Source organism: Embiotoca jacksoni, unplaced genomic scaffold (assembly GCF_022577435.1).
Source record: "Embiotoca jacksoni isolate LCO1_2020_lvr unplaced genomic scaffold, fEmbJac1.0.p SCAF_12, whole genome shotgun sequence".
In the NCBI taxonomy this organism is placed as follows: Eukaryota; Metazoa; Chordata; class Actinopteri; family Embiotocidae; genus Embiotoca; species Embiotoca jacksoni.
In genome coordinates this window covers 4,146,349-4,207,296 of record NW_027185252.1, presented here as the reverse complement: position 1 = coordinate 4,207,296, position 60,948 = coordinate 4,146,349, and the positions used below count along the sequence as shown (strand labels likewise).

The 60,948-nt window shown below is 40.3% G+C and overlaps 3 protein-coding genes and 1 non-coding gene across 4 annotated transcripts; 3 read left to right on the top strand and 1 right to left on the bottom strand.

The window, feature by feature from the left end:
• Positions 1-622: 622 nt before the first annotated feature.
• Positions 623-8,730, top strand: LOC138194970 (myelin and lymphocyte protein-like). The gene is made up of 4 exons (XM_069144022.1): positions 623-800; positions 5,904-6,068; positions 6,655-6,795; positions 7,354-8,730. The coding sequence occupies exons 1-4, from the start codon at positions 714-716 to the stop codon at positions 7,426-7,428; spliced, it is 468 nt and encodes a 155-aa protein (XP_069000123.1). The 5' UTR covers positions 623-713; the 3' UTR covers positions 7,429-8,730.
• Positions 8,731-10,143: 1,413 nt separating this feature from the next.
• LOC138194969 (myelin and lymphocyte protein-like) lies at positions 10,144-15,231 on the top strand. Its single transcript, XM_069144021.1, has 4 exons — positions 10,144-10,236; positions 13,909-14,076; positions 14,252-14,374; positions 15,080-15,231. Exons 1-4 carry the CDS (start codon positions 10,144-10,146, stop codon positions 15,152-15,154), a joined length of 459 nt encoding a protein of 152 aa, XP_069000122.1. The 3' UTR covers positions 15,155-15,231.
• Positions 15,232-16,369: 1,138 nt separating this feature from the next.
• trnai-uau (transfer RNA isoleucine (anticodon UAU)) lies at positions 16,370-16,463 on the top strand. Its single transcript has 2 exons — positions 16,370-16,407; positions 16,428-16,463. It is a non-coding gene; the product is annotated as a tRNA-Ile (tRNA).
• Positions 16,464-16,978: 515 nt separating this feature from the next.
• mrps5 (mitochondrial ribosomal protein S5) lies at positions 16,979-37,958 on the bottom strand. The gene is made up of 12 exons (XM_069144289.1): positions 37,903-37,958; positions 36,791-36,925; positions 34,982-35,107; positions 33,867-33,980; positions 33,254-33,373; positions 30,259-30,293; positions 21,928-22,018; positions 21,766-21,812; positions 20,669-20,726; positions 19,168-19,230; positions 18,107-18,243; positions 16,979-17,485 (listed from the first exon to the last, which is right to left on the bottom strand). Exons 1-12 carry the CDS (start codon positions 37,949-37,951, stop codon positions 17,261-17,263), a joined length of 1,200 nt encoding a protein of 399 aa, XP_069000390.1. The 5' UTR covers positions 37,952-37,958; the 3' UTR covers positions 16,979-17,260.
• Positions 37,959-60,948: the final 22,990 nt, after the last annotated feature.

Below are 60,948 nucleotides of genomic sequence, written 5' to 3'. Positions count from 1 at the left end.
CGAAATTGCCTTGAAGTGCAGTACCACCAAAGGGCAACTAGGGGCTGGCTGCAAAAAGCCTCTGGCTCATACACTTCCATTCAACTTCTCTCATGAAAGTCAATGACATTTTTCCCCCCCCCAAGTCATTATAGTGTCGCTAAAATTACTCCTTGTTATTCCTTTTAGGGATGTCAATCTGAAAATAATCATTAATTACAAATTAGGCCTGAAAAAGCAGTACTTTTTCTTTCTTTTTTTTCTTTCTTTTTGAAATTTAAATGTTGGCTTTTATTTCTGGATATGGTGCCCCTGCTGAATGATGTTTTCAATTTACCCTTAACTCCCCCCCCCCCACATGAACACTGCATAAATTGCCTCGCAGTCATTTTTGTTGTGTGCATGTAAACGGGTCGTCGCCATTATTAGACACCATAAACATGAGGGCACACGTCTAAAAACTTCACACGGCAGCGCGCGCACACACACGCACACACACACACACACACACACACACACACACACACACACACACACACATTGATACCAGATCCATCCAAGCACCTGTCAAACCAGTAGTTTCGGCTGGAGGAACGGGTGGATGGGTGGAGTGCAGGAGACACAGAGGGAGGTAGAGGCGGAAAGAAAGACAGCCTTTAAAAAGCAGATTAAACAGAATACACATCTCATTCTCGAGGAAATCCCACACACATACGCGCACTGTGTTTTGGACTATGGCCTCCTCCACCTCGGGTGACATCCTGCCTTCGGGCAGCAAGATCTTCTCCTCCGTTCCTGACTTCTTCTTCATCCCCGAGTTTGTGAGTTTCTCATTTGGTCAATGTTGTTATTTCTGGCGCGTTTCATTATTTTTCCTTCTTTCCGTGTTTGAAACATGTCTCAGTTTGAATCTCCCCATTTTCACTGTGGTGACCCAGAAGATCTTATTCCCTCTCTTTTATCTGCCTGTCTCCCTCCCGCACATCGTCTCCTATCATTCCTTGTTCATTCGAGTCAGCATCGTTTAGATTATGATCTAGTTTCCTTTTTTCTCTTCTTGCTTCCCCATCAATGCTCCACTGAGGCGAGTCTTGATCCGACAAGAATCTATCTTGTGTTGTTGGTCAGCAGGCATCAGTGTTTGATCAGTGGAGCCAACGCAGAGAGAGAGAGCGCCTAACCAACTGTGAAAATTAGAAGAGCTGATAAGAATAATTTGGTTTCAGCTGAGCTGATGAAGCTGATCTATCAAGACTCCCACCGGTTAAAACATCTCATACCTACTCTTTATATTAATGATTGCTGGCAAAGAATTACAGGATATATTTACTCAGAAAGCTTGACGGTTGTCCCTGCAGGAGAAATTGCAGTGGAACAAAATTGGATCCATAGCAACGGGCAAACAAGCAATCGCAATTGATTTAAGCAACGAAAAGTAAAAACCTTAAATAAAAAAGTAATTCCGTTCGTCCATAGGACATGTGTGATGCAATAGTTCTACTGTAATGATGATAATATTTTTCTACACTTAAAATAATAATTAAAAAAAAAAACCGATGTATGCAAAGCAGCTACTTCCTGCAGGGTTTCATGAATTGGATGAAATAATTTCCTTAAGGTGTATTTACAAAGCTGACGCGTCGCATTTCATAGATACGAGCGACGACTACCACCACTTAAAAATGAATGCTACAAACAGATGTTTGGGGAAAAAAAATAGTTGTATATCAGCCTTGTAAATCATCACATTTTCATCTAATCTGGTAATCGTAACAGCAAATAGAAGCTCAGTTAGTTATCAAAACTGTAAATATCAGATATCTTTGTGCTTTCGGGAACGTGGGAGATTAAATCTGTGATACGTGGGAAAACTCCTATGACAGGTTTGGTTGGTAAATTTAAACCGGTCATCAGTTCAGGTTTTACTCGCTGGCTTGAACCCTTTCATCACATGATCTGCTGCTCGGGAGTGGAAATGTACTGATAATGTTTACTACTGTGGTCAAAGTCTGCAGTGTAAATTTACACCATCACGGATATCAATAGGGCGGAGAGGATAAATGGCTGAGGATGGGCTTGGGAACGGTTCACTGTTGTTTTCTTGGAATGAAACTGGATGGTGTCAAACAAAGAAAATTCAGAGGGCGAAACCAATCAGCCTGTTGCACAACATGAGCAGTTTGGTATGTGGTGGAAGTTCACTCAGCTGTAACCGTGCTCTTAGTTTTAGGGCTCACAAAGACAATGGACACTGTGCTTGTAGCTACATGCAACACAATACAGAGCTGCCTCAAATAAAGCAGCTTCATCTGACTTCACACTACACTCGTCTCCTTAACGTCTCCTGGGCGTCTCCTGGTCGTCTCCTTTGCGTATCCTTCGCGTCTCCTTTGCGTCTACTTCGCATCTCCTGGGCGTCTCCTTCGCGTCTCCTGGGCGTCTCGTGGGCGTCTCCTTCGCGTCTCCTTCGCGTCTCCTGGGTGTCTCCTTTGCGTCTCCTTCGCGTCTCCTTCGCGTCTCCTTCGCGTCTCCTGGACTATCAAAGATGACGCGCAAACACTTTTATGTTTACTTTTACAACGCTGGTTTAGGTTACCGGTCTGAATGTGAGTGAGTCTTGTTTTTAGTTTGTATGTCAATTATTTCAAGTAATCATTAAAAACACTATCAACAGATTGAAAGGAATACTGCACAGAAAATCTTTCTCTTGAATATGAAATGATTCCCCTCTGTAGACATGGAAACCATGGAAACAGTACTCAGTCTGGATTCACATCAGTTACAATGGATTTTAGTGGTGACCCAGGGTCAAGGCAAGTAATGTGTCAAAGCTTTTACAGATGCAAAAGAACATTTTTCAACAACTTCAGTAGCAGCAGAGCAGACGGTGTTCTGTTGTTACGCGTGCTGATAGTTCCACCAAAATTTGCATGAATTGGATGAAACAATTTCGTGGCCACCTTGGCTCCTTGGGTGTGTTTACAAAGCTGACGTGTCGCATTTCATAGATACGAGCGACGACTACCACCACTTAAAAATGAATGCTACAAACAGATGTTTGGAGAAAAAAAAAATTGTTGTATATCAGCCTTTTTTGCATTAAAATCATCACATTTTCATCTACTCTGGTAATCATAACAGCAAATAGAAGCTCAGTTTGTTATCGAAACTGTAAATACCAGATATCTTTGTGCTTCCGGGAACGTGGGAGATTAAATCTGTGACACGTGGGAAAACTCCTGTGACAGATTTGGTTGCAAATTTGGTTGGTAAATTTAAACCGGCCATCAGTTCAGGTTTTACTCTCCTGGGCGTCTCCTGGGCGTCTCCTTTGCGTCTCCTGGGCGTCTCCTGGGCGTCTCCTACGCGTCTCCTACGCGTCTCCTTCGCGTCTCCTGGACTATCAAAGATGACGCGCAAACACTTTTATGTTTACTTTTACAACGCTGGTTTAAGTTACCGGTCTGAATGTGAGTGAGTCTTGTTTTTAGTTTGTATGTCAATTATTTCAAGTAATCATTAAAAACACTATCAACAGATTGAAAGGAATACTGCACAGAAAATCTTTCTCTTGAAAATGAAAAGCTTCCCTCTCTGTAGACATGGAAACCATGGAAACAGTACTCAGTCTGGATTCACATCAGTTACAATGGATTTTAGTGGTGACCCAGGGTCAAGGCAAATAATGTGTCAAAGCTTTTACAGATGCAAAAGAACATTTTTCAACAACTTCAGTAGCAGCAGAGCAGACGGTGTTCTGTTGTTACGCGTGCTGATAGTTCCACCAAAATTTGCATATTTAGCTTTAGGCGAGATCAGAAGGTTCCCGTTTTGTACAAATGCTCTACACAGAGCAGGGGAAAAGCTATAACCTTATACACGTGTGACCCCTGCATCAAGAAGTTGGTCTGTGTGCGTCTGCGACTTCTTTACGCACCTGAAACTTGAGCAGAAAGCGCACATTTATGTTATGAAAGAGTCAAAAGTGAGTAAACAGATCATTTATGACTTTCTGTCTTATACCTATGGAGGTAAAAGCAAAGACTCATTTAAAGACAGCAAAAGTTGATAAGGCAGAATGAAATCGATTTTTGGAACAAGTACATTCAAACTAAACTAAAATATATTGTAGAACAGAGCGGAGCAAGCTGTCTTTATAACTTCAGAGATACTCAGCTGGGTCATTTGAGGTGAAAATCAGCGCTCGCTGGGTTGAGTGAATGTATCAAGCTGGAGAAATATTTGCAGGTGTATTGTTTGATTCAGGGTATGGCACATTCTTCTTGGTCAGACTGAATGTTGGTTGTCGAGGATAAAAAAAGCAGTTTGTGAATAGGCTGTCCAGGCTTTGAACTCACTGTGTTTACACAGCTGATAGAAACCGGGTTTCACTGTTTTTAGCAAAAAAAAGAAAAAAAAAGAAAACTTACATTTCATTTATAATAGTTATAGAGTTTAAGTGTGCAGTTAAATAATGGTTGAATATGAGCTAAATAAACTGATTCACTGAGCAGATTTAATAAGGTGGTTTAAGAGGTGGTCCGTTTCTTGTTCTAATCTTAGTTTCACTTCAGTTAAGAATGTTTTTTTTTTAAGGAGAAAGATACATAAAGGAACAAAAAGAAATACAGATATAATATTCAGAAGAAAAATAAATACAGGTATAATATTCAGAAGAAAAAGTTCTGATGAAGCTGGTGAGAAAAGACCAGACCTTAAAGAAATTACTTTTCTAACGGGTAATATAAAAGGCACAAGAGGCTTTTGTTTTCTTTCCGAGTGTAAATCATATGTTCGTTACTTGAGTTCATCCTTTACAAGAAGCAGAGTTAATTTTTGACTTTTTTTTATAGTTGCAGTTGTGGCAACATTTCCTGACTAGAGAGCAAAGCTGCTGGTTTGGATCCTAAGCTGTCCCTGCTGGTGTTTGCTCCAGCTCTACTCCTGCACACCTGATCACACTTAATACTGATTGGCTGATTGAAACACGTGACGAGGGCCGCGGGTGAAACCCCTTACTTAGAAGAAAAGGACACAATGGGCCTTTTCCACCGCAGACACTTTCACTCGTCATCGTGAGAAAAGTGCAGGTGTCGCTCCGAACATGAACAATGGCTCTGTTCTGGTGAAGCGTCTCAAGAAGCCGTGACGGAGGGGACAAGGAGCCACAACACCAGGACCTTCAGACGGAAGCAGCTAAAACACACTTCATTCATACCCAAAGTTTATTATTTACACCTGTGCTTTTTTTTCACCATGACGTGTCAAAATGTTTACTGTGAAAAAGCATTCGAATTGCACGATAAAAATTAAACGACAAAGTGCCTCTTATCGAGGAACAATTGCTGGAGGTTCATGCTCTATCTAAACGACGGAGACTCTTTCAAGCTCAAAGTTTGTCAAAGGAGGAGAGACAAAAACTAACAATGCACCCACAAATGGCAATATTGTGTGTGTGTGCGCGTGTTGGACCAAACTATACTTTAAAAGAGACAACTCAAATGAAGGTCCGGAGAAGCTTTTCTAAAGTCTGAAAAAAAGGCAAACACTCAATCTTGGACACTATAAATGTACAACAGAAAGCTTTACAAACTGGGGATGAGGAGGTTTCTCTCTAATGGAAGTATGCTGCTGAACTGCATCATGGGAAATAGCTTGAATCATACTTGAGTAGATTTTCACCGCATATATTTATATTTTCCAATATTTGCAGGTCCTTAAGTTTCATTTCCACCTGATGGAAATCCTAATTGTTTATCACGACTCTCACATTGTATCTGATTGTATCGTAAGTAGCTCCAACCAGGAATTTTAAAATCCTGTTTTCAAGAACGATGTCCATCCATATGATTAATGCAAATGATTTAAAACTTTCCATCACCCCCCTCCGTGTCTCTCCTCACCTCTCCTGTGTGACTCTGCAGGTGTTCGGAGGTTTGGTGTGGATGCTGGTGGCCTCCACTGAAATTTCCCCGGTAAACCCTCTGGGCTGGGTGATGTTCGTGTCCGTCTTCTGCTTCGTAGTGACGACGCTGTGGTTCTTCATCTTCCTCTGCGGAGCCAATCAGAGCAGCATCTGGCCCGCCCTGGTTAGACACGCCCACCACCTGCTGATTGGTTAATTCTATAATTAGTTAACAGCTGTCAGAAAGATGTCATTAGAAACCAGGAGTATCAGTATGCTGCCTGCTTTCGACGAGACTTTGGACACTGTTGAAACACTAAAAACAAACCTTTTGAACTTCATTTAAAGTGACTTAAGCATGAGTTGTTGAAACCACGAGTTACTGGCATTAGCGTTAGCTTGCTGTCCTCTGCAATTATTAGCAGCTAAGTCATTGTTTATGTCAAAAAAATAATACCAGAGCTCTGAAATAAGTCCTACAAAACAGGAAATGGATGTATGGAGTTTTTTTCTTTTTTTTCACAGGGTCAAAAGTTTGAGTTAAAACAGTATTTTACTTTTTTTTTTTTTTAACTTGCTGTAAATAATAAACAGCATTTGCGAATAATTTAAGAGGTAAATAGGCAATCAGAATATGGGATCTTTAAGCCTTTGTTTCAGAGGTCAATAAATATTAATTTAAAATTGGAGAACGTTGATGATGAATTTGAACTCATTACAATGGGAGAGGTTTGTAAAAACGTACTGACCATGGATTTGTGCCGTTGCAGGATGCCGGGTATCATTTTGTGGCGGTGGTTTTCTACCTCAGTGCATCGGTGGCTCTGGCCTACATCACCGTCTTGTACGGCTCGGTTGCTGGTTCATTTAGCATAAACATCAAAATCTACCGACTGGACATTGCTGCCGTGGTATGTCAATCACACACATACAGGAAACTTACATTCATTTCTTAAAGATTTGAACCCAACCAGGCAACTTCATTCTGTCAAATGGGAAATAAGTTACATGCATAAAATTATTAAGATGTATAATAATAAACATATTCGTAATGTAGGTTTAAATAATCTTTGGATGCTTAGACAAAAAAAAAATTGCAGGAAATGGAAGTTAAGTACCTCATAATTATACGAGAGTAAATGTGATTTGCACCTTTGTTCAACATAGCAAAGGAAGTAAGAGTAAAGTGCACTGATGTGTCATATCTCTATTACTTTAGTTCATATTTTAGCATCTGACAAACACTTTTTACTTTTCTACTCTTGGGAAGAAAAATATATTTGACTAATTTAACAGTTTAAAATGGTCACCTGATCTCTGGACTGTATGATGGGATGTTATTTTTTACAATTTAAAATCAAATATTTACAAAGTAATGGATTAACTGAAAAAGATGACCAGACATAATTCCTCCATCCTCTTACCTCAAGGTGACAACTTTCCATCTGTGTCTCTGTGTGTGTTTTCAGGTGATGTCCTACCTGGCCACTCTTCTCTACTTCCTCCACGCCATTTTCTCTGCTATTCGATGGAAGAGGTCCTAAAACGCCAACCCAACAACAAAAACATCAAAAAGAAGAAACCAAATATGAAACTAGACTAAACACAGAATTTTTTTTTTTTTACCATTCTTATTGTTGGCAAGAGTGACTTACTTTTGAAGCAAAGTGGCCAGACATCAAGTTGATGAATGAGTGGGAAACAAATGTTAGTTGTCAGCGAGGTAAATTTGCACATCAGTGCCCCACAGTTTACTCTTTTTTTCATCAGAAACGCAGCAGTTTAGACAAAATAAACGCATGTGAAGTGACCCTGTTCACAATAAATTTGTTTGTCGGAAATGAATCTGTGGTAAAGAAGGTAGATGACTGTAAATAACTAATTAAACCACTGATTGAATTAAATATTTAGCAGCAGGTATGATAATATGATATTTTAAGGTAAATTTACTTGCACTGTAGTCTTTCCCCAAATAAGAAAAACTTCTCAAAAGCTCAGTTTACTTCGACCAAAAGTTTCATATAGTTCAATTGAAAGGGCTTTACTGGCATGAAAGATTCAAAAACAATGTAGCTAAAAGATCATTATTCATTGTTTTGGTGTAACGGCATAAAAAGAGAGACATACCAAAACCTGGACACATGAAAAGCCAACACTGTCATTTTGTAACGCACAACTATAACGTTGGGCGACTTATATGTTAGTTTGGGCCTCAGCTTTAAGGAGAGCAATAAAACGGCGCAGAACTTGGAACTATGAAAAAGCGTCTCCATTCTGAAAGCGTCTAATCTTTGTCCAGATGTATTCCAGAAATTTACGACATATCTTCAAAACTAATTAACCGCAGGTGTTTGGCTCCAAGCATTTCCACAAATCAAGAAAACACTGCAGCTTTTCACAAGATGTTCAGCAGCAGAGCAAAGCTAAGAAATCCCAACGAGGCTTCAAAATGGAGCGCAACACCCTTTTCCTCCATGTTGTTTTCCATTTGTTTTTGATAAACAAAATATTAATGTATGAAATATAAATGGTTAAATGAAGCTCTCTTTTGTCCGCCTTTTTATTCCATTTCAATACAATAGTTTTAGTGTCATTTCATTCTTTTTTTGAAAGGCTCAGTTTTTATGTGTTATTGATGGATGTTTGAAATATCAGGGCTGTAAATATTTAGATGATTTTACTTCACAGGTGATTTTTGAATCTATGATGTGAAATAAATGAATCGGACACTCGAAGACTCAAAGTGATGTTTGTTGAGTGTCAACTTGAGTAAAATAAAAATCAACACGACCCAACTAAATGTCATGGGATAAGCACCTAACACAGGTTATTTGTTCTGGAGGGGAAATATTTGTAAAGATACAATCAACTTATCATTAAAAAACAAAAAAACAATTAGATTATTTTTTTGATTTTTAATCATATCACAAATAAAGTAAAAATAATTGTTGAGGTGAAACCCTGATATTGTTTAAGCTACTGAAATCAGTTTAATCGAAACTGTGTAATATAACAAACAGAAAAATAAAATGATTCTGATCCAGAAAAGATTTGAAATCAAAATGTGTAAACTGAATTATATGGAAGTGTAAAAACCTACTTTTCACAAAGACGATGAAGGTTTAATGAAGCTACAGTTTGGATTGTTGCTTTCTTTCCTTCTCTGTTGCCACGTCTTGCTACAGGATTGCTACAGTACAAACTATAGATGGTTGTATTTCATAGCTCCGGGATATAAGATTTACAGGCTTCCAGTCAAGGATTTGAAAAAGTGACAAAGTGGCTGCTGTACATCTCTGCATGAAAATATAAACATTTATTGTATGTTTTGTGTTTGTGCCAAATGAACACAGAAATGTTCACTTTGACTTCTGCGTCTTCTCGGCATTTTCCTGCTTTATACCCTGCTGGTCATCCAGCAAATGATTGCTTACCTACATTTATTTTGAGTGTGTTAGCCGTCTAACTTGCCGTTTCGGTGCCCTAATTCTTGAGAACCATATTAGACTCTACCAGCTACAGTAAAAAGCTAGTACCTAATTGAATTTGATGATTGGTGTCATTTTTTTTGCATGTTTCTGTTCTGACTATTGCTGCTGCTGGAAAATGCTAAGAACGGTAATGGGGAAGCAAAACAATAAAGTCTTGAGCCCTAAAACTCAAAGAACAACTGGAAACATGCTAAAACACTGCAAAAGCTGAAGGGAGGTGCAGAGCTGAGTGGATTTGTCCATAAGAATTACACCTTTCACATTTCACATACTCATTTGATCCTTTATCGACATAAAGTGATTCACATATTTACCAGCGCAGCATCCTGAGCGTCTACATTTTTTTTTTAAAAGAAACTCCTATGTGCAATACAAACAGAGGCTGCAGGCACTCCACTAAAAACACAAAGTAAAGGGTCATAAAGTTACTATATCCTGAAAACTCACTGAGCTGTGTGTTTGCTCAACACAAACAATGACGATTTTAGCCCGGTGCCACAAGATTCCTCTTCTGGCTGTTTCAAAACACAGGTCACCAACTTGCATGAAACACCCAGGCAGCCCTCGGTGCTGCAAGACGAAGGGTGTGTCTGGTCTGTATCTGAGCAAAGGAGCAGTTGTGGGAAGGGATCTCTCTGCCACAATAGCAGAACGGGTTTGTCCACTCTCCTATAAGGGTGGGTAACACCTGCCGCTGCCCCGTTAGTTCTGAGGAGAGGGCAGGTCGCTCGCTGCAGACTCGGCACCGGGAGAAGGAAAGAGGCAGAGATGGCTGCAACTACCGCTCAGCCTATGGGGAGCCTCCCCAGCGGAGTGGGCATCTGCACCACGGCCCCGGATATATTTTACCTGCCTGAGCTGGTGAGTGGACAACGACAGGATGACAAAGACGCTGACCTTGAAGTCACGCGTGACGGAAATCTTTCCATTCTGGAGACACTTTTCGAATTCAGTTAGACTTTTAAAATGATTCGCTTTGCTTTTATTATTTTAATGAACACGGTATTTTACTCAGAAGTAAAACAAGTCATCCATTCTTACAAAATGTTGCACGTGATGCATGAAATAAGAATAAATTCTATTCATTTGACAGGACAAATAGGCTACTGTTTGACACAGTATTAACACTGTACCTGTTTGGAGCCTCAGCTATACATTTTATATTTAAAAGAAGAACAAAAATTTAAGTTCTTTACACCAAAATACAAAAAAATAAATCATGCCATTTGTCCTGGTAAATCTCCAAATAAATGTACAAATTAGCATTTTGATAAAAAAGTGAGATAATGACACATTCCTCGGGTGGGAGGAGCAGCTTCATCTTTTCACATCTCAAGTTTCGCTAATATTGTGTCCGTGCTACTTGAATCTAAGGAATAATGTGGCCAACTCTTCTTCTCCCTGAACAATAACAAAATATGCTCTTAGAAACTGCTCATATGACTGCTGGAAAAATCAGCTGCACAGATAAGGAGCTTTTAGTCTAATGAAATGTTTAGTTAAATGTTATTTCAGGTTTTTTATTTGGGCTTTTATCAAGCAGAAAGCCATATTTCCACTCAGAGACGCATTACAACAGTCAATAAATCCAATTACAATATTCTGAACACTAAAGATGAAACGGAGAAGAAACATAAATTTAAGGCTTCAAAGCTTCTTTTTTTTTTTTTTTTACTTTGTTCTGTGTCATCCAGTTTGACTGGTATTATGTTGAATGCCATATTGAAAAGGACGTTATCATCACTCATGTGCATTAAATATATGGGCTGGAAGGGGTAACTGAAACATAGTCGGTCAATTTCCATTAATTTAAAATGTACTGTATATTCAGGTTGTTTTATATGGTGTGATTCAGGGGAAATTTACTGTTATGTATGATATAACGTCTTCCAGAAATCGTTTTCCTAATTATATAATAGAACTGCCAGAAGGCAGGATAGGTGGATGGCAGGAATTCAAAGTGGAGGACTGAAACATCCAGAGACTGTTGATCGCATCAATAGTCTCATCAGTTGTTGGTTTACGTAAAAAAAATCCCACTCTGGTTAAGGATCGGCCAAGATGGTGGTTTCACTTACTCATAGATAAACACATTGTGTATAAAGGAGACTTTTTCATGTATTAAACCAGACCACCATCGTTCTCCAACCTTTGCCGCTTAACGTTCATCATCCCCAACGCAGACGGAGGGACATTTTTGCTGCTGAATTATGAATTAACTCGGCCTGTTCTGAATTCAATTTGACAAAGTGCACATTGTATAAAAGTATCATGATTTGCATTCACAGTCGCACAGTAGTTTTTTTTTTTTACCTTTTCTGTCAACCAGTGGGAAACATACTGGTTGAATCACCTGGTTTTCAACAACGAACAAAATGCCTAAACATACCCTTAAAACAGAGTTTGATGTCACAGCAAATGGACTATGTGCTGCAAAATTTGATATTTTTGCAGAAAACCAAACAGATATGTTGTCACTGCAACATTTTTGTGACTTTCCAAATTCAGCCATGAATGACATTTCGTCATTGTGTTGCTAGAAAACAATAATCGGTCAATCTTTTTAATACGCTTCAGGCAGATGAGGGGTATTTCAAACACAAGACTCATAGATATTAGATGCTGTCACTAATTCGGACTTGACACGTGTGGTTTAGCTGCTACGATGAAGCTGTGGTCACGCGGTCGGTTCGTACGCTCACTGTTTATCATCTGGGTTTGACACAGTATAACACATTGAATTCCAGAGAGTTTAGACTACGCGGATGTGGCTAACACTCGGGTAACCTGACAAACCAAACACCACCCACGCACAAAGTAAAGGGAGCTGTTTGTTTCATCAACATTTAGAGACGTGGCCTCTGATGCTGATTCATTTGCTGACTGTATTCTGACCCGCTTTCTCTTTTACATTTGATGGGTTTTGATCAAAGTCAGATTTTTTTTTTGGTGTTGCTGTCATTTTTTTTTTAAATTTTCATTTTATGATTTTTCAGCTGTTGTCCGAAAGAGAACTTCTGACTTTAAAAGGACTAAACACAGAGACATTTAAACTTGGGTTCATCGTTTTTAGATTAGTTTAGATTTAGATTTAGACTTTGTTAATCCCGCAGTGGGGAAATTTAGTCGTCACAACAGCATAGAAACACAAAAAAGGTGCACATAATATGAAAACAAATTACAAATACGTATACATGAAATAAGATAGATAAAAAAAGAATTATTTTAGAAAATAAATTAAATAAAAATAAGAGCAATGAATAAATACACACACACACACGCAGAATATATATACACAAAAAAAATGAATTAAAATAATAAATAAATACAGCTTTGGATGAATGGAAAAGTGTCAGCAGTATATGATCCATGCGCAACAGTGTGAATCGGTTTACATCCAGGTCATGTTTAATCAATACAGTTGTGTCCAAGTCCAAATTATGGCGATGAAGGGAGTCTGCATAAGTCTTTCCCTTCGTTACCATAGAAGAACAGTCTTGGTTTCATCAGACAGTTGGCCCAATTAAACTGAAAAGGAAAATATGCGTGGAGGTCAGAGGTCATTGTGGGGAAAGAAGTCCGCCTAAAGAACAGAAACCAACAGGAGTATCAAAATACATCTCTGCTGAGGGTTGGGTTTCTCGTCTTCAAGGAGGCGATCCAACGTCACCGATTCATTCAGAGATTTTCTGTCGTCATGTTGGGGAAAGGAGAGATTTGAGATGTAAAAATGATACATAAAAAGAGGAAAATGAACTAAAGTCAGGAAGAAAAGAGTTTGTTAACTTTAAATGTTCCGTAATGTCAAGTCTGTGCAAGAATTTTTGTAGTGTTTAAATTTGTGTCAACAGTTAAGGGAAGTAGAAACTTAATGTTCTTTCAGATTAGACAACCATTTTTAAACTGCTGTCAGTCCCATCATCTTTAGTCTTGACACACATGTTATATAACAAAATGGTCACACAGAAATCCAGTGTTCAGCCATGGAATAACTAGTTTGTCACACAGGTGTTTACAGGTCTTGTCTCTTGTTTGACTCTTTAGTGATTCGACTTTTATAGTGCAGCTGTTAGTGAGCGGAAAAACTGAGAGCTTTTAAAAAAAAAAGTGTTATATTTTAAATCCTGTTTTGCCGCTGCCTTTTATTAAATCAAATAGTTACTGATTTTTCAAACTGCGATGTAACATTTGCTGTAAATCAGGGCAGGTTGGAGGTGGTTGAATTGAACAAACACAAACCGGCAGACCTGGGTTAGAGTCTGTGAGAAAGAGATGTGGATTTCTTTAAAGACATTTTTTTCCAAAACCTAAGTCTAACCACGTTTTCATGCCTTGGCGAGGCGAAAGATGCCATTGACACAGTATCCTCTGGTGAACCGACAGGCGTATCACACGTTTTAGCGTGATAGCATATATAATATAATTGGAAAGATGTTTTGTTTATAGACAACCTTGTTAAAGATGCATTCTGCTGCGTGTAAATCTCAGAAATCAACAAACCGTTTTTTTTTTTTTTTCTCCCCGTCCCCGCAGGTGTTTGGCGGTTTGGTGTGGATGCTGGTGGCGTCGACCCACGTGGACCCACCAAACCCTCTGGGCTGGGTGATGTTCGTCTCAGTCTTCTGCTTCGTCATGACCTTCCTCTGGATGATCATCTTCGCTGCCGGGTGTCATAAGAACAGCTCTGGTTGGGCTGCTGCTGTAAGAGACAAAGATACGATGAGATTGGAAATAAAGCTGAGGGAAGATGAGATAATTTAGTAAGCTTTACTCTGTCTCTCTGTGTGTGTGTGTGTGTGTGTGTGTGTGTGTGTGTGTGTGTGTGTGTGTGTGTGTGTGTGTGTGTGTGTGTGTGTGTGTGTGTGTGTGTGTGCAGGACTTAGTTTACCATGGCCTGGCAGTGCTCTTCTACCTCAGTGCGGGGGTGGATTTGGCTTACATCACCCTCTTGAACAAAAGCAAGGAATTAAAAATCTACAGGATCGACATCTCTGCTGTGGTGAGTGTCAACAACCGTCCACTTCAAAACACCACCGAAACAATCACCTGAAGTAGCTTTAATTTGTTTCTTTTACTCTCTTGGAAAACAGTTTATTACAAATAGCTTTTCGTGCCGAATTAACTTTATTCTGAACACTTTTTGGGAATTACTTTAATTTGAATTCCTGCCTAGATTTAGTTGAAAAGATAAGAAAGCACATACATACAAGCGCCTCCAAATCTCAAACTAATTGACTGACTATAGTAAATTATGCCCGGCCAAGAAATAGCCGTCAATCCTGCCCTAACAAAGCTGACACACCATAACGATGTATCCTTTCTGGTCAATATCAGTTCATTAAAACCCAAATCTGACTTTTTGATACGATTATCATCTACAGTTATTTTCAATAACATATCAATCTGAAATTTAAAGTTTTCAAGAAATTCAAAAGTGTATAACAACAAAAAAAGAGATAATGCTAAAAATCAAATGGGTAATAGCTTTAGTGAAAACGATTAATTAAATGTATCCGATCTGTTTTCTGTAACCAAAACAATTAACTTTAATACTACTACATGTCAGGAACTTCATCTTTTATACCACATGCGGTAAACAGGACAGTAAATCTAATCTAAATGGAGAAAAGTAACACAAAATCTGGCCAAATGCTAACCAGCCGAGCTTACGGTCAACGGTGGCTCTTCCTGTGTGTGTTTTCAGGTGTTTGCCTACGTGGCCACACTCCTCTACTTCATCCACGCCATCCTGTCCGCCATCAGATGGAAATATTTCTGAAGAGTGAACTACAAGACCTCCAAGAAGAAGTCTTCTGTGTGTGTGTGCTTGTGTGTAATGTGGAAATATCCACACCAGCATGGTCAAATTCAACATTCTTGATTGTTACATCATTTCTTCTTTGCAACATTATCAAAATGCTTCAACACGCAATACGATAATCCTCATTTTGAGACTTTAGTGTTGGAGCACCATTCAATTTTAAAGTTTCAGGGGGGAAAAAAGTGAACAAATGAAGTTATATTCCAGAAATATCATCCTGCACGAAGAGACAAAAATACGTTATATTCTAGTAGTACATGATCAATTTGGTAAAAGTGCTGTTATTTTCTGAAGCAAAATCTCAAAATAATATTTTCCTTTTTATCTCATGAGTCACACATTCTGTACACCAGAGAATGGGCCATATGTTTGTGTCTTTTTATAGAATGATATAAAATGTATTATTGCAGACTGAGGTTCAATACAAACATACACAAGTAGAAACTAGCATTAAATAAAAACTCACATTTGATGTTTTCCATACTATCTATGATTAAATATTTCGAATAGGCTATATATTGTATGTATTTCAGAAAACAATTAAATTACAAACAACAACTATAAAACTGTTAATGAGCTCAGTTAATGTTGTGTACACTACACTACTACAAAGTTTGCTGTGATCAGTGATGAGCATGCGGACGCCTGACGATTATTAAATAAACATGTGTACACCGATGCTGAAATGAGACGATGGAGATTAGATGAGATTAAAGCTGCTTCCCTTTACTCACACTATCTTTAAAGTCTAATGGAACAAAATACTTCTATTACAGATTTTTAATACCAACAAATTGACACGACTAAATGAGTGATGAAGTCTTTTTCCTCGGTTTAAGACCTGTGAAATTTGTATATTTTTGCCATTTTTTGTATTTTCAAGATTAAAATAAGAAACAGGTGTACACTTGTCTGCGTCCTTCTATTTGCTCAATTTCCCTCGTTAAATTTTTTTATATTTATTCATTACTCAATCATTCATAAAAGTTGCTCAGAGCCACAGACCGCTGCGGTTTGACATTTAAACCTCCTCAGTATCATGTCAGAAGTTTTCACATTTCAGAATCAAAAACACGGAGGGTATGTAGGGTACAGCAGCAACATCACCGTCACACACGCACAGTCATCGAACTTGTGAATTGACTATTGTAAGTATCGACGGCCACCGAAGACGCTCCAGTGGCGCAATCGGTCAGCGCGCGGTACTTATAAGTCAGTACTCTGCAGAGCAATGCCGAGGTTGTGAGTTCGAGCCTCACCTGGAGCACGTCTGTACTTTAGACAAAAATATTTAATACTTAAGCTTCCAGCTCAATTTCTGCAAACACGCCATTATCCTGTGGCCACTAGCATGTTGACGGTGAAATAAATTGGTGATCCGGTCATCTTTGGTTGTAAAACCTACTTAGATTAATTGATTTGCTCCAAACTTGAGAGCGCCATAAATCATGTCATCTAACTATTTTCATCTTCCGCTATAAACAAGCAGCCACAAGAAAACTGCACGAATGCAACTATTTTCTGGAACTTTTCTAAAGAGGGAAAACTTCAACTGCTGGAAAAGCAATTTTCCCCTTGATTGCCATTATTTTCTCCAGCGGTACGGAGTCTGGTTTTAACTACAGTCAATTAAAAAACCTGATATTTAAATTAATGAGATGCAGACAATATTAGAAAACACATTATAACACGCGTTCAGCTCATTGTTTGTTCTGTGAATTTGCTCTAATAGTTCATTACCGATATAACATGCTGTACGTAATGAATGAGACAGAGCATGAATATCTTACAGATTTATACTTTATTGTATTAGTAACCATTCGGTGTCTCGATCCGCCTTTTCATGGTGGATCTGGAGAACTAAGTCGTCCAATGAGGCGTCATCATGTCGAGAAAACATTTTTGAAACTTTCAGTCCTCGGTTCAACAAAGCAATCAAGACACTTACAAACTCATTCCACTAAGATGTGGAGGTGATGAGACAAAAGTCAGGTCCTCGGTCTGACGCCGCTCGCTTCCATCGGTCCGACCCTGTGTCCCGCGGTCCGATCCAGACATCAGGCGCTACCAGATGGTGCGTTTGACGCCGGCCCAGATGGAGCGTTTGATGCCCTGCGCGGCTTGCACGTCGTCCCAGTGCAGCCGCGTGTCGGGGATGTCGTCGCTGGACTCCACGTCGGGTCGGGCTCCGTCTTTAGGGCTCGCCACCACCGTGGGCAGCGGGCCCGTCTGCGAATGGAACTCGACGACGTGGAGCTGCTTCTTCTCGGCCAGCATCTGGTGGGTCTCCTACAGGGAGGAAGAGGAGGGACGGGAGACGTTGGTGGAGAGAGGAGGTGAGGAAGAGGAGCGATGGTAGATGTTAGTGGAGAGAGGAGGTGAGGAAGAGGAGGGACAGGAGAGGTTAGTGGAGAGAGGAGATGAGGAAGAGGAGCGATGGTAGATGTTAGTGGAGAGAGGAGGTGAGGAAGAGGAGGGACAGGAGAGGTTAGTGGAGATGAGGAAGAGGAGGGATGGTAGATGTTAGTGGAGAGAGGACATGAGGAAGAGGAGGGATGGTAGATGTTAGTGGAGAGAGGAGGTGAGGAAGAGGAGGGACGGTAGATGTTAGAGGAGAGAGGAAGAGGAGGGACGGTAGATGTTGGAGGAGAGAGGAGGTGAGGAAGAGGAGGGACGGTAGATGTTGGAGGAGAGAGGAGGTGAGGAAGAGGAGGGACGGTAAATGTTGGAGGAGAGATGAGGTAAGGAAGAGGACGGAGGGTAGATGTTGGAGGAGAGAGGAGGTGAGGAAGAGGAGGGACGGCAGACGGAGGAGAGAGGAGGTGAGATCTTTACCAGATGTTTTTCTTAATATCGAGTTAGTTAAATCAGTCATGAACAATATTGTTTCTCGTTACTACATGCCCTCACCTGATTGGCTAATCCCATGAAGAGGGCCCGGGTGATGTTGAGGAGATTCACCGACCCATCGACTTTGCAGTACAGGTCCTGTATGCCGATGAGCTTGCACAGAGTGATGATCGCCCGGTGGCACTGCAGGCCGTAACCTGCAGAGACAATCAAACACCGGCTGTCTTTGTTGTTGTGTTTTCTACTGTAACACACGTCAGAAATGTAACGTTGGGTCTCCACAGGAAAGAAAGTGAAGTATATTATCTTTCTGAGCTCAATCTCAAATCCTGCAGACCAGAGCAGCACAATCTGGGAACCTTCTTTGTTTGTGCTGTAAAATCCTAACAGTTATTACTATGTGCTGTTGAAGTGTGTCTTACATCACTGACACTGGACTGACAGGGAAGACGAGAGAGGCAGTGGCACAAATTGGAAATACGACGTTTTTTTTTTTTTTAACACTAAATCCTGCAAAAATAATAAAATGACTATCACGCAGATTAAAGAGTATCACACAGGATCCAGGACCATGCGTCCTACGACCGAGTGTCTCGGCCACATTAAGGGGAAAAAAAACATTAGAGGAGGAGGAGGAGGAGGATTTTTTATTTTTATTTTTTTTATTGTCCAAATGTCGAGAATAAAGTTGAAATTGCATTTCCAGAGTAAAATTACATTTCAAGATTAAAGTCGAACTTTTGAGAATAAATCAAAACTACTTGCTTTGGGCATATGATTCTACTAGATGTCTTGTGTCGATGAACTCTTGCAATTGTACTTCAGAATCGGTTTTAATGGACAATACAAACAGGATGTGATGAATCACAAGACACGATAGGACAGTTGATCAAGTTGTTCAAGCTCAGGCGCTTCTTTTGCTTCTCAACATTTTGACTTTATTGTCGACTTTTTTTTTTTACATTTCATTATCAAAACACAAAATGAAAAAAAAAATCTATCTTCCTCCTCTACTTTTTTTTTTTTTTTGTCAGTGTGGCTCTTAAAACTCCGTCGTACCATCCAGGTGAATTTTTGCCGCCTCAGCTCCAAACTAAATCCTGAACAAACAACAAACGCACCTTCGTTTTGTTTCTTCATGCGCAGCGTCGTCCTCTTGAACTTGGACTGAATGTCATGATAAACTGTTGAGGGGAGAAAACAACAACAACAACAACAACATTACACTCTGCAGAGCAGAAAGCGGCAGAACAAGCCGACACGTAACAAGCAGACGTAATGATTCCAGAAAGTCTCGTTATCTTTATATATATATATATATATATATATAAAAAGCCGAAACCATCCTCGACAAAGCCTTCCTTTATTTTCCAGTAATCAGATCATTCAAATAAAAAATCTGCTCTGACTTTTTTTTTGATCAAATGGAAATTTGTTGCAAAACAGTTTGTTGTTGTTCCTCTTCTGTCCGAAAGGTTTTATTTTCTCCACAACAAAAGAGGGAAAAAAAGCCCAAAACAGACTGAACCGAACATGCTGCCACGTTTTAATTCATTGAAATTCACTTTGCGTGGTTCATTTATTTCTGCTGGGCACAACTGAAGCTACATGAACGCTCACAAAGTGAGCCAATAACACTAACGAAGGTCAGAAGAGCTCAAAACTTTTAAATTACAACTTAAAACCCTGCAGTTCCCTCGTGTGCGATATTTGTTTATCGGTTTTGTTTCTCCGACCAAGCGAGTCGAGTTGGGAGGATCCAGATGTTGGATTTCCTGACTGAGACCTCGAAGCAGCAGAATAATTATGGAGAAAAACTTCAGATTTCTCAGATCTGGTTTGACACCAAAGAAACTTTTGGAGTTATTTCGCGGCGTATCAAACAAACAGACGGATTAAAATCTTGAAACGTTGCCGGTAAAAGTAACAAAAAACAACAACAACAAAAAAAAAGACTTCAGTGAGGGAACAACAAAGGAATCAGAGGAAATAAAAATGATCCCAAAGCTTTTGCAGGTTTGATACGACTGATATCCTGAGAAAGAAGCAAACAAACAACCAATCACGCAGACAGGCTGCAGATGGTCGCACAGAGAGAGCTGGCGTGCGGTGGCTTTCTCTATCTATGAACGTGCAACACACACACACACACACACACACACACACACACACACACGTCTGGTTTTCGGCCAACGCAGGAAGCAAACTTTCTCCTCCGGTGGTCGCGGCGGAGGCCGATGACTCACACATTCACCTTTACGTCTCTGCTCTCCGGCAGCAGCACAAGAAGCCAAATGGAGTTTTTACAGTAAGAAAGTACGAGCGGTGCACTTTTTTTTTTATAAAGGATCTTTTTTTTTTTTTTTCAGATGATGTCGCTCGTACGAGCACAAGCAGGCGATACGATGTGATCGCGTTGGAGTGAAAGAGACGGACAGAGAGGTGGAATAGATGCAAAAGTAACGAAGCGGGAGAAAATATTTCGGATAATTACTTTACTTTAAAGTCCGAAACAGTTTTTTTTTTACTCGTAGAAAACTCCCTGCCGAAGCACTTGTACGGCGCGGATCGGTGCGAAACTCTGTCAAACTGACAGATAAAATATGAGAAACATGGACTTACTGGTTTGGTTGTTGTATCGATCTATGTAGTACAAGTAGTGGATGGCTCTGTTCTTGGCCTGCAGATCACACACAAACACACAGACTGAAAGTTGGCCTTTTGTTGTGATAATGAACACATCTCCTGCTGGAGCTGCTGGAGACAAATTAAACTGGAGCGTTAACAGAGGAAATATATCATCAGCAGAAAAACTGCTTGTGTCAGAAGTTCACAAAACTTTTCAGACCATGTATCATGATGTACCAAATACTATTTTCATAAAAATAAAATGACCTGATTTAACCCTGCCGTAGCCTCAGAATGGCTAAATCTCAGTTATATAAGGCTACCGTTTCAAAATGTAAAAATACATTTACATTTCTTCTTTCAACAGCAGCTCAACTGTCAACTCCGACTCCTCTCGACCAGCTTTGTCACTCAGCACTGTTATTTGGAGCTTTTACTTATTTCAAAATTCAAATCATTCCTCTTGACATCAACAATTGAGGAGTCTGAATCTGACTGCCTCAAGCTAACGTTATGCTGAGTCAGACATAAACATCATGTAAAGCAGCTCAGCTCTGGCAAATTCTATTTTGAAAATATTGAAATGATAGAAAACTATTTTTTACATCATCGTTTTGTGACATGTTGATGTAATACTGGCTGTCTGTAATAAAAGGAAATCAACTGATGAGTTTTTTAGACTTGGGCCCGTTGGAGTGCTCTTGCGTACCACCAGTGGTACACGTACCACAGTTTGGGAATCACTGTTGTGTGTAATAAGGCCTTCATAGGAAAAATTAAATGGAAGCCGGTCTCTTTGGGTTTTTTTAAGCTCCTTCAGGAAAGTTTATTCTTCAAATACGCCTTTATTCCAAATCTTTTTAGTTTATTTCTAAACTTCAGAAATGTCCTTTAATTCTTCTACATTATACTAATTGTCAGGAAGGTCTTTGGACTTCATGCATAAAATGATAAATGTGAACCGATGATTTGTAAGTTGGCAATTACGTCTCCTGTTCAAGTTAATTTCTCAGTATTAATCAATTATATTCAAATTCATATCACAAAAATTCAACATTTAAAAGGCACAAAAATCTGACTTGTGGTCTTACCTTCCTCAGAGCTGTGTTTCTGTCCGCTGCTTTACCCAACGCAAAGCCTGGTGGGAGGGACGGGAAGGAAGTGGTTAAAATGATTTTCAGGTCAAAACAACCTTGAACAAATTTTGGATTTGTTAGATATCAAAGTTATGTATCTTTTGGAGAAATTCAAACCTGCAGCTCCGTTGCCGTTTCCCACGGCGACCAAACAGCTGATGGACCTCTTCCTGCCCTCCTTGGCCGTCATGTTGAACACACTCTTCACCTACAAAATAAACAATCACACATCAATAACCAACAACATCTGATATCTAGAAAATGCAGTCATATTAAAATGACTAAAACTCTGTGTATCTGTGACTGAATTCAGAACCGAATACACAAACAGATTTAAGTGACTTTCACTGAACAGAGGAGACCGTCATCTATCTATCTATCTATCTATCTATCTATCTATCTATCTATCTATCTATCTATCTCACAACTAAGACTTCCTGCAATATGACTCTGAAACAGCAGGGGGCAGCATAGATACACCACAGAAACAAGAGAGGAGAGGAGAGGAGAGGAGAGGAGAGGAGAGGAGAGGAGAGGAGAGGAGAGAAGAGGAGAGGAGAGGAGAGGAGAGAGAAGAAGGAAAAGAGGATTTATTGCCTGTTTAAACACGAGACGATAGAGGAGAGGTGATCAATCTGATTAGCAGGAGGAGCAAAGTGTAGCAGGAGAAGAAGATAAGAAACAACAAGACAAATGAAATAAACAAATGAAACAAGAAAGCGAAGAAAAAAAAAGATGAGGAGGAAAATTTTATAAGAATGGGCGGTGTGTATGTGTGTGTGTGTGTGTGTGTGTGTGTGTGCGACTGAACATGGAGGTATGTGTGCAGCACACAGTAGATGTGTATGAGATAGAAAAAGTGTAAACACATTGAAAAAGAGACCGTGGGTCGCACCCTGTGTGTGTGTGTGTGTGTGTGTGTGTGTGTGTGTGTGTGTGTGTGTGTGTGTGTGTGTGTGTAGTTGTCTAAGTTTTTTTGGGGGGAGTCAGCACTTTGCTCGTCTGTTATCAACTACACACACACACGCACACACACGCACACACACGCACACACGCACACGCAAGCGAGCGGCAGTAGCGCTGCTAAATGTCACTGTGATACATAAAACAGCCAGTTATACTGATGACTTCATTAAACAGAGTTAATTAAGTTAATTAGAGGGCAGATTAGAAAATATTTCTATGCCACAGCACCTCTCTTCACATGACGGTTTTGTAATAAAAAGCCTGATTTTACAGTTGTTTTACATTAAGGATCACTAGATCTTCTATATCTGAAGCTACAATAACGAGCTCTTCACCACACAAGTCTACAAGCAGCTACAGATCAAACCTCTTGACATATTATGAACTCATTAAGTCGTTGCCCGTTTACACATTCTGCAAATATGGAGCAAACGTTCTTTATTTCTTTAGACCTGGTTCCTGGAAGTTGAATATTCACCCTGCTTTAAAGTTAAACTTTTGCTTGTCTTGTGTTTGTTTGTTTGTTTGTTTGGAAGCCTACGACGGGTTTATCGAAGGTTTATCACTTAAAACTGATTCCTGCTGCGGCTGGAAAACCAAAACAATGAGCTGAAAGATGCTGAAGCACCCTGGAGAGCTTCTCTGTTGGTTCATCACCACAAGCAACCCCCGTTTACATTACACAGTCATTGATCATAGAAAAATATTGATTAGTGCACTACAAACACCGTGATGTATAGTAAACAGGTTTGAGTCAGGCTGTTTTAAATCTTGATTATAGGACAATAACACATTAAATCGATCATTCTCCACAAATAAAGACATATTGTTGAGGTTGAAAGACTTGTAAAGAAGCGCATTCAGTAATTCATCCATTATTAAATATGTATTCAGGAAAGGCAGCAAGGCAAATACGATTTTTTTTTTCTTCCGTGTGAGATGTTAAAGCTTCTACTGCTCACATTGTGTGAGCGGGAGAGAGAGGAGAGAATAAAATAAGAAAAAAAAAATGGGTAAAATCAGGACACCGAGTGAAGCCGGAACAAACCGAGTGGATAAAAACAAGACACGGAGTGAGAGATTTTACACTAAAACCCTCCTTATACGAATACTCAAATAATATACAGACACATTCATTTCACACTCTGATGATAAAAGCAAAGCTCAGAAGTTAAAGAAGAAGAAGAAAAAAAAAAACCCGACATCATCTCCGACTGTGCGCGCAAAATCTTCCTTCAGAGACGGAGCGAAGTCCGCTGTAACGGGAAAAACAACCCCGAGGGGAGCCGCCGCTGCCGCCGCCGCCGCCGCCAGCAGCCGGGAAAATTCAGAGGAACATGCTAATTCTGGATTTTATGAAACATTTTAAAACCGTGACTTCAAAAGTGACCTGAAACACCGCAGAAACAAAAGGACACGCAACTCGACAGATCCCATCGCAGCGTGCTACTTTTCTGTTTTTATCTTTTGCGTCTCCGAGCAGCTTGAACGCGGACCACCAGCGGGCTTGCGCGGCAGGGGGGGGTGTGGGGACTTATCTCCCCCCTCCTCCCCCCCCCCAAAAAAGAAGAAATTCACAGTTCGACTCGTCTCTTTCATCCCCGCCAGAGAGCGTAAGCGACAGAACAGTGCAGAATTTCAGCAGAAAAACTTCAAAGTCAAGATGTGCCTTCAGCGCCGCTAGTTATGCAACGCACATTTCAGTAAAGGGTTTATAATTTGACTGCGGGGCCACAGCAGAAGGATTGGGGTCAGGGTAGCAGCACACACCAAAACACAACCCTGCAGGACGGGCACACACACTGCACACACACACACACACACACACAGAGAAAGAACGGAAGCCTTCAAAAAAAAAAAAAAAAACGCAAGCTTTTCCAAATTTCTTTCTTTAAACAAACATGCATGAACACGACGCTGCTTTTAGAGCTTAGATGTAAAATATGTAGATGCAACACTCTTGCTTGTAAACTGCAGGCCTGTGGAGAGGAGCAGAAACGCGTCCTTGTGTGCGCGTCGTCGAGGATAAGGAAACTCTGGTTCGGACCAGATGGCATCTCAAAACACTGTTTTTATAACTAAAAATGCAACAAGTTCTCGTGTTTCGCTGCGGCTCGCATCCAGTTCGGATGAGGAGCGTGTGCGAGCGTCGCCGGCGATGTTGAGCTTCGGTGGGGGGGGGCAGACATTTGCCATCGTAGGTGAAGGATGCAGCAGTTTTTTTTTTTTTTTTTGGCGTAGCGTTCAGCAGCCGAGCAGATGGACGGCGTGTTTTTCCTCCACCGGATGAGCGGCAGCATGGCGGTGGGAGGACGCTTCGAGCTCGCTTCTTTTTTAATGTTTTATTATTTATTTTTTTTTACTCAATCTGTTGCTGCACGGCTTCCTATCGGGATCCGTCTATACGCTGCAGTGCAGGGGAGGAGTTTTCAGCACTCGGGGGAAACAAGAAGGCGCCTGCGAGAGCACCAACGACGACACACGTCCACACAACTCCACAATCGTTTCTTGTCACTTGGATTTTAAGTTCACATCTTGACTCTGAAAACCCACCGAGGAGTTTAAAAGAGGATATTTACTACTGCACGGCTTGAAAATGATAATCCCTGTTGTAAAATTACAACGTAAAACCTTTGTTACTGTTCAGGGATGTTCAATGCTGGATAAAATGAGGACAATGAGTTTAGATTATGATTCTAGTTTAAAATTGTATTTCAATACACATGTTTATTGAACTCATTTACCTAAAACAGAAGGAAATGCAACAAAAAATATAGAGAATTGTAATTCTGTTTTTATCCAGCGTTGTGAAGCCATGAAAGGAAGCCTGTTAGCAGAAAAACAATCATGCTGGCTCAAGGAACTGTGTATCAATCATGCAAATGACTCAGGAATGCACACGTGTGTGTGTGTGTGTGTGTGTGTGTGTGTGTGTGTGTGTGTGTGTGTGTCAGTGAATGACAGGAAAAAAAAAAAGAAGGCAAAAATCAATTTCTAATGAAAATCAATTTCTTTCTTGAGGAATATAAACACACTCAAATAGTAAATAAGTATCTTACAACAGAACTAGCACACAAAAACACTGCATTTCTCATTCATTCAAACTGCTGTCAACTGTTCTCAAATTAAACCTTCACAAGCATCCTCTAAATTAACTCTAGATTATTATGTGACTCATGCCTTCAAACTTATATTTTCAAATGTATTAATAACTGAATACATATGCCATTCTTTTAATTGCACTAATTTAAGTGACAATCTTCCTGCTACAACTGTATATAACAGAGGATACGAACTGCTACCAGCTTGCATCAACAATATAAGTAATGCCTTTAAGAAATTACAAACAAAGCTGTATTAATACCATTTATGTGAATTCCACTTTAGGTATTAAGCCACGTACGTGCCTCCGCTCGGCTGTTTAAACACATCTAATCCAATTGAAAGTTTTTCAGGTTGCCGTCATCCGGCCGGCTGCCTGTTTAGTTTCAACAAAACTTTCAAGGTTGTTGACTTCAGGGAGGAGACAGCAAAGAAGAAAAAGAGACAAAAACCCTGTTGTGACACTGACAACGCTCCATCTCTGTTAATGAAATCACTGAGTCCTGTCCAAGTGGCTGCTGTACCTGGACAGAGGCCATGAACATCACTTCTGTCTGTGCCGCCCCGACTCTCCAAACCTCGCTTTCCTGTCCGCCCTACCTCCCTCTCTTCTTCAAAGTGTGCCAGGGACGGGTGATTTAACTTGATGGCCATTTTTTTTGAGGGCTGTAGTTGGTAATGTTATTGTAGTGGATTAAATGGTGCATTACGGTGCATGTTTTTCATTTGACGAATTTCTTGACTGTCCTCACACACACACCTGCATAAACCTGATTAAATGTGTGTATTCTGACGGCCGGGGGGGCAGCAGGACAAGCTGTAACACACAACACTGACATGTTTTCACCTTATGAAGTTGTTGTGACATGTTGCTTGCTTACACATCCCCTATCACCCTATTTCTGGACACTCAGTGCACCTAAATCCAACTTTCTCCTCTTTTTTTTTTTCCCCACCAACTCCTGTAAACTTTGGTTACCAGCTAGCTGCCAACTTTGCTTTTTTCATAATAGCGGCAAGCTGTGGCTGGAAACAAGCCTGATGAGAGTGGTCAGACAGAAGTTGTGGGCTGGAAAACCAAAACAATGAGCTGAAAGCGGCTTAAAAAGCTCAGTACAGCTGAGGGGAGCTGCAGAGTTGGGGGATAATTCTTTTTGGGTTCTTCACTTTAAATCGATGCATTTTTACTTTCCATAATATCAATTGACCCAGTGTTTGTTTATATAATAAACGTATGGCCCTTAACATTGCAGAAATTCTGACTTCTGTACAGGTGTATTGATGACGGCTCAATTGTGTGTTAAACATGCACCAAAGCAGGACTTCTCCTACGTGGAATTCAGCCACGTAGGTCAATGGGTTGAAATAATGTGCATAATTAAACGGATTACATGTAATATATTAAGTAGTGCAGGCTTCAATATACTCAACTGCACATCGTGTTCCTTTATACACTATATATCCGATATAAACCTTAAAGCAGAAAAGCTGCATTTCAAGTGGCTGAAAAATTATTTTCTTTATTTTGGTATCTGTGCCAAAAGTCAGCTTTCTTATTGGCCATCGTATAAAAAAAAAAAATAGTATAAATACCCAGAATGTATTAGAGTGAATACACAGAAAACTGTTTAAGAACACAGAGTATTGTTAGCTATGATTTTGGGCGTATCCACTTAGGAGAATACTACAATACTGTATAGTTTACTAATTCATGCTTTCTCATCAGTTATTGTCTTTGTTATTATCAACCTTGTATGAGTCACACCCTGCAGTTTACCATCTTCACTCTTTACTTTATTCTAATCTTCTGACATCCTAACTCACTTTCATAATTTTTCCTCCTCCCTCCCTCCACCCCCCACCCCCCGCCTCCTCCCTCCTCCCACCCCACCCACCCTCCCTCTCCCTTCCCGCTGGATGTCTTCACTAATGGCATGCCAACATCGTCGTCCTTGGGAGAGAAGCCTTTTTATTCCAGTAATCCTCTTTCATTTCATTAGGCTTGAATTTATAGTGGCGCGCGCACGAGCACACGCACACACACACACACACACACACCGAGCGTATATTTATATAGAAGGTGATGACTCCGTAAAAGCATCCGTGGGTTTCCAGGGGGAAGCCTAATGCCTGTGACACCACTCTTATTTATGCAGGCAGGAGTGCTGGGGAAGACTATCAATGTGAGAGACACACACACACACACACACACACACACACACACACACACACACACACAATCTAATACTGTGTGTGTAGACACAAATTAAATACACACGTGGAAACAGGCACACGTATTGAAATTATAAGAAAATTTGACTTCTAATATACAAAAATAATGTACCATGTATTGATTTTATGCACTGATCTCCTCGCAAGATAATGTGTGTGCGAGTTTGCGAGGGGTACACACGCATATTTGCGCGTACATGTGACCTTGCAGCCTTAACCTCCCCCCCCCCATTAGTTCAGTGGGGACCATTAGTGCTAATTGAAGTAAGGTAAGACACAGCATGACAGAGAGGGAATCTAAATTAAGTGTCCACACAGTGCACCTTATCTCACACACACACACACACACACACACACACACACACACACACACACACACACACACACACACACAGTTTTGGGGGTCAAGCGGCTTCTGGTTCAACTACTTGGCTACACTGATCAGTTTGCAAGTCTTCGGTTGGTCACATGATAACACCTTTACTTAAATGGAAGCACAAGTAAGTATCTATTAAAGATGGGTCACGATTTTTGAACATTCGAATACTCATTAAAACATAAAAAGTGTAATACTATATGCGAATACCGTCCTTTTTCATGTTTCCTTTTTACCAATGGCTGGTTGTAGTGCATTACTACCGCCAGAAGGTGGCGGTAATGCACTTCAAAGCTTTCTGCCAACTGCCATTAAACAACATAAAGAGAAGAACACATTGCTACCAGACTCCGGAGCTTTGCTGGGTAAAACTGTGCTGCCAGCGTGTCTGCTGCAGCGTTGCTACTGCCGGCGCTATCTTTCTATATCAAGTTTTCCGTTGATAATGGCCATCAGCGATTGAACGTTCGATGTCTGACAAGTGAAGAGATGCCACCAAAAAGCAGTCACGTGACTTTTGTTTAGCCTCGTTCAGACCAAGACAATCACGACAGAGACAGATGGAGACAGCGCATCGGAAAAACACCTGCTAAATTATTGACATTGTATAATTAGTGCCTACATTAGATTTCTGCTGTGACTATACAGTGCACATGTGATCACAGAACTCAGCGCTTAAAAAAAAAATAGAAAAGTCTAGATGACGCGCCAAAGCAGTGAGGTGTGACTCACGCATCCCCCACAGGCTGTGTTGTTGCTCTAACTTTTTAACAGTTTTTGGCATTGTAACAATGCGACCACACTGCCACCCTCAGGTCAAACTGGAAACTACAACATTGTCCTTATAACTGTCATCAAGCAGTCTCTCATTTCAAAAAAACGTTCGTTATTACAAAACAAGTGGACACTATAGATTTTTTTTAGATTAAAACATTTTTGACAATTTGACACTAAAATAAACCATTAAAGCCAAACAATTAAAGGAATACGAGTGCAATGAGTCACACAGAGTGTTATGTGTGCGTTTGTGCTCGTTTCTCTTCGGTTCAAACGCCGGCATTGATGTAGAAATACAGACTAATCCACCTCTTGAAGGAACAACACTGCTTTTTATTTACTTTCTATCAAACACGGATGCAAATGTGACCTTCCAGAAAGTGCACTATTTGGCCTCAGTGAAATTTAGTGCTCAAAAGCAGCTTTACTTGTTCAACAAAATCTAGCCCCATCGCCCTACATGTGTACACGCCACACCGGATTTACAATATTCTTGAAAACAGTTTGTCCCCTCTGAGGCTTCCTATTGCATTATTCTGAAAACACGCACACAAAGCTGGAGGTTCCTCGTCCTCCCTGCACACTTTTCTTTTTTACCATCAGCACAGCTGCGATTTGTTTCGTTTTGTTTTTCCTGAATGATTAAATGTCTAAAGAGCAATTTTACTGCTGCCATCAGCCATATGTTAACATCCAAACTGCAGCATAATGAACAACAAAGGGTTAGATATGGAGAGGCAGGACAGGTTTCATTACCTTTGAGTCTTGTGGATGATAATAATAAAGCAGTTCAAAAAATTTATCTGTCAAAATGAGGTGAAAGGATTTAATTACAATTCCAAGTTAGAACTAAACTGATACGACAATTTGATGGTTAAATGTGTTTGTGTCAGTCATGATACTGTTTTCTGGGCTTTTTCTTAATATCTTAAGCAGTTTTTGTGGTAATGTTGAAAACGTATGCAAGTTCGTAGTTTGTGAAAAGTGTGACTCACCTCAATGACACGCGAATCAAAGTCCTCGTAGGTTTCTGCGGACAGAGGAGGGAAAGAAAGACAGTTCAGATTAAAAAAAAGCTTTAACAGACAAACACGTTTAGGCACAGTCTCACACACACACACACACACTATAAACAGATTAAACCAGGCTCCTGCTAGCGTAACAAATACCCAGAAGCCCTTGCAACGGCGTAACGAGTCTGCACTTTCCATTGTCAGTGACCTCTGAAGGATGCTACTCTCCCAGCAGCGCCCTGTTCACTTCTAACCAATTAACAGCAAACAAAGGAGAGTCGGCTCGAACGGCTCCGAGGAGAAAACACTCGCGTCTCTCAGCTGGGACGTTAGCCCACCATCTGCAAGATACCAAACCTGATCAGAGACAAAGCAACCTGGTTACAGATCCCTGCACATCACATTCACCAGGCCCCCAGTGCATTTATGGGTGAGTGAGAACGACAGGCAGTGTGTGTGTGTGTGCTACAAGAGAGACTGCAAGAGGTGTATTTCATGATGTGAGAGAGCTTGTTAGCGTGGGGACGAGAGAGAGGAAATATCAAGAGGAAATGAAAAAGAAAGGATGTGAAGCAGCAGGCTGAACACAAGAAGAGTGAGGAGCGAGAAGTAACTACCGAGTCCCTCATCCGTAAGCAGATCGAGGTAAACAAGCTCAACTCGATTCCAACAAAGACCGAGGTTTGAACGTGTAATGAGGCTGGGAACGGGAGGCGAGCAGCTCCATCAGTGAATCAGCTGGAATAAGCTCCCGGTGCTCCTCAGGGTTTGTAATGAAGAGCTGATTAGTCAGGAGTTGCACCACTGTGGGCCCCAGAGGGTTTACGGTACAATATTAGATTCAAGCTTCAATCCAAAGTACTGATCGAAACCCTTCCGCTCCACGAGGCACGGTTGACAATACGGTGATTTTCAATATCGTAACGTAACCCCACACTTAAAGAGGAATTATACTACAGCATGTCTTTATTGTCCCTGAAGGACAATGTGTTATGAAGCTGGCAGCCATTTAAACAGCAGAACTCATGAGCGTAAAAACAGGAACAAAACAAGGCAGGAAAAAAAACATGACATGTCATAGATGAAACACCCACAGGTGTAACTAATAGGATTAAAAATGGCCGCTTTCAGTTTCGGCGTGCCAGGGATGCAGCGGTGTGCGTGCTGACTCACTGAAAAGAACTAATATATAAAATTACACATGAAGCTCTGAATGAACTGATTGAATACATGAATGGATTCCCAAAAACTGACAGCACAAAAGAGGCAAATAATAAAACACAGTCAAATGTATTTATTAATATATTGGACCTAATACAGGAAACACTGGGCTTCATAATAAAAGGGTTGGGGGCTGGATAGCATTAAGGTAACATTGCGATAGTGATAAGATAACATCATTTGTTATTTGTACCCCCTGAATGATCACTACAGACTGATCACCTGTGTTTTGGTTTGTTTTCTCTGTGTGATTTTATGTGAATGGGGATCCAAATTAAGAATAAAGGCAAATAGGAAATCATGATCATTTCCTTTTCCGCATGCTGTACGGCTACATTATGTTTCTAGAGCAACTGCTGGTCAACGAGGCTCGTGTTTATTTTGAATATCAGAAGCATCACTTCAAAATTCCTCAGAGACTAATTTAAGTGAGACTCATGAGGCACCAAGTTAATGGCAAAAATACTGAAAGCGTGACACATTTCATTACACATTTCATTATAGTACCGAAGAGCTGAAGATGGTACAATAGCAACAACGTGGAGTGGCGGCAGCAAGTGCAGCTGCAGAAAGAATTTAAAAAGACATCAAGCGTCATGCATGGAGATATATATCGCATTTGAGTCGGATGATCAGGATTCAATTACAGACGACCGAAAGCCAGAATGGAAACGGTGTCACGCAAGCGTTTTATAACGAAACCAGAAAACACCCGAAAATGATCTGAGTGTCAAAGACAGGCATCTGGATCTGTTCACCGAATCCAGCGAGTAGCTTGTTTAGGCTCATATAGCGATAGTTCATAACATGAGTATAAAAAAATATAGTTTATTTTTGAAAGACATTCAGCTGGTTGATTCATTATTTTTGGGACCCTAAAATTCATGTATTTTAGTAGTATTGGTCCCAAACTACCAAATTTCTGGAACACATAATTCCCACTAAACTATGAACTCAGTGGAACCGAGAGACAAAGAGAGACGGACAGAAAGAGAGAATGAAAGAGTGACAAGTACAAATCCAGGTTAAAAAGACAAAGTGTGAACAGGAAAGCCACAGAGAGCAAAAAGAGAGGAGAGATGAACAGACTGGGAGAGAGAGAGAGAGAGCGAGCGAGAGAGAGAGAGAGAGAGATGTCTTTCTAAATTAGGAAACTGGCCCAATTGAGACTTCTGTCGAATCCTCCTCTTCATCAGTCCTAATCGTCCCCCATAGCAACCTCTCACTCTCTCTGACACACACACACACACACACACACACACACACACACACACACACACAGCAGCAGCACACTCCATCTCCTCTGTAACTTCCACCACACTCACCATGACGTCTTCCAACAGACATGTAAGATGCCTACAGACCTGCTGTGTCATGATCTGGACTCTGTAGGTTTTACTGTCTTTGTATTCCTGACGACACCATGCAGCAAGTAAAAGAAAGGTTATAAAATCTTTCCCTTTTAAAAGAAATTATCTCAAAGATTCTGATAATCCCTGACAACTGAACGAGCTGCGTTTCCGTGGCGACATTTCCCAGAAAAAAATAAAAAGCAGTGAAAAGAATGTGACGGAGGGACGGTGTTTTAAATTCGTCTCATTTATTTGTTTATGATGTCGTGTGGTTTCAAAGGGACATTTCAGCTGTTTCTAGTAAACTAGAACCATTTAAAGGATTTCAGTCAAAATATTTCACATTTCTGTCTTACAGATTTTTAGATTTTCGACAAAGTGCGAGTGTTTTGGGCGTAGCTTACCTCCGTTGGGTCCAGGGTCGGGGGGGCCCAGGCTGATGCCCCCCCAGGAGTTTCCCGTCCACCCTCTCTCCCTCTTCACCTTCATCTTCTTCTTCCTCTCCCAGTCGTCCCTCTGGCGCACTGCAGGTGAGACACAGCCGGAGAAACTTATGCCACGGCTGCCGTCGAGGAGCCCAGCGCCACAAACAGCAAAAGGTGCTATTTGTCATTGTTAAGCTATCAGTTTAATTACTGTTAACAAATGAGATCACAGTGGAGACAAATTGGCGTCTTCTGTGTCACACCAGTGGTGCTTCTACGTCTCAAAATTAAGACCTCATTTCCCCTGCCGCTTCTTCATGTAGGTTCATGAAGAGACAATTTTATTTTCCAGTAAACTGACTTCTCCTTTGGCTTTGTTCCAGCTGACTCGTGGACTGACGAGTGCCGACGACTGATTGACAGCTGTGAGATGAGATCGCAGGAGGTCGGGTTAAATCAACGTGTTCCTGAAGTCGTACCGGTTTGGGGCGTTACAGTGGCAGTATGTTTGCATTTGATTTATAATTTAAACGGCTTTTGTACATCTGCATGTGCACATAAAAGTGAAGTGTGTGTTTTTGTGTGTGCGTACCGAGTTCTGCTTGAACCTCCTGCTGCTCAGCCTCGCCTCTTTGACTCATGCTCTGCAAAATGCCGTCCTTTAACACCGGCGTGTTCAGACCAGGCCACAGAAAACCACCTTGACCTGCGGGGTTAAAGACACAGAAAAGAAAACAGAAGAAATGGATCCAAGACTGTAAAAAAGAAGTGTCCAGCGTTTCACGTTTCTTGTTTTGGACCGTTTTGAGTGCATCATCCCGGTACTTGTTTCCGTCTTTGACAGTGTGAACGCACTTAATGCACTCAAAACAGTGAGTGTTAGTACACAAGTACAGTATTTGGAACACAGCACGAGAGAGAAATAATAAACAAAGTGTACTTCCATTGAAAACAGCACACTCAGAAATTAACAGGGTTAGTAGTAAATAAATAAACAGGTAGACATTTTATCACTAATTCTCTTGTTTCTGCCAAAAGCAACTGTATTAGTCTTAAGAACCTCCATAAAGGATGGAGAGCTGGAAGCCAAACCAATAAAAACACTGGAGTGGTTTGTGCAGCGTAATATCGTTCACTCAAACTGAGCTGCATGTTTGGTTTGGAGACGTTTGGAGGCATTTTAAAGCTGTTTTCACCCAGATTAAAGACTTTCACACCACCGGAGATGGATGGGGTCGGGAGGTGAGCGAGGCACATTTAGTTAAAGTCAAAGCGAAGAAGAAGAAGAAGCACTGAGGACAAAGACACTGAGACTGAATGAGGACCGGTGGTTAATGAGAGCAGAAGTGAATAAGACAACTGAAAACAGGAAAAAGAGGATTGTCAGAGTGAATGAAGAGAAATCCATCTCACTAGTGGAGCAGTGTCATAAATTAATCAACACCCAGCAGTGAATATTCTAGTGTCGCGTCTATCAGCTTCTTATTAGCATTAGTTAGACACACTGGTGACAACTTCTGAAAAGTTAACGGCAGAGGAGGAGAAATTTTAGCACTTCTGAACAAAGAAAATAATAAAACACTCACATTTTCATATTTAGAAGGAATACAAGTGAGACTTTCTGAGTTTCTAATGTGCTTCACTCTTCACTGCTCCCAGGATTGTCCAGAGAGTAAAAAAAGAAAAGACGCACAGATGACGTCTCACCTTCTCCGATGCTCTGGCCTCGGTTCAGGTCCCTCTTCAGTTTGCGTTTGGTTCGCTTCCCTCGGCCCTTCCTGGCTCCGGAGCCCGACTCCGCCAGCACACCTTTCCACAGCTCCTCCGCCGTCACTGAGAACACACACATAAATAAACACAAGATAAACAGAAACGTAACAGCTCTAAGGATTTAGTTTCTATCTCCTTGTTATCTGGATGGAAAACAACAGAGAAACAGGGATCGACTGAGAGACATGTGGCCGGCACCAAAGCTTTGCTGAACACACAGTGGCAGCAAATACAGTGAAGTCCAGGGAATTCATCCGCAAACACAGCTGGTGCCGAGCTCTCAATTCAAACTGAACCTGCACGAAAGAAGAATTTATAGAGTCAAACCTCACCAATACATTCAAGCAGATGTGCTGAACTGTATCCTGAATTTAGATTTTACAATAAAAGAATCTTTCCAGTTTATTTCCCCCTGGTGTATTTCCTAGTAGTGTTTCTATTTTGGTTCTCAGGGAAACAAGGAGTCACACAAAATATGAGCTCCCTGCAACTTTCCAAAAAAAAACAACCATAATTTTTACATGAATTATTTTAAACAGTGTTTTTTTGTCTGCCAAAAAGTAAACACAGAAATTAGTCACCAGGAATGACTATTTTGCGAACTGCATCAGAAATCTCCTTTTAACAAACAAAAACACACTTTAATTCGTAGTTTAAAAACAACTACTGAACGTGTCCACAATGCACATCAAAATGTTTTATAGGAAGATTTTGTTGCAGCAATTTCACAATTTAAGAGTCCCACTAACGCAGCGTGAGAATGTACGGGACCCTGTGAGGGCCAAAAATAAAGATGTCCAACCAGTGACATACTGGAGCACCTCGGGACTGTAATTAAAATACAATAAACTGGTAGTGTTGGTGGATTTACAGTACCGCAGCAGGTTCGGTTTAAGACCCGCAGTACATCCGCAGATTAAGGCCCATCTGAAAAACCACTGAGAAAAACTGGAGAATAAAAAGAAAAGTACGACGGCCAAATCTCTCCTGAGGGTAAATATTTAAAGAAGAAATATGAGCGCGGCCTCTGAGTCAGTGCAACGTGACGGGCCGTCGGTGTTTGAGTGCGTTTTCCTGCGATTGCGACGCAAACCGTGAGCGAGACATGTTGACAGCCGCAAAACATTAAATTGTCTGGTGAAATGCTGAGGCAGTAAGAAAAAAAAAAAAAAGAGACAGCACTTAAGGAGCCGGCAGAGAGGAAGCCTGAGATAAAAAAAAAAAAAAAAAAAAAAAAAGATGTTTTGACAGCTCCACACATTCCCATTAAAACACTGTCGTTAAACTGACATGTCCGAACAGCTTCCGCGGACACGCAGCTGCATTTCCAGACGGCAGAATCACTTTAAACATATTTTACGCGGCTGAAAGTATGTGGACACCCGGGGCCTCGTATATAAAACATTACGTGGGACATACTAAAAGTGTTTGTGTGTGTGGAGGGGAGTGGGGGAGGTTACTGTGTTTTTAAAGACCAAACGGAAAGCGATCCATTCATTTCTGCTCAGCAACATTCGAGTAAAAACAAGAAAAGGCAAATTTATAGCAATTTAAACCATCAAACAATAAACTGCAAACCAACCACAGCGGCATTTGCACCGTTTAAACAAAAACATGCGTATTCCTTTGCAAATCATGAGATAGTGTGAATACAATATTTTGGTGAAAGGATAGTTGCTCCTTTGTGGCTGCAGCGGGAAGGAAATGTTTTTTTTTTTTTTTAAATAATCTTTTTCGTAAACGTACGCTTGTTGAAGAAGCTGCCGTGTCGGGTTTGCTGCCACGATGTCGGAGGGAACAGCGGAAGCGCGGAGCGTCTTCGGAGGGACGCTGCCGATGCTCGACTCGCAAAGTGGGACACCTGAAGGGCTCCTGCTGCACCTGGAAGACAGAAACACCCACCGGAGGACAGACGGATGTATCAAAACTGACCGATCAGGTTCAAAGAAAACACAGTCGCATGGAGACAACAACTAACGACACTCATTGGGAGGACATGTTGATGGTCCTGTTGAATTACGCAACACACGGATAAAGCAACATATACAGCATTTACATAATTACAATAAAATGAGTTGATGTGAATGACATTTTGTTTGATTACATGATGATGATGGTGTCTTTTTCCTGATACCTCACACTGTCTCTCTTTCCAAGAGGCTTTTTTGGTTGTTGTTGTCTTTCAAACACATTTTTTTTTATTCAGTTTTCAACATAACAACACGCATTTTCATACAGTTACTATCTTTGTCCATTTTTTCAGCTGTATGTAGTCTGTGTACACGTGATATTCAGGTGTCTTTTTTTTTTAGCCTATTTTGTCTGGACCTGCTGTTTGCAGATGACACATCAATAAAATGAATCCATCAAATATATCAAAGAGGGGAGACAGTAAAGAAAGTCTGATAATCCTTGAGATTTCACCGAATTCAGGTATTTGAGTACTGCGTTACAATCCTCTGCTTATTTTCTCGGAGACTTCTATAGTCACTAAAAAAAAAAGCAGGGCGACGTTAAATTGAAATAATTTTGAATGGAGTTTGGTGGGGTTTAACCGTGCATCATTTCAAAGGCTTACTTGGGAGATTTGTTTTGATTTGTCGCAAAGAAAACTGACGCATTAATCATTTGCACGAAACATTTAAGGGCTTAAATATTATTGTTAACTGCACATTAAAAGCGTTTTTTTCTGACTACACCGATTTTAAACTTCTTTTCCTGACCTGTCTGATCACGTCATCTTCGCCAAACACAACAGACCCGCTTTCAGGTCATTAAATACTATAAACAGACGTCGAGCTGTTTTCATAAAGCTGTGGAAAATAAAATAAAAATTAAAAAAAAGAGATATAACTCACCTCCAACAGTGATGCGGAGGGCACAGCACACCCGTACGGACGCCGCCATGCTGGAATTATGAAGGGTCCTTCAGAGGATAATAAGGTGTCTCAACTATGCCTGTTGAAAAATAGGAAAATACCGGGAATTTCTACATTCTTTTAAAAATAATTTTGTGTATTATTTTTTTTTTTTTATTATTATCAGTAGTTAGTAGAAAGAAGAGGAGTAGTTGTAGTAGGGTGGTAGTAATAGTAGCATGGTATTACTTGTAGTATTATACCAATGGCAAAAATGCACAATTACGTTCAATAATAAACAATACTAAGCTTAAAATATAGATATAGCTTTGAAAGTTATAAAAGTGCTACAGAATAAAAGCCAATAGTTTAAAATACAAAATCAAAACAATGACAACAATAACATGAAGATATTTACATAAGACAAAATAAATAAATAAAAAAAATAGAAAAGGGGATGAAAAGTCAATCAATTAAAATTTTAAACTGAACAAAATCTGTGATGACTCACAAACCTCCTTCCTGAACTTCTTTATGTTTTCTTCTGATCATTTTCTCATTCATTTTCTCATTTCCTGTTGAACTACACAGACAATCACTTTCTGTGGCTCTGCTGCTGATATTATTGTGCTAATTTACCATAAACGTCTCTGCTGTTTGTGAAGCAACATGATTGAGTTGCAACATTAAATGAAGTCGTCTCAGAGTGAATGGCATGTTTGTGCCTTTCCGATGACTGCACATATAAACACCCAACTGTGTTTTTTTTTTTTTATTTGCTCGTCTTTTCTTTACATCAATTATCACATCAAAAGGAAATCGTGGTGTATGTTGACGTGTAAATAATCCAATGTGTGCATCTAAAACGAGAAACAGTGAGCAGTGAGGCTTGATGCATTCCCACATACAAGCATGTTATTTGTGTGTTCGTGCACACAGGTGTCTCTGAGCGCTTGCAGCAGGCCACCAATCAGCTCCTCTGTAGCCTTTGGCCATGATTGCCATGCAGCAGAGTGACTGGTAATTATCCACCGTGTGTGTCTCAATTTCACCTTATTCAGGATCATTTCCTCACTATCACAGCCCCCGTTTTCCCTCTACGTTGGAGATCTGCAATCAAAGAGCAGCTGAATAAAGGACGGCTGCCCAGCTGTGCGACAGTGGGAGGCGTGAGTTGCTCTTCAAAGAATCGATGCCTTTCCCGCAGCAACTTTTCTCAAAAATAATTGCCCCATAATGACAGCTTCATGCAGGGTTTTATTTAAAAGAGTGAGTCACTTTCCTTGGCCGTTGTACGGAGTGGAAGAGTGAAGGGTGAGAAAATATGTTTTTGGAGGTAAACACCGTTGCTGGAGTTCAATTAAACTCAAAAGTTTCATCTTAAAAATACATAAATGCCACTAAGAAAATGTCCGTGACGCAGGTTGTCGTCAGACTGGGTTCCTGTTTGTCTATTATGTGGAGTATTAACATTGTATTCGACAGAGAAGTAACGTTTGAGGAGTTGTTTGGGTATCCAGGATCTTAAAACTCAAACTTAAATTTTGTACACGAATCATTTTAGATGATCGATAGTCGGAGCCCCTCTATAAGACTTGAATGGACTCAGTACAGACGATGCAGCTGCATTTGGCAATTTCGAGTTGTTTGATAAAAAGTCAAAAGGTAAAAACACAATATGCTAACGGTTAGCCATGTTCCCTCTCTTAGTTTAGCATGGTACCATTTGAAGAAATTGCGAATTGACAAAGTGAAGCTGCAGGCTGCAGGGAATGTGGTTCGTATTGGACAAATAATGACAGGTCATGAAAAAGACCAACACAATCCCTGTATGAGCCGTGATAACACAACTAAATCCTCAGTGAGGGAGTATAGGCAACAGATAACCACCAATCCTGAAGAAAAGTGTTTCAAGAAAATTCCACTTTTCAGCAGAAAAAAAACTGCTGGAATTTACTTAAGATTATGAACAAGTGCAAGAAATCTACCAAGAGTAAGTTATTGTGTTGACTTGGCCTTCTGCTTGTTTGCCAGTCTGCAATGTATTAATAATTGTTATCATTCAATTATGAATAATCCAGAGGGAGGTACGATATCAATGTTTGTACCAAATTTGATAAATATTAACTACAGAAACATTGACATTGAGAAAACAGGGTTTGGTTTGAAGGCTCTTACATATGAAACAAATGCAAAAGTTGTAACAATAATTTTATGGCAATTTTATAAGTTTAGATAAAATGTCAATCAGTCAGATTCTGCTTGTAATTCAATAATAACCAAATATATGTTGCATTTTGGACACATTAGTTCATGTCACTCATGTCAACATGCAATCATGTTGGCGCTATGGATGAAAAATCTGTGGATCCACAAAGTCAAAATCCTCCTGAGAACATGAACATCTATATGAGGTTTTATGGCAAAATTTCCAAAAGCAAAACTTTGTTAAACTTTCTTATTCTTGAACACAGTGGACGAAACACCATCGGTGGGCATCTCTAAAAACACGGACCACTACAAAGCACGTTATATCATGATGGTACCAGTAAACAGTATCTTAGGGAAACAGGAGTCTCAAGTTCAGTCAAACCCTAACACACACAAACCCTTTTCAACACACACTCGTTTGACACATCGTCACCATATAAACAGCTTAATAAAGGAGGACCGAGAAGGACAGAGAAACAGAAGGAGAGACGGAGAGAAATCCTCCATTTATCCATCTTCTCCAGGTGGCTTTAGAGATTAGACATCTATCTCAGCGCCTGCCAAAGACTCCCGTCTCCCTCCGGGCAGGGAGACAGGAGTTGGACAGTGTGTGTGAGTTCAGTCTGTTTCTTGTATGCGTGTTTGTGTGCGAGAGAGAAAGTAAACATCCGGGAAAACTTTATTTATAATCCACCTCTAAAACTGCTGTATGAGAAACAGCAACTGATCAGAGTGAAAACCATAAAGCAGCACATCATCTATCTGTTCAAATCGTTTTTAAAAGCTTTTTAAAGTGAAGCAGTGACTCAGATGACCTGAGGAGGAGGCAGCTACATAATGCTGCAGCTATAACAGTTAAAGCACAGCTTTGTTTTGAGGTCTCACTGCAGAATATTTTACAGTTGACACCGCAGCATATAGTTTAAAGACTGGAAGTAAGTGGTAAAATGGTATGATGCCATTTACAATTAAAAGAGGACCTAGGTATTTCCTTAAGTGGTGTCTTTTTCACAATAATGTTTTTTTTGGGGGATAATGGTGTCTCATTTTGGGCTTTAATTGTGCATGAGACAACAACAAAATAATCAATAACAAAATGTATTTCAAAAGAGACAATTTTGTCAGTTAAAAGAGATTTACAATTTACATAGCAGTGATGAGATACACTGTTTAAACTCCTTATTAGGAGCGCAAATGGAAGCATATAAGACAAATAAGATAAGACCCAGAACAGAACCATGTGGCACACCACACAACAGAGGTGCCGGTAAGGAGGTTGTTTTACCAATATTTCTGCTTGCCATGTCGAAAGTTTTAATCAGGCAACTGTTTGGCCGTAACTTCAAAAGCTCAGCATATCAGTGTAAATGGTTAGAGGTTTTCAAAAGCTCGACAACCAAATGAAATTCTACTTCTGTGGGAAAACGGATCTGTTTAAAACGGGAGTGATTTCAAACAGATCATAAATGTAATGTATTGTGTGGAATGAAAAGATGAAGTGTTTCGATCATAAAAAAAAAAAACTTCCTGAACGACTGAATAAATACTTCTGCGTGTATTTGGAATACGCTTTTATTAAATTACAAAGCACCTTGAATTTACCTGAGGTAAGAAGTGACACAAAAGCAGAAACCAGCAGGTAAAAGAAACGCAGGGAAGTTACAGCACTTAGAACGAGAGGTGAAAGCTTCTCCCAGCGGAGTTGTCTGCGGGTCATCTTAACCTGACGTGGATCGATACTGCAACTCCCTGCTGTACCGTCTGTGACACCTCCTCTTCCTCGCCTCCTCCTCCTCTTCCTCCTCCTCCTCCTCACAAAGATAGGAGGTGAGGCCACACCTGCCTTTGACAGTGCGAACCAATAAATAACTTTCAGCAAATCTCTCCTGGCTTTGTTTTAATCCCATTATTAGTCCAGAAAATCGCTCAAGAAAGATAGATAAAGCACCACGTACTTTTCTCAGTGGCTATTTTAATATGTGTGGCGAGCTTATTTATTTATTCCTCACACTATCAATTAAATCTGTTTATTTGTTGCAGTTTTGGAAATCTATGTTTACTCCAATATCAGTCACAGACAATACATTTCAGACCTGTTAGAGAGCAAAACAGAGCTAAAAGCAGAGTGAATGTTGGATTTACCCCAATCAGCTCCACTTAAAGGGTCACTATTATGGCAAAAAAAAAAAAAAAAAAAATCAAACACAAGTTTAAGATTGCTCTTTAACTAAGCGGGTTTGCATTCTATTGAAACAGCTGAACTAGTTTTATCTGCCTCTGCTTGTATTTCAGCCGCTCTGTTTGTGACTGAAGTTGATTTACACAGAAAGTAGGTGGTCCTGATATTTTTGTTCTCATTCCAGAGTCATTTGGTGTAATTGAGCTTTGTATGTGAAACGGAGTCATTTGGTGACTTCTCGTAGAGAAGATGTTTGTAGGATCGACGAAAACAGTCCAATTTCCAGGTTTTTATGACGCAGCAGTGAGCAGAGGAGTGGTACTTTTGAGTGGAGAGATTATTTTATGCAGATGATTTACCTTACTGTTTCTTTGTTCTTTTTTTAGCCCTTTGTTTTCTTTTACTTCTGCCATTTTCTTTCAAGCCATTATGGACTTTAATCGTTTTAGCACCAACTATAACTGCAATAATTACCATTAAAAATAAATCCATCTCCTCACCTGCAACACATGCTTTCCCTCTTTTTCTGATCTTTCTGGTCTTTGTCGAGAAAAGGTTAAAAACTTCTTGCACGGATCGTGAATTATGCAGCCACTCCAGTGTCAGATGAAAAATGTACCATGTGAGGCATGATGTAATATTAATTGTTGTAATGGGGGAGGGAACTAGAGTATTGTCTGTGGAAACACAAAAGGTGGAAAAAAAAACGAGGACATAATCACAGAGGAGAAAACGGAGACATTAAATCGGAAACAAAAGGAAAAGTTAGAGGAGGAAGATGAGAGAGAGGAAAAAGATGAGGAAACAAGAAGGGGAATAGAGTGAGAAGGAAGAGGGGAAATCGAGGTTGAGGTACAAAATGAGATGAGAATGATACGAGAAAAGGAGGCGAGGGTATAAGTAAGAACGGGACTAAATACAAAGGTAGAGTGCAAGAAAGGAGAACATGAGATGAGGCAGAAGAAGAGGGTGAATTGAAAGAGGAAGAAGGAAAATAAGAAAATCTGAAAGTTAAGGTTGCCATGGGAGATAACACAGTTGGAGGAAATGTGAATGCACATTATGGTATGTGGGCACAGCTGGACTTTAGTGTTCTATTTCATGGACAAAAACTACACAGCTGCAGTCCATCTCAGTTCTCACCGATGCCACTTGACATTTTGGCCCCCTACAACACATTGTGTCCTGCTAAAGCAAAAACACATAGATTACATATAGAAGCTGCTTTTCAATTATATTTTCATAGTTTTATAAGAAATATAAAGTACTGTTTTGTAGAAATCAGAAGCAACATCCTTGCAGGCAGACATCAAAGAAAGAGTAGGAAAGGTGCACTGTCATACCTCTGATGTAATCATATATATTTCAGCTTGTAGGGAAAGAGCAATGATCGGGCTGATGACTGAGTGAATGCAGGTGGGGAAAATTAGGAAACAGGTGAGGTGGGCGTAGCAGGCAAGAGATCGAGCAGGAGAAGAACCGCTGGGAATGACATGAATAGAAAAACAAGGAAAGATAAATGAGATTAGAGAGTGACACGGGGAGTGGACAAAGAAAGAGACACAGAGATACAGAGGGAACATCTGGTCAGTGGGGAAAACGAGACAAGGACCAAAAACAAGGACAACCAGGACAAAACCATGAAACAGATTTTTCTCAGCAATGTCCAGCCACTATTTTTGCCCATGATTTTTTTTTCTTTTTTAGTGCTGTCAACTAGCCAAATGTAAACAAAAGGACATCTTGCAGATATTTCCAGCAGCTTTGCTGAAACTTGACTTTTCCTATAAACCTGTAACCTTATGTCCCTTACAAAATAGGAGCAAGAGCTTCTTTATGTATCACCATTCAGTCATCACACAGGAGAAATCCACTAAAGAGTGTCAGAAAATAAACCTCATGCAGTGTAGCCTCAATATACGTCAAACGAAAGCTAAATTGTTCCTATATCAGAATGCAATCATTATCTTATGGAGGTACATTTACCGCAAGATGTGCTGTAACATTTCATCAGAAAAACACTCCATGAAAGTAAGTGAGGGGGGGGAACAATAAGCTTGACTGATTATCTGATAGAGCTGTTTTTTTAGGAGGGAAAATGGTATTGAAATTGGTTGAGGCAGAAAAACTTTATTGTTGCCAGGAGGAGAAGGACACGAGAGGAAGGAGGAGGAGGAGGAGGAGGAGGAATCTGATGAGATTCAGTTATACTTCAACATTTGGCTTGGGGGAATGAAAATGAAATAAAAAAAAAATGAAAAGGGAGACTCGAATATGTAGAATTGGAGAGAGACACACACAGATGCAGAGTAAAAAAACCAAAGGAACGGAAATAAAAGAACACAGTGAATGGAAACTCAGCAAGAGAGAGGTGAGATGCAGGGGGGGAGGTAGAGGGGGGAGGGAGAGGAGGGAGATTAATGGAAGCAAAAGAAGGAGGGGAGGAGTGAAGCAGCGTCAAATGGAAAGGAAGAAATGGCAAACAGGGAGAGAGGTTAAGATTGTGGGAGGAGTAAAAAAAAAAAAAAAAGTCATAAAAGAGGAAAGGAATTGGGAATGCGCAGAGATGGAAAGGAGGGAGGAAATAAGCAAAAAGGAGAGGACACATGTAGGGAGTAGTCATGAAAGGAGGAAACAAATGGGAAGGACAGGAGGAAGCAAAAAGGAGGCGATTACAGAGAAACTCCAAATTTAAGATGTAAGAACGAAGGACTGGAGGGGGAGTGAAAAAGATAGCGAGTGATTCTACAGAGGAGGACAAGGATGCTACAAAAGTGATTGAGCTATTCAAAGGGAAAAGGGGAAGAAAGGGAGGAGGAAGGAAAGGGAGAAAGGACATGCATGGGAGAAACTTGGGATTTTTAAACACTGTATTGTCAGAGCTGTTGATAGTCGGCAGCATCATGATGATATCAGCAGGGGTGACCTGACCACTTAAAGAGAAACCGAGAGTGTTTAAAGGTGATCTTGAAAGGAAATGGAAACAACATGAGAGGGATAAATGAAAAGATGATGAAAAGAAAGTCAGAGGAGCGGAAAAACCTAAAAGAGGAAGCGTGTGTGTGTGTCAGGCAGCAGAAAAGTGAGTTAATGAGACGTCAAAAGAAAAGAAAGAAAGAGGATTAAAATACAAGCAGGAAAGCAGATGGACACCAAAGGAAGAATGAGAAACAAAGAAGGAGAATCACTGTTGTGACATTAAGACAAAAGCATAAAAAATATGGAAGGGAAAATACATTTCAGGCTTCCTCCAACAGAAACCAGAACATTATGTTGGTGAAAGGTTTTTTGTTGTTGTAGTTTTCAACAGTTTTATGAAATGTCATCCCAGCAGAGGGGCCAAGGGCTCCGATTTTTCACTTTTTAAGACTCACGTAACATTCGTCCGTTTCTGAAATAAGGTAGGTAAGGAGGAAGAAAAAAAATAGCAAAGTTGAAAGAGAAGCAGAAGAGAGGCTGAGCGACAGAAGAGAGTGAGACCCCTGCGAGCAAGATGTTATTAGAGAGAGGGACAATAAGAGGGAGCTATACGGTAAAACCTTCTTTATGCTAAAAAAACCCCAACATCTTTATTGGTTTTAGAGGGTCGCTCTCTTTTCTCCTTTCTTAGGGCAGATTAATGCTTAAATACACGAGGTGGCCCTTGGTATTGGCACCGTGACCGCCTGAGTCGAAGAAGGAGGTCATGTGACAAAGTCTCTAGGAAGGGGATTGTGGGTGGTTGGACGGATCCGGGTTTGAGTCTGAGAAAAAGCAAAAGTAAGTCTGGATTTTTAGAGATATCCCGAGCTGATCTCAACGATCAATATTGAGGACGATCAAGGCATTTTTTTTTTTTTAACTGCTCCGTATCAGTTAATAATGAGCTAAATTGAGCCCTAATCCTTTGTTTTATGTCAACACAGGTGGTCTGGCTGCGCACCATAAAAGAATCACTATTGGGCGAAGACCTCGTGTTAATTTTGAAAGTATTGGAGCAGGCTTTCAGCACCATTACGTGCCGAAACTCTACGACCACTGCAACTACGTTTTTTTTGTTTTTTTTTAAAAGCGCTCGACTTCAAAATAATCACATTTCGCTGCTGACATTTGATTGATCCCCTCTTCTGAATGGCTGAACGAACAGTTTCCAGACTGAAGAAAACTGAAGCTGTGAGCAATAGTCCGGTTTAGCGGATTTTTAATAACTGATCAAATTATAGAGTGCACCGTGCAGCTGTATAGATACAAGTATATTTTGTTTACAAACTCAAGTATATTTCACATGTTTTCTATAGCATGTTTATATATCCAGTCTAAAATACAATAGGCCTATGTGTAATCTTGTGTTTCATTTCCTGTAATTATCTAAGGGGAGTTGTGTAATTTACTTTTAAACTACTGTCTGTTACCTTGAAGCAACATCAAGGTCCTGAGTCCTGGCACAGAGGCCGGAGGAACGGGAATGGGAACGGGACTGACGGAGGACTGACGGAGAGCTGACGGGTGACTAACAAAAATGAACCGACAACCAGAGTAGTGCAGGGGCAGGTTACACATAGTCCGGGGAGGTGATCAGGGAGATGCAGCACACCTGCAGGTGGTAATCAGGGGTGAGTGGCTGCATCTGCTGGGACCGGTGAGGGGCGTGGCCACGGGAGGTGAGGGGCGTGGCCACAGATAAGCAGACAGGGGACACAGGAGGAGGAGAGGTGACCTGGGCGAAACAGAGGGAAAAAACCGGACTCCTGACATCCATTGATCAGTGACTTGTCATACGCAGGTGAGCGTTACGGGAAGATAAGCGCCCCGAAATTACCGCGAAGTTATTGCTGTTTATGTGTATTTAATAAAAGTAATATTGAAGTTACGAATCATGGCGCCATTTTAAATGAATGCACGTGTATCGTGAGTTTCAGCGAAGCTAATAGCTGCGCTGCTACGAAGATAGCAGACTTTATTAGCTTTGATACAATAAGCTTTATTTTAACCATGTTTGATGATTATTATAGTTATGGCAGCTGGCGCATATAAATATTGTAATGATAATAGTCCAAAATGATGTGAAAATGCATAGTTTCTCATTTAATATCTTTCCAATAATTTCCGTGGTGGCCCAACAGGATGACCAGAACCCAATAACTTAATTTGAGGAGAAGAGTATGTTTGTGTTGGGCAATGTGGGACACCATCGCTGAGAAGTAAATTTGATTCATGTCTATACAACTAAGAAAATAAACCCACACAATATACAATGCAAGTTACAGTTATGGCCTTTAGCACGTGAAGGACTAAACAAATCAAGTTTGAATGCAACTCTCTGAACTCCCATGCTTAGTACACAGTGTGCAGAAATGGAAGTTTCACAGTAGATGGTATTTGGCGCTACCTCACTACTGGTGTACTGATCTGTATGATTGGGAAGGAGCTGCACAGTGTGGTGAATGAGGTTTTTTTCTGCTACGGTTTCATCATCTGTCTGGCAATAATCTTCAAGTGTCAGAAAGAAGGCATCACACATTAATGTGAGACTCACATGTGCTGTGTCCTTTGAGTCGTTTTCTCCTTCATGTGAATTTGAGACGTAGCTCTGGAAAAACACCCTTTATGTCATGACAATCACCATCTGCTGGCTTCACCCAGTTATATGTGGTTTCCGGTCTTTGTTGTAGCTGCATTTATTTTTTCTCTGTGGAAGTTTTCCACTATATTCTGCTGAAATCTGCATAGCTTGGGACTTTGTGGTGACTGGCAATTTTCCCCGTTGGGCGTTGAATGGCAGCAAAGACGGAGACAGACTAACCTGCACTTGACCCACGTATTCACAGTTTGATGGACCACCTGCAGTGTATATGCATTATAGATAATTGAACACTGTTCTGTATTCTGTTTAAGTTGAGTAGAGTTATAACCCACATAAAGGGGATATTTGTATATTTGGACACGAGGGGTTGGCATAAAAGTATTTAGGCAGACATTTCTCCTAAGCTCTAATTTGGGTTCAGTAAATCTATTGACTTTGATTTGAGATGTTTAGTGTGGTTTAAAGGTGCATCACAAGTCACCAAACGCATAGTTTATAAGTCTTTATTCTTTTACTAAGTAGACAGTCCCCAACCCAATAAACTTTAGGATCATACAGTACTTGTAAGATTATTATTGAGTTAACAAATCTATGGCGCTTTTCACATAGAGCAGAACAGTGTTACACAACTATTGGATCTGGGATCAGTATCGGCAGAAACTTTATATTAAAGGACTCGGATTGTGATCAGGGGCAAAAAAAACTTGATTGGGACATCCCTATAGATTTTTTTAAGTAACGGCATTAGTTAAATAAGTAAAGTTTCATAACATATATCTATTTTTTATAATGTTGTTAAGTTTAAAAACATAACGTGCATAGCCTTACCTAGGTAAAATAAATGATTTTAGCCCAAACTATTATCTTTTCTAACCACATGGGCATCTTCTGTGTATGAGAGACACCAGCAGTCTGCAACAAAGCAGCAGTACTTGACGCCCTGTGATGAGAACAGATTGGTAAAGCAGCAGGATCTGACTGCTGTGCAACTGCAGTGAGGCATCATCATCATCTCATCAGCTGAGAAGGTTATTACTCTCGTAGGTTATTACTCTCGTCCCATTCGTGCTGAAGCACTGGCCACAGTTTTTTTTATGTCATCTAGGTCCCGGTTAACATTTTGAGGTGCTTGAAAGGCCTGACATTTTGCTTTGGCGTACCTTGTGTTGGCTGCAGTTGTCATCTACTTCAGATATACAACAATAAAGCTTGACTTTTAAATAGCTATTTACCTCACCTAAACCTCACACAGCTACCCTCCTTCTGGACATCTGTTCGTCATCTCATATTTGTCCCTTTTGTGCCAATGTATCTTAATGTCAGATGCGCTGTGTCATCTCTCACCGTGGTAACGGGAGCAGGGCCAAGCAGCCAAAACTGAAGAGAGCAACACGTTTTCACCTGCAGTGATGATGAGCTGGCCATGCCCGGGATTATTCATAATTACGCACTCTGTCTGACACAGAGACACTGTTTGAGCTCATCTGAAAGGTCTTTCGTATTAGAGTTGCATCATTGCTAATTTTAGTTTACTTGTACATATTGCAACATGACAATTATTTTACTTTCTCTAGTCCTTTTAGCAGGAGAAAAACATTTCTAGTTTATTTTATTGTGCACTTGTGGGAGACTCAGGAAATGTCACCAGGCCACCAGTGTGTTGCCGACAATCTCACTAATGAATGATTGATCCACTGTACAATCATTATTGCCGTATGAATATGTGAAATTTAACCTTCAAAGGCATCAGCTGCCCCAGCTTTATTGTCAAGCCCATTTAGCAGATTAAATACTGTTGTTGCATTGCTGTCTGAACACAAAATAAAGCTTGAAGGATTTGGCACTTTGGGAAATACGCATATTTACTCTATTGCTGAGAGTCATATCCATCATATCTTTCAATTTAATGAAGCTATTTCCAAAGGGAGGAAAGTTAGCCTGGCTCTGACCAAAGGCAACAATATCCACCCACCTGCGTCTCTGCAGCTCGCTAATTAACATTTTGAATGTTTTGTCTGTGCAAAAACTAAAGTGTTAAAACTTAAATTCAACCATTTGATGGCGTGTTATTGTACCACAGTATTTGTGGCAGCTGCTGATAGTTTTATATTTAGGATTCAGATGGAAAAGCTGTCAAGCTTCTCATTTATCTCTTCTTTGTGAACCACTCTTTTCTCTCCCAAGATTTTTCAGCCAGACTCAAACTCCGACAGACAGGAATATTAAATTTACATATACTCGGCACTTGTGCAAAACAGACAGCTGTTATCGTCAATAAAGATAATATAAATATCATCATAGTTAGCGATGCAGCATGGCACGCAGCACAGCTCCGGTGGGCCTCTTGAATGCCCTGTAGTTATTTAAAAGTGGTTACCAGTTAGACAGAGTAAGAGATGTGTTTTTTTTAAGTGATTTCCATTCCATTATTCATTTAACCAGCATTCTGCACTTATTACACTTGTTGAATAATGTAAGCTATTGAATAATTTACTATGAGATAAAAATGGCTTCTGTTAGGCTCACAATTAGCTGAGACTAAGAGAAGAGAGCAAAAGAGAGACATTAACTTTGTTAGAAAATAGGTTGGTAACTATCTGAAACTATTAACTGTGAAAAATAATAAGGTCGGGTTTTTTTTTTTATTTTTATTTTTTTAAATTTGTCCATTTAGACTCATTATGTTGAGCTTTGTGGCAAAAAAAAAAAAAAAAAAAAAAATGCAGTGATGGGGGTAACACATTTCTTCATAAACCGAGCTCCCAGTACGCATTACTGTAAGACCACGGTAAATAGTAATGTTACAAAGTTACATCACTCAATTAAAAATACTGAAATGTAAGGAAGTTTGTTTCTTTTGTCTCGCAAATCAACAGTAATGGACAACTGTACACAAATGCAGTTTCCCCAATTTCTTGCCTTGTTTCGCACCCAGAGGTGCACGAAGGGTGATCACACTGTGCTCCATGCGTATCACAACGTCAAGTCCGTTCGCCATCAGAGCAGGTTGATGGGAGAGCGTCACTTAGGTAAATGTGGTGTGGGTCACAGATTTGTCCGTCTGGGATTGGCGCCAAGACTATGGCTGGTCTCGTCTTGTATGTCCCCGTGGACCACAGCCTCCGCCGGGGGAGGTTGGTGGAGGGAGGCGGCAACAGGCCTTGGCAAAAGAAGTTACTTTCCTTAGTAACCAACTACTGGTGCAGGACACGATTAAGTTGAATTACTATTTGTCAGGAACTTGCACAACATTATTTCTGGTGCAAAAATGCATGGTGATGTCATCCGGCACATACCTGATTTATGATTTTGTGACATCATTGTTTGTGTACCTGGTGATCGGTGCTCTCAGGAATAAAACGTGTGTTGCAGCGAGCCGTAAACTGTTGTTTCATAGTAATGTGCATAGTTTTAACATCTCGGGTGCAGTAAAACTTGTTCTTCGTGGATCACATTTTATTGTCTCAGGTTTACCTGAAGCACATCCACACACCAGAGCAACACCTTGATTTATGACCGAAATGGAATCAACTTTGAATTCGAATGACTTTGTGTTTATATATTACATTATATTACTGAAGTAGCCTTTTGTTTTACAGATGATAAAAATCCGACATTTGAATAAAGGTAAACCGCAAACAACAGCAATTCAATGCAGTGAATGTAAACGCAGGAAAACAAACACAACACAACAAACACTCGTAAAAACACACAACAATACTGCATCCAGATGACATTTTTAATCTGGTCATGGCCAAACCAAATCAATACTGAACTAAGAGAAGACACATCATGTTTCCATCCAGAATGACTCATGCAGCATAAGCAGCAGACTTTTTAAGCATCCTGTTTGTGGTGCATGGCTTAAATCCAACACTTAATGGCTTCTGTGCTACAGGAGAGAATGTTTTACAGCAGTCATAATTTCCCTCTAGCAGAGACACTTTCCGCGTCCAATAGAAACACTTTGTCCTCTGAAGACTCACTGCGTCCTTAGTACGATCCCCTCATACATTATTCTCTCCTCGAATCATGACAGACATTTTGAGCAGTCTGAAAGTAGAAATGTACCAGAACCAAGTTCAAATAAAATTTTAGCTTGATATAATATATATTAAAATTAAACAATCCTGTCAGTAGTTTTAAAGTGTGGATTCATCAAGCTGCTTGTTTAGATTTAGCTTACAAATTTAAAACGGTCATTTAAAATGGACATTCGGTGTTAAGCCCCTTTAATACAGACCAAACTTGCTCATCACCTTTTTTATTTCCAGAGGAATAATGAAATTCACTGAGCTCATCAACGCTGGAGATGAATTTGTAGAAGGTGAAGAAATAATAAATTCTTCATTTCTGATGTCTGGACTTATTCAAGTTCTTATATTAACTTAATTGCAGTTGTTTTTTGCCCATACATAACCAAGTTGTTTGTGCACCGACAACCAAACCGTGACCATATTATTGTTACAAAATAAAAGCCATAATGGATTTGTAACAGTTTTGTAAGGTTGACAGAAAAATAAATTGTCATTTTGAAGTGGGGCCACCAATGCATTTTACACCTTGGTGACCCTTTAACTTTCCATATAGCTCCACCATCAGCTCAAAGATTTTCTTTGTCCAAAAGTTTTTTTCATTTTCAAATACCTAAACGATTAATAATATTCACATTAGCCTCGACTGCACTTTGTAAGCACGCCAGCTCGCTAAACTAAGACGATGAAGCTCGTTAAAATGGGAAACATTAGAGCTAGCTGTGTAAGAAAGAATAGCGATAGTTTATCAAGTCTTAAAAAATATGATAGATTTTTAATAGTTAATATAAAAAGACAGTGGTTCATTTTGTGTTGCGTTTCAACCCCCAACCACTAGATGGCAGTATTGTAATCTATCTTCAGCCATTTGACTCTTCAACTTCAACATATGTAAACTGAGACATGAAATAGTTTCTGCTGTGACAATTTTGTATTGCCAAATTTTTGTTAATATACAGCCCAAAATATAATTGCCAAACATAAAGTTTCACATTGCCACAGTGAGCCAGTTAGATGGGAGCATTTAGCTCAGAGCAGAGCAGTACAAAGTAAAGCGCCACAGAGGTCACAGCATGACTGTAGACTTTTCTTTTTCACTTACAGGATAGCATGCGAGTCACAAATAATCTCCATTTCTACAATTTGTTTCATGTCTTCAGGTAACATTAATGGCAACTGAGTGAACAGTCATCTGTCTCTCTCTGTATCAGCATCTTGAATGATAGAATACGAATAATGACTCGTCTGACAAAATATTTCCTCTCTGCGACAGAAGGGTGATCTCCAATAGGCTGTAATGTCAGTAGGGATATCCACACACACACACACACACACACACACACACACACACACACACACTACCAGTGTAGCCACTGGGCTAACTTTATGGGAACGCTCGACTTGTGATGCCACGTTTCATAAACTCTCTCCCTCCCTACCATTTTCTCTCCTCTGCAGCTTGACTGCTTTTAACCCTTGAGCAATTCCATAACACTCAGCTCTGACAGTTATCCCAGTGTGCTGCAAAAAATGTTCCAGGGGATTCAAAATCTGCCATGTTAAACATAGCCTTCTGTCTACACTAAAATATGGATGGCGGTTTGTGCAGGCATGAATGCCCTTTTATAAAAACCGTAGCAAACCAAGATGTGTATAATTTCAGTTCCAAAATGGTCTCGTTCCTTCTTCGTCATCTCAAATGTCCTCCATGAAATGGTTTGTATATAGGGGAATTTACAGAGGAAGGTTTTGAAAGCCTTTTCTCTGAAGCCAAGCTAAGGTTTTTATTGAAGAAGTGTAGCCTTGACCTTAATGCACAATGGTGTGACGGGGTCATCTATAAGTGAATTTAATAATCTCGTGTGAAAGCCTCTCAACAGAATGTCGAGGTTTTGGTTTATTCCCTCAGAAACTAATCTTTAAAAAAAAAAATAAATAAATAAAAAATAGTGTAGTGGACGTAGATCAGGGATAATGAGATGAAAAAGGAAGGAATGAATGAATGCAAAAAGCTCCTTTGGTACGTATGAAATAACCTCCTGAATGGTATTAGCCTCATCAGCTTCAAAACAAACCAAGTGAATTACGGCTAAAGATATTACCCGATTAAAATTCACCTTGTGAATTGATAGTCTGGCCATGCTCCATTGAGGATCGTTTCCATTAGTTGCAGCCTCATGTGCAATTTTCATTGACCCTCCCCCAATGTGAACAGAATGCAATGGCATGTTTGTAAATGACCATTGCAGACTTAAAAAAAAAAAAAAAGGCAAAGATCCTTATATTTTCTAGCGCTGCAACGCTTCTTCTAGCTCCATCACCATCACCGCTGCCATTGCTGCAACCAAATTTGAAAACAAACACTTGATTTCAACGTACATTGCACTGCACTTAGCCACACCCACCGCTCGCTGATTAGTCCAGCAATAGTCGGGCGGGGCCAGGCTATGAAGTCAGTGCAGAAGTGACTTAAATGCCACCGATGATCTCAAGATGCAAAACCAACTTCCGAGGGAAATATCAAGCTCTTTAGCAGCTAAATGCCCGCCTCTGCTCGCCAGGTAACTTTTTTTTTTAGCAGTTTTAGGCCGGGTAAGTTGCGTCGAATGAGTTTTGAAGAGATTTATTTGTCTTAAACAACGGCTTTAGATGAAAACAAGGTTGGTGTGAGCGGCTGCAGCTTCGTAATATTAAAAAAAAACAATGAGCTGAAACACTGTAGAACTTATTTGCTCCTATATCCGTGAACACTTCTACATTTAACATGGTCCTTTCTTTACACAAAAATAATGTTTAACGCAACTTCAACCGTAAAATCAAATCGTAATATTTTAAATTATACATAGTACAAATAATTACATACTGTTTTGTTGCATGTTAATTTTGTAGAATATCATAGATTGGTCAGTGAGCTACAAATGGTGAGTTACCTGCTATACTGCTGTTTTGTTTATAATTCTATATGTTTATATATTTTTTACATCAAGCTGTACATGCATTTATCTGTTTTAATGTCATCCGCTTTTCTTGTAAGATCAGTTTACATATTTGTGTTGAATAAAACTGCAGTTTTTCCCCTTGCTGCAGTTTCATATTAGTGCTTATTTATGTTTATTCCTCTCCTGAGCTATTCCAATAAAACAGGTGGGTGGTCAGTGCTTTGCTTAGAGGCAACTGCGCATTACAAAATGGTTTCTAAATACGTTTGTCCCTCTCACAGTAAACAGCATAATGAATAAGTCTTGGCCTGCAGTGGAAACCGGGCTGAGGAGAGTTAGCAGGCGGATAAAAGTGGAACCATGCAGAGCTGAGGGCACCGCAGCCCAACATTAAAGTTACTTTGAACTCTTGTAACTTTAATTCTCATTGACATGGAGAGATGTAGCTGTGAGCCACGCCATGTACACTACAATTAAGATCAGTGAGCCACAACCACCATAAAATAATCCTCTGTGTCTGTCTGTCTGTCTGTTAGCCTGGCTGGAAGCACTCGTTTCCCGCATAGAGGGTCAGGGACAGTGAAGGGTCACGGACCACCAGAAACATTTTGAGACAATGGAGCCATGCAATGTGTTATCACCAAGAATAAAGACGACCAAAATTTAGTGTGACTTGCACATCTGTTTTGGAAGTACAAAGGCATAACGATGAAAAAGTGCACATCTTGGTAGAATTACCTCCCCGTGGTGCCAAATTTTACAGAATAGCTGTGCTTATATTACCTTTTCTCTTTGAGGTACTTTTGGTTTTGAATTAGATTTGTGCTTTCTATGAGAAACCCTCTCTGAGAATAATTAACAAAAATATTTACAAGGAAAAGGTTGGCTGAACATATTTATTCGTTTTCAGTCTGTTTCATATTTGCGAAGATCCTCACCTTTTTATCTGGGAGCTGCTCAGCACCACCACATGCTGCACCACATGAGAACAACAATTCATACACATGGATGCCGAGTGGCAATTTTCAATCTAGTGGCGATCTTTCTCAGGCTTCTCGTGCTATTTCTCCATTCACCAATCAATCGATTGCCATTGTCCGCTGGTGTGTATTAAGATACACATTAATGACCATAGAATGGTAAGTCGAGCCTCGACGGTTCATACTAACAGTATCATGATTTTTATTGGGGACCAATTTTCACAACCTTGGTGCAGCCAAATTGAGCCTCAAGCAGCAGCAATAGAGCCAGTCGTTGTTGGTCCATTTATAGCCAACCAGCTGACTTAGCAGCTTACTATTGTAGTTTCAGTTGTCAATTCCATTTGTTATGACATCTATCTCAACATAAAGTAATTGCTAAGACTCAGAAATAAGGCGAGATGGCTCCAGCAGGACAAAAAAAATAATAATTGAGACAAACCAGTCTGTTCTCATTCCCAGGGCTGGCAAATAGTACCATTTTTGTCAAAGCCGAAGGTTTCCTTCCAAGTTGAAGGAGGAGGTCATGTGACAGAGTAGAAAGAGTAAAGAAGTAGTTGAGAGGTTGTTGGATGGACTGAACACAGGACGGTTCACTCAGGAGACCACTGTTCAAGTCTGTGGAAAAGAAAAAGTCAACATGGACATATTTCAAGTTATGTAGTTAACCCACGTAAAGTATGTAAAGTAACTTCAGTGACGGGTGTAACTAGTTATTTTAACTCAAACCATGATCTTTTTTTTTTTTTTTTCCCCTAACCACGTTAGAGACCTTGTTTGTTTTTCTGAGATGCTGGCAGGCTTTGACAAAGTTGGATGAACAGACTGTAATCAACCTTGAACTTTATAGCCACATTATTTAAACCTCTTCATGGGAAGATAAAACTAAAAGTAAGCACACTCGTAATATAAATAATGATCTCTCATTGGACAAGAAAACTGCGCACTATGGCTCTGCGGTATATTGCACACTTTTAATTTTAAGTTTACAGCCTAAATTTTTACCTCCAAAACTTTTCCATTTCCTCTGTTTCTCTGCCTTCCTCTCATTCTCTGGCTCTGTTTTTTTTTTTTTTTTTTTTTTTTTTTGACATAAATGACAAGTATAGTGATTACAGTTGTTATATCTCCATGTATAGTTTCACAGAGGAGCTCTGACAGCTGAGCAGGATTTTGACACTCCCTCAGTGTTAATGTTTCACAGCCTATTATTAAAAAATCACTCGGGGGCAGCGACAAAGTGGGTGAAAGCGCGAGTCATGTAACTCCTGACATTCTGATTTTGAATTTGGCTTGAAGAAATTCAGCGGAGCGTGACGGACACAGGGGCACTTAGAGGCTTCGGTGCCTTGCTCAAAGTGGGCGTTTCCACTCATTGGGGTCCTCACAGCAACTGTTTAATTAGTTGCTTCAACCTTAAATTAGCACCAACAAATGGGTGAACTGCTGAGAGGACTTTCAGCCTCTTCACTGAGCTTTAATGTCACGCTGCAGTTTGACTGAACATCTACCTGATTGCTTGATGTCTTCAAAGGATGCTACTGCAGGAGGCAGACAGGAACAATTGGGATGAGAAGTTTATGCCTGAATCAGAGGTTGACAAATCAGTCTTAACAGAAAATAGAGGATTTGCATTCAGTCAAATCAGAACAGATCACCAGTTTTAGAGGCAAGAGTAAGTGAAACTTTATTAAGCTGTGAAGTAGGTGAGTTTCAAATTTTATATAGGTATGAGGAAAAAAAAATCTAAATGGACAGCTGTTTCCTTCATCCATTCTCTGCTTCAATCTTGTTTATGTGGCTGACACAGCAGAAACCTGCTTTGCCAAAGTGTGTGCTCGGGACGGGCAGCATGTTCTTCGCTTTATTCCGATAGTAAGAGGGCGATCCTCGGCCTTATCCAGAGTAGAAACCATTCGACTGACCCTGCTGAATTTTCTGTCAAGAAGTGGGCTCGCTAACACTACACTGACCCGTTGCTAAGAATTGCTGATCTGGCACCAAATCCACACACAATAATCACACACAGGTGTCGAAAACAACACATGAAAGAAGCCCAGGATCCGTGATAAAGAAATGTCGAGATCACACAGGACTGCAGAAGATACAGTCAGCCACATTGACCCGAACTGACCTGCACATTCATTTAACATCATCAATGAGGGGACAAAGTTTTATCATTCATTGCAGCTTTAAAATGCGAAAGGTTATTTACCAGTGTATTATGAGCTCAGGTCTGTCATGCTCCTGCCTTCCAGTTGGATTTCCTGTTTTATTTTGAAATTAGTTACTTGCCGTGTCTCGGTTTACTTCCTGCACTTGTGTTTTTTCCCGCCAGTCCTCGTGCACACCTGTGTCTCATTAGCCCGTCTTTTCTATATCGGATCATATCGGACACGTGTCCTCATGAGATCATCGTGTTACACTCAGTAGGTTTTTTGCCTGTCTGTCTGCCACTTGTGTTTATTTGTTTGTTTGTAACCTATGGATATGAGGGAGTGAAAATAGAAATTAGCTTGAAACTTGCCAGCTTCTGGTGCAATGCATTTGGGTCCTCTCTTACTTTGAACGCTTGTGACAAGGTCTCTTTTGGGGGGGGGCTAAGCTCCCTGTGCTTCCCCCATAATCTGAACACTGCCTCTCTCATCTGCCCTTCAAGCACACTGTGACGTCACCTCACCACTAGATTCACTGTCTTCCTGCATTAATTTTAGAATTAAACCAGCTGCTTTGCATAACCAAGTCCTCTCACAGGTACTGAACTGTGGTTTTGTTGTCAAGGAAACGTCCTGAAACACTTTTGTGTCGACTCAACATTATATACAAAGCCTTTTGTTCACCTAAACCCCATAATTCAGGGAAACGGTGAAAGCGGCTTTAATGGCCGTCTCGGACTGAAAAACATGTTTTCATCTCCTATTTTGAGGAGCCGGTTTAGTCACAGTCACAATTGAATAATCTCAATGAGACACATTTCTCATACTCTGCTCTCACACACACACACACACACACACACACACACACACACACACACACACACACACACACACACACACACACTGTATGTGCATCATCAGTTTGTTGATGTGGAACACAGTTTTCCAGAAAAAGATCCATGTTAACATTGATACACACAAACACGCTGAAAATGCAGTTTTATTGTTAGACGGAGGGGAAACAGTTTGGGATGTTCTTGACAAGCTTGTGGCAAATGATGTCATGATGCTGAAACGGTGCCCAGCAGTTCATTCACTTAACTAAACAAATACACACACGCACACGCACATCCATACGCACACGCACACATATATTCAACCATCACCATTAGTCATTTACGATTTGAGCTATTTTAACTGACAGGACAGCACTCAGTATACTGCAGGGAAGGAGGCTATCGTGCCATCTGCTGAAGGTCTACGGATGCCATAAAACAGCTCAAACTAACATTAAGGTGATAAACCTTCCTGGTACCCTTTCGCACACGCACACACACACACACACACACACACACACACACACACACACACACACACACACACACACACACACACACACACACACAGCCTTTCCCATTTCTTATTATTTTCAGATGGAACTAATTTGACCTTTGAGCCATTTTGAGCTCTGCCACAGTTCAGTGCAGCATGATAATGGCAAGATGTCCTTTACTCTAGCCACACACACACACACACACACACACACACACACACACACACACACACACACACACACACACACACTCTCTGAACAGGAAACCACACACACAATAAAAAGGACTGTGAATTCATGTTCACCACACCATAATAATGGCAAGATTTGGTGGACCGTAACACAAGCAGTTACTGTATGAATGCACATGAGGAAAAATACTCGTATATATGGGTGCAATGTACACAATTACAATTCACAGCTACACGCAGAACACATGAGGACATGCATCCCTTTAAATTTGAGATAATACAGGAATTATGATGGAAACGTTGCCTCCTTAAATCCCCCACATGCTCGCAAAGTCTGCAGAAAACATGCACATTCGTTCGTACACATTCACATGGTTCATTTCAGATTGTAAAAGTTTGTCCATTTGATGGCAGATATGGTCTCTTCTACCTGATTTTATGGCTTACAGGGCTCTCAGCAGTACACTCGAGTGATCGCACACACATCCAGACAATCAACTGGGAGAGTGATTTAAAAGGTCTATCACTAGGTGGTAACACACACACAGGCACTCAAGCACTATGTTTTCAGGGACAGAGCTAAGCAGGTGAAGTAATGAAGCGTATGAAATAAGATGGAAACACACCTATAGGCTCTGAACAGATGTTTGGCAGGAAAAGGGGAAGAATGACAATGAAAAGAAAACGTAGGAAAGTGATGCTGCAACATCAAAATATCCTCCACCAGGACAAAATTGATCAGTTATTGGTTTTGATATTGATAGGGTGATGTGCTGACAAGTCTTCTGTTCAAAATGGTGCAACTGGGATTAGCAGCTGTAATGTAAAGAAGACTTAATAAATAGCTTTTTTTTAAAGTCAGTTATTTAGCCTGGATGGCTTCAGACTGACTATCGCTCAGCTTCAAGTCTTTGATGTGATTATAGTCCTGAAATAGTCACATTAATGTTTGCTCAGCAGCTCTAAATGGCAGAGCGGTCAGCGACCAGTTAGAGTGGCTGCGATGACACAGAGGTAGTTCCAATAAAGTGTTTTTGCACACTACATACAGTAGACTGTATGGTGGATATATCTGATCCCTATGATTAAAGGCTGCTCCAACTGTTTCAAAATCCCCCTAACGTCTACTCCCATTTGGATTCAAGGACTGGAAGCAATCCCTCGTGAAGCATTGGGACTATTTCCATATATTGCACTGACTCATATATTCACGCAGTGGATATGGCTCTGGTAATACCAGGCTACGGACGGCCAGCAGCAGTGGGAAATTGAAATGGGAAATGTCTATTAAAATCAAGAGTGTGCTCCTAATGTGTCATGCTGTCATGAGTTCAGTGCCACCTACGATGCGATTAGTGTTGCCCGATAACGAAGGCCCAACTGTTTTTTTTTGGCACTACCAGGTCTCGCATGGTTTCTGGCGAGAAAATGCAGTGCGGAGAACGACGTGGTAATTTAGA

Excerpts from the sequence above, each read along its gene's own strand:
- LOC138194969 (XM_069144021.1), top strand. The coding sequence starts at position 10,144 with ATGGCTGCAACTACCGCTCAGCCTATGGGGAGCCTCCCCAGCGGAGTG. Across the intron at positions 10,237-13,908 it reads TATTTTACCTGCCTGAGCTG|GTGTTTGGCGGTTTGGTGTG; the intron begins GTGAGTGGACAA and ends CCGTCCCCGCAG. Across the intron at positions 14,077-14,251 it reads GCTCTGGTTGGGCTGCTGCT|GACTTAGTTTACCATGGCCT; the intron begins GTAAGAGACAAA and ends GTGTGTGTGCAG.
- mrps5 (XM_069144289.1), bottom strand. The coding sequence starts at position 37,951 with ATGGCGGCGTCCGTACGGGTGTGCTGTGCCCTCCGCATCACTGTTGGA. Across the intron at positions 33,374-33,866 it reads GGAGGTTCAAGCAGAACTCG|TGCGCCAGAGGGACGACTGG; the intron begins GTACGCACACAC and ends TCTCACCTGCAG. Across the intron at positions 20,727-21,765 it reads GAAACACAGCTCTGAGGAAG|GCCAAGAACAGAGCCATCCA; the intron begins GTAAGACCACAA and ends TGTGATCTGCAG.
- LOC138194970 (XM_069144022.1), top strand. The coding sequence starts at position 714 with ATGGCCTCCTCCACCTCGGGTGACATCCTGCCTTCGGGCAGCAAGATC. Across the intron at positions 6,069-6,654 it reads GCAGCATCTGGCCCGCCCTG|GATGCCGGGTATCATTTTGT; the intron begins GTTAGACACGCC and ends GTGCCGTTGCAG. Across the intron at positions 6,796-7,353 it reads GACTGGACATTGCTGCCGTG|GTGATGTCCTACCTGGCCAC; the intron begins GTATGTCAATCA and ends GTGTGTTTTCAG.